Below are 60,581 nucleotides of genomic sequence, written 5' to 3'. Positions count from 1 at the left end.
CTAAACTAAGTGCACTAAAATACCAGCTGTGTAATAGGAAACCGGTGAGCACAAATGTGTACAGATTTTTGTTAACAACATCATAACAATTAGGAATTCAAATCCAGTTGTACTTATCATACTTTATTTAAGCCAAGGCAATAAACTACTATAATCACTCAGAGTTAGTGCACAAATATGTGATAAGTGTCATCCAAGTACAACAAGATGTACTGTTATCGGTGAAGTTTTAGGTTAGTGTGTTGCCGTGAATGTTAATCAAATTAAAAATAAATGGGCCATTTAAGTCTCTGGCAGGAGGACAGACGAATACTCTTCTTTTCTCCCACTCAGTCATGTCCTCAGAGTTTAAAAGTAGCAATACACAACATAATACATAACCTTTAGATAAATATAGTAGTTGAATATACACTCACTTGCCTGTTCATTAGGTACAATAGTGGAAACGAATGCATTATATTGTAACAGTCCTGCCCTTAATCTGAGCTTCATGAAGGTTATGATATTCAGCATTTGTTTAAAATATCTGAGCAAACTGTTCATTAAGGATGTGGTTTGTAGTACTGTTGAGTTATTTTTGGTTGTACCGAGACATGTTTCTATTATTTTGACAATCAAAATCTTACAAACTACATCCTCCAAAATGATCTGTTGAATCACCTTTCTTACACAGTTTCAACATAAACTAAACATTATAGCATTTATGAAGCTAGGATTAAATACAGCACTGTTATACTAATATGTATTTGTTTACCTAATGAACTGGGAAGTCGAGTGTACGTCCCATTGTCAGTGGAAATATGTATTCTTGAAACTGGCATATGTGCAGCTAATTTTACTTTAGCACATTATATTACCCTAGATTTGAAGTGCTTTTGAAGTGTGTCAGGAGTGTGAGGACAGTCAGATCCACCGTGAGGCAGCCAGCAGGGAAACTTACTAACTGGGTCAGATGTCGTGGGTTCAGACAGAGTAATATTCAGCACACCTGACTCTTTATTTACTGAAACAAATGTTCCAGTTGTGGTTGTACAGTGTGTATCCATGACTGAGCTTCAAACAAGAGTCAATGCTGTAGCTCAATAAAACACCGCCCCTGTCCAAAGATGCGCTCTTTGCGCCAGAATGTGTGTGACCTGCATGTTTCTATTTGTGTTCACGTGCAGGTCATGGGTCAACAGTTGCTATTAGTGTGTGAGGTAGAAGGGTGTGATGGGTGAGTCATGAGACAATATTTAGGTTATGTTACGTTGCTAGGAATACCTTAATCTAGGAACCAGTCTAGTCAAGCTTCTAGTCCCCATTTTCTTGTCTTCACTAACCCTGTCCAGACATGCACGCCATCCTCTGAACAGGCAAGGTCACACTGAAAAGCAAGGTACCAAAAAATAAGAAAATACAGATACACAGTGAAATAATGAATAGACTGTATTTATGATACTCTGAAAAGACTGAACAGCATATAACCCAGGATAACTGTCCATTGCTAATAGCAGATTTTACTACTTATTGGTTGAAAACATAAAGCTAGTCATTTAGTTTTATTGTAATCTTATTTCTCTTTTGCTCTAAAAAGGAACAGCAAAGTCTTCTTAACAGCAGATGTATAGACATGTAACAGAAGTATAAGTGTAATATAAGAGCATCACTCCCTTTTCAGTGGATTTCACTGGAATATTTTCAGTGACCTGAACATTTACAACAACCTTATTTTAAAATAAAATTTCTAGTGCAACCATTTGGGGGAACATGACTGGTCCCCGATCCTATATGAGATGACAATTAATTAATATCCCTTATATTGTAAGTTATTGTTATTATAAGTTATTGTTGACCCAATACAAGTCCAGTTGCCTTTTTATAAACCTTTTTTGGATATACCATGACCTGGATGACTGAGAACCTTCACAGACAGACCCAGTGACACCAATATTGCAAATATGTCTTCCTCTTTCCATGTATGACATCTCAACAATGAACATTTTGAAATTTACATAAAAACCCATTTAGGAAGTGGCATTGTATCGTATTGTAGAATTCCTGTTGTTGAGTAGCTTCAAATAATGCGGCATGTGTTATTCTGTGAAAAAGTCCTCAGCCCCATCACAGAACCAGGAAGTGTTTGTTTCTATAATATACCGTGGTTTACAGTAGACACAAGAGTAACTTCATGAGTTCAGTTTAAGACTGTCCACTGTACAAAGCCAGAAAGGAAAAGAAGCTGACCAGACTTTGGAGGGGAACAATTTATTCAGTCAGATTTACAAGCAGAAACAATCATGAAAACTCAGGGACCCATGAATAATTTGAATGATCATTTTACAGCAGATGAATGGAAGGCAAATCATTTGTAATAATATAGATATTGTGCTTTTATATTCAAAATGAAGAGTTTGATTTGAAAAGATCCCACCTGCAATTTCTATGCAAGCATTCCTAAAGATATTGGTGTTACTCACATATAATCCAAGATAACTAAAAAAACAAACAAACAAAAAGTTGTTTAAAGTCTACATTTTACATTCCTTCACTTTTCTGGATGTCTTGAAAACATTTGGATCAACAATAGGCAGCGAAGTCAGCCAGCAAACCATAAACATGGAGGGATCTTCTGCTTGTGGTATGACAAGCTGCTGTGCTGGCTGCTCCAAGGACAATCTACGCTCACTTGCCAAAACATTAGGTACACCAATGAAAACTAATGCACTACATAACGGTCCTGCACTAAATCTTTTGCTTCATGATTGTTATAATGTTCAGTTTATGCTGAAACTGTGTAAGAAAGGTGCAGATTCAACAGTATGATCATTCTGGAGGATGTAGTTTGTGGTGCTGTTAAACTGGACTGCATTCAACACTAAAGTGTCTCTGTGATTTAGCCTAGCCCACTGACTAAAATGGGCGTGTCAAAATAACAGAAACATGTGTCAGTACAACAAAATTCAACAGTACTACAAACCACAGCTCTCTCAGTTATTCGTTTTCACCAGGGTACCTAATGAAATGCCAAGTGAGTGTGTATTTTATGTAAGCACTCAGGTTCATTTTATCCTGCTCAAGAAAGGCAACAGAACAAGAGGGAAGTCAGAACTGAGATGGCACTTTAGAAACAGACTTTCCATGTGTAATATTATCCGTACCAAAGGACACAAACATGTCCTACCAACAGTAACACAAATGCATGACATGACTCATGCTAACAACAACACAAAATATATTTTAGGAGAACACATTTCCTCCTAAATGTAAAACTACCGAATTAATTCTGAAACTATTCAAGGATTATGTTAGGATCCAATCGTGCAAAACAATATCAGCAGTACACAGGCAATACAATTACGTAGTTCTTTAGAAAAATAAAAACTCTTCTGCCCTCGTGCTACAATAAATTCAACAGATGGAAGACATGAGAGAAAATCAAAACGGCCAATCCATAACTTCTGGTAAATATGAGAATGTGCACATAAAAAGAAAACAGAGCAAATAATAATCTAATTCTCCACCTGGGCAGTAAATGAACTTTAGTGATTTGATATGAAATTTCAACTTCAAGATTCATGTAGTCTCTACCTTAGTTGACAACAAATGTTCCCATATGAAAAAGATCTATAAGAATTACAGAAATGTGCATTTTATACCTTTATATGCATTATATGCATACATACAATGGTTGTGTACTTTGTCTTGATAATTAACACTTTTATACAGAATTTATACATAATTATTGGTCAATTTTTCATATGATAGTAATGTATTATTTAATATGTTGTGCGATCATTGTCAAATCATCACACACAAAATAAACAAAATACACAAGTATTGCATGAACTCATCCTGGATTCTTATAGATTTTCTCTCACAATGCAACAAAAAACAGTCACTCAAGACGGCTGAGGCACATCATAACACAAGCTGCAGTACAGGTGGAAGGGCACAAACTTCACAGAGTTAATAGGACCAAAAAAGAACAAACCATCCCTACATCAGTGAATGTTAGTACTTTTGGACATTTTAAAAATATTAAGACAGCAACAGCTTGAAAGGCCATATAATACAGCAGTTATGAGCAAATAAAAAAAAGTAAAGGCATTTGACTCATTGGAAAACCTTTGATATTTGATTCACATGACGTCATCATATTGACCAAAGCATCAGTGACCTTGCTGTTATGCATCATCTCCAGTCCTGCCAAGATGAAATCTTTCAGGTTAATGCTCTGCAAATTGTAATATATTCAAAGACTGGCCCTCAATTCTATGTGCATTTCCAAAGACAAGCCTGTAATCTTTGTATTTCATCATGATAAAACATCAGTACGAGCTACATAATAGGCATCAGGTTAATGGATGAAGGAACTCTGCAACAGCTTCCAGTAAAAAACAGTTCCTGTAACAGAGCAGCTACTTCCTTTGTACATTTTCAAGTTGGGATATAAATTAAGGAGAGATTTCCCGTCGGGGGAAACTGTTGTGGGACGGTGAATTCTTTCGAATCGTCAGCTGGATGTTGCTAAAACAAGGAAGCATGTGTTGACTGGCTGGATCCCTGCTTCTCAAAGGCGTCATGCTCCGCACTTCTGTCACTCTCTGCATGAACAAAAAGAAATGTTGCATCTGTCTGGATGAGTATACAAGACATTTCACTGCTCTTGTATCCTGATCACATTTAAGCTCATGTACTGAAGATGTGTGTACAACGTTGTCTATGTTTGGCGGTTTTAAGGAATGAAACTAGCTTTCACCATGTCTTATCACCGTGTCTACGCTATTTTGGGGGAAGTAATTGTTATGTAAATGAAGGGACATGGTCTGAGAACAGGTTGGAGAAATAACCTCAGCTGCTCTTTGCATTCACACACTTAACTCCAAGAAACACATGTCCATGACCTGAATATAAAAATGACCGCTTGTAATAGAGATAAAGCCACAGACCTTTATGTTAGTAGTTATATATTAGCATGACTGGATGCTTCAGTGGTTTAACCTTTCTCAGCGTGGCAAAACTAACAGCTCGACAGCTTTCCTGTAAATATCCTTTAGCCAGGTGGTTCCAACCAATTTATACATTCTATTTGACACTAATAAATCTCTGGAGGGTGCTGGTGTTGTTAGGACTATAAGGATATGAGGAATTAAAAATAACAACTTTACCTCAGCTTTTGAAGGACATCTACTCAGACACATGTGCTCTGAGTTACTGTATTAACCATTTTAGTAGAGAGCTAGGAACTACAAACTAACACTGTGCAGCCAAATAGGTTTCTAACCGATGGAATCTTATTCTTAATTGTAGAGTAAATCTGAAACATATGAAAGCCAGCAATTTAGAGATAGATGTGTGTGGGTTTTTGCAGTCATAAGGCTTATATGACCTAGATGTCTATAAGTATACAGTTAAAGTTTCCACTTATAGAGTCCACTTGTATATCCTCTGTTTATATATTCTTCTGTGTGTTTTGTGTATTAATATATTGTAGTAGTAGTTGCAGTTGAAGTATAAGTAATTAATGTCTGTCATGTTGAATCTTGAAGTCAGATGTCAGCTTAGAAACGAAGAAAAAAAAGACATCTAATGACAGAACGTATCTAAAGGCCTGTAAAACCTTAAGCAGACCAGCCTTAACACGCAAAAAAATATTAATGGAAACAATTAAGAATGCAGCAGTCACATCCCCTATAAACCCCTGCAACATATTTATCCAATTTGTATGCAACATTTAAAGTATATGGCCATAAAACTGCAATATTTGATTTCTCGATTTCTGTTCATTTAAGACTAACCAATGTTGTAATTCATTAAGTGCACTAGTGAAAACAAATGCATATGAATATAACAGTCCTGCACTAAATCTTAGCTTCATGAAGGTTACGGTATTCAGCATATGTTTGAGAGCGCTGTTGGTTCAACTGTGTTTCATATTGTAAACTGCAGTTTATAGTATTATTGAATTATATCGTCTTGTACTGACATATGTTTCTATTATCTTGACCATCTCATTTAAGTCAGCAGTCTAGGCTAAATAGCAGCAGAAACTCACTACATCTTATAAATGATACCACATTGTTTCAACATAAACTGAACATTATTCCTGTCCTAAAAAGGGGACTGAGTGCAGAACAGTTATATTAGAATGCATTTGTTTTAACTAGTGTACTTAATGAACTGGAAAGTAAGTGAATGTATTGTATATTGAAAAAAATGAATGCCTGGCTTGAATCTGTGTAGAGAGTCATCTTGTGGCTAAAACAAGAAATACAACAGTTGTTACCTTCACCGCCAAAGCTCAGTCCTCATAATCCTTGATTCAGAATCATTGATTTTGGCCTGGAAATGACAAAGTAAGATGCTCTGAGCACTTTTAAAAAGTTAGAGGGTTCACAATGCACCAAAAACTTGATGAAGGTCTGAACTAGTTAAATATCCACTGTAAAAATATGACAAAATCCAGTGAAGACCAGTACCGCTCAGACTTTTTAATTGGCTCCTGTGGGACTGAGTGCTGCTCCTGCTGTCTCTGCTCCTGCTCCATTCTACAAACACACACACAGACACACACATACTTATTGTACTGTGTGCTCTTGTGCCGATACCCATTTGGTGCACCCTTCTGCAGCCAATTTATTGAGGCTAAATGTTTAAGCTGCTTCGATTTGAATGCAATCCTACATGAGTAATGTCATCAAAATTAGACTAAAACTGTACTTTACCTTTCCCTCCGGGCTTTAATCCTCTCCTCATCAAATCTGAAAATGAATAACACTGTTAAATCACAAGGTAATTCCTGTCATCTGAGTCCTAATCTCATTTTATATTTATTCAAATAAGATCATGGCAGTCTCATTGTCAGTTAGATTTATATGAATAGTAAATTTCACAGTTCAAAAAAAAAAAAAAAAAGAAAAGAAAAATCAAGCAGGATTAATTGGTGCCTTTAGGTTGAGATTCACTCCTGCAGCTCATTTTCTCCATCTAGTGGTCTGACATACTTACTGCACCACACACTCAGGAACATGGACGTGCTCCATGGGGACAATCTCTGCTAATTCATCCAGACTGTGGACATACTGGATCTTATTCATGAACTTCACACTGCAGAAAACAATGGGAAAACAAACACACTTACAGCAGATACTTTTTTTGCTTATGTACAGTAAAAAATGAAAACTGCACAATAGGTTTTGTGATTACGTCAGGTGAAAACAGTAGTGTGCTTGGCTTGCTTGTGTTACCTGATGAAAGGCCTTGATATGGCCAGGACTGTGCGTATGAACCATGTGGGATGAGCGATGACCAGAGACTTCAGGTTCTTTCTCAATCTGCCCAAAACACAAATAAAAATCCTCTCAGTTGACTATTCGGCTAACCTAACAGCTGGGTCACTGTTTAAAGGTTTTGCATAGAGCAACACATTAGATATTACATAACGCTTTTCAAATCATGTCCTGGAAACTTATTTATTTCCTACTGTAAATAGAACTGAGTGACCTTCAGTCTTCTACTGACTGGCAGCATGTGACAACTTCCATTAATCTGTCTTTCATAACTATCAGTGTCAACGTCATGCATATCTGTCTGCTGATAGAGAACAAAGCTCTGCAGTATAAATAGAAGGGTATGCCCTATTAGATTCATGTCATTGACAATATTTTTATTATACGCATGCCATCAGTCAGTGCACTGCAGTAGTTTTGCAATAGTTTTTCCTTTCCCTACCTTCTGTCGATCATTTGGTAGCATTTCTTGAGCCAGCTGATGCCAGGCATCTTACTCCGAGGAGTGGCTCCGTTCATGTAGATGATCAGGTAATCTTCAGCCACAAGCATCTCCAGACTGCTCACCACATACCTTGAGAACAGAGGAGGAACAATTTCTTATTGGGTTATCTCAACTATGTCGAACAGAAGTGTAGGATAGCAAAGTCTGGATTATAAAAAGTGTCAGCCGAGACCGACAGACTCACAGGAAGAGGTTTTCCATGATGTAGTGGTAGTCTGCACAGCTGCTCTCAGGCAGGTAACACGCAGAGAACACAATGATGGCATTCAGGCCTTCTCCATAGTAACCTGATGAGAGAGGGTTTCAATGTTAATAATGCTTCAGGTTGCTTTGATATCTACGGTATAACCTTTTTTAACCTTTAAAAGATTACATCTGTGGTTTTGCATGTTTAACTGCAAACTGAACTGTGTACATGCAACATCACTGGAACATCACCATTACAGAATTATATGTATAATCGGCCTTGATACTGACCTCCGTGTGTGATGACCCGGAGGTAAGGTCTGATGACCTGCATGTCTATACGATGCTCCTGTTCTCCGATGATCACCGTTCTCCACAGGCGTCCATTGTTTGTGTTCCCATCCTCACCAGCTTCCCCTGAACCGTCACCAGGGCCTGCTTTGGCTGAGGCCACAGGTGTATCATCTGGAGAGACACAGGGAGAGTTCGATTTTTTGATTTGAACATGCTGCACAGTTTTAACTTACAGAAAAGGTTCAATATAATGTGTGTAAGCTCCTTTAAAGGGTGGTTATTTTCATCAATCCTAACTTCTCAAATAGATCTTTTATATTGAGCCTTTGAAATAAGATTAGTCTTAAACTGAGTGAGACTATATTCACTTGTACTCTATTTCTATTATATTACTGTTGTGTAAAGTTTAACAGTAGTTTAAGATCATCTCAGGTTTGTTTTGGGTTAAAGACCCGTCTGTGTTGAGGATTTAAAATGTGGGTTTATGTATGAACATTTCTGATTACCACTCACTGATCAAAATATTACAAGATTAATTTTAATTTACATAGGATGTGACTTAAAAAAAAACAACAACACTCATTTAATCCGGAGGTAATAGTGACAGGACCACAACAGTCAGCAGGTATGAACAAACCTTCCCACTCCAGGTCGTTGCCATTGGTGATGAACTCCAGTGAGTCTGTTTCATCTGGCGTATCAATGTCATCAACATTGATGTCCAGGTCGTCGGGTGTGTCCAGGAAGTCATCGGACAGCAAGGAACCTTCACTTTGATCCAAGGACAGGTTCATATCCGGGGCAATCAATGTACGCCGTTTCCGATGGGATGAGGACACACCGCCGCCGCCTCCTCCAGGTGGGCTCACATTCAGTGAGTTAGGAGGACCTGCAGCAAGACCAGAAGTAGAGAAGGGAAACCAGATCATTGACCATTCAGTGACCATTCAGTGACCATTCAGTGACCATTCAGTTGTCAGTGTTACTTACAGGCTCCGTCATCTGTCAGACCACAAGACGGATCCATGTCACCGTACTCTGGTAGTGGTCTGGAGGGAAACATACAAGTTAAGGCAGTTTTATCCAAGACCATACACTAGTCTGTAACTCAGGGCTCACAATATGTATGTAACATTGTGATTAGAGTTGGTGTTGTCACTGATCTGGCTGAGCACTAAAAAAATTAGCAGAAGAGACTTGGGATGGTTATTAACGTATCTCTGGGGGGAGATGAAGATTACAGGGCTGCCAGGCAGGGTGTGAGTCAGAGCAGAGAGGGAGGGGAGGAGAAATAGAGGAGAAAAGGAGAGGAATAGATGACGGGAAAAAGTGCGTCTCTGCATACAAACAGAGTGGTGCGTCTCAGTTTCACTTTACGCTGCATGTTATTTACTGTTGACAGAATGAGGAGCAGACAGGAGGAGAGAATCTACTTGCTGTGCATATGTCTGTGTCGATCCGTGTCTATGCAAATTAGGTCAAATGTGCTTTTCAGTGCAACCAAGAAACTAAACATGTAGTCGTACAGCTAAATGGTTAAAAACGCTGCAGCGTAGTGTTGTTTAGCAGAGAGGGTCTTAGCTGCGATCTTGTGAAAGCCAAATGCTTCATTCTCCCATCCGTAGGAGGAAAGTGTGTAACAGCGTGTGCTCCTCCTGAGCCAACAACACTGGCTTTAGCCCAGAGAAACAGGCGCTGACGAACAATCTGAATCTATTCCCAGATGACCCCTGCAGTGATTGCTAGTCCGATGCTTCCTTTGTCAAACATGAAGCCTTTTCTGCAAAAACGCTAACAGACCAAGGGGGATTTCTGTTTCAACAAAAGCAAGCGCATCTCTTTTGTTCCTGTTTATAGCTGCATTGTCCTTCAGCCACAAATATCAAGATGACTCAGTGTTGCTTACCTTCCAGAGAGAGAGGGCTGCTTTTGTCGATGCAAATCAGCTTTTTAACCTCACATACGTTTGCTAATTCATTCCCTTTCTTCTCAGATGATAATAGAGAGACTAGAGCAGAGCATCTCGTTGATTCTTCCTTAATATTAAATATGTCGCTGGCTATTCCTCTGTCTGTGCCTGTCTATACCCAAAACCTGCCACCATTTTCCTGGAGTGGTGTTGTTGATCGGTACTGCTGTTGTGTCACATGACGTTGCCTGAGACCATTTACAGACAGCGCTGCACCTGCTCCCTGGCTTCCTGCCTCCCCCATCTGACGATGGAGGAGGGAGGAGGAGGAGGAGGAAGAGAGAGACCAGCGTTGACTGTCATTACACTTCTCTGCACATTAAGTTCTGCATCCAAACCTCTGCACAGCAAATTCCCACAATTTCTAAATCACTATGCCCTCATCTTATGAAGCTTTACGAATCATTCTTTGCTCTTCCTGAATCATCTTTCTTTTGGATTCTAATCCTGCTTTAGACAAACATCAGATCTCACTTTAAACACAAATTTAAAGGTCAAACTGGACTAGAAACCATGGTGTGAAAATCATTTAAAATCAGTCATTTTGAAAGCTACAATCGTACATTAATTGCTCCACCATTGCTTATAGAACAGGACCAAAAAGGCCATTATAAAGATATGCCAGTCAATTCATGGTAGGAATAACTAATCATAAAGAACCCCTTTTTAGAAATGATTCATTATTTAACTGCTTAATAAATTGAAAATAATGTGACATTCAACAGTAACATTAAATGTGCTGCATGTTTTGATATACACAGTCATATACCACATCATTTAAGTCCATTTCCATATTTGATAAGTGCGTCTTCTTGCCTCTGCATCAACCAGTCGCTTAACGTTAACAGAAGCACAGACAAATTACGACGATGATGAAGATGATGATGATGAAGATAATGTTGGTGAAGTAGAAAGTAAAATGAGCCCACCTGGGGAAATCTTCATCCTGCCACTCATCTTTCACTTCCATGTTCTCCATTCGTAGAGTTGCTTCTGTGGTGCCCATCCCTCAGAGAGGAGAGCAGGGGCCTGGAGGTGTGATGAGAAATGTTTATTAATTAACACCATTTACAGTAATGAACTAATAAGTATAAGTATACTAACTGCACTACAGGAACATGTGTTTAGGTAAGCACTGTGGTAGGATTTTATCCAAATAATTTACTCTATTACAATTTTAAGGGAGCTGAAACCACTGCAGGTCACATGGTCTTCATCTCCCTGCCCACAGGAGCACATGTGAGAGGCATGTGACTGATTCAGATAGAGCCCATTTTCTGGGCTTGACTCTCCTCAGAAGTAAAATATTACAAACATAATTTCTTCCTGGGTGGAATTCAAGAGGCCAACGTGGAGGACAACATTCAGGACTAATCCTCCCTCACTGCTCCTTAATCCTGCCACTCTGTCTTTTGATCTCAATTCACACTGAGGATTTATGTCACCAGCAGTATTCATAGGAAAACTTCAGATAACATTCATTGCTTTGTGCTTTTGAGGTTGAAGAGGATGACGAATGTTTTCAAAAATACAGTGACTGCAAATCTACTGAATAATCATTAGTGATGTTAACACCTCCTCTTCTCTTCTGCAATAACGGATTTAACACAACAATGCAGATGCATTATCACAACATAATAGTGAGACATTAATAAAACCAGTACAGGTCTGTTTTGGCTACATGAGTAGAACTGGGGATGTTTAATTAGACCTGAAGTCATGAAATTCATGATGTTTGATTTCCACCTCTGTGTTGAAGGTTATAACTGGAACCAGACCAAGATGAGATATAATTACTAGGAGCGGAGTGGTTTCAGTGGTTTCTGGCAACAGCACTTGTGGCTGAGTATGAATTGGAGGATAGCCAAGTCTCACATAGAGGAAATAATTCATTTTCACAGGTCTTTTTTTAAACAGAGACAACAGATAAGAGAGTGCACCATGAAGTCAGCCAGAGCAGAAAGAATGACAGAGAATAAATTATGGAAATGACAATTTAAGATTTAAACAAAAATAAAAGACTATATAGTATGGTCGGTGTGCATATAAGATGTAACCCTTCACATATGTCACTGGGAAAAAAAAATAGATGAGAATGCATGAGAATATCAGCAGTATAATTCTGCAAAATCAATCACCACCAAATGTGCAGTGATTCACCATCACAGAGTAAATGGCTCTACACTCACCCATCACCCAAAATGGAACATCCAACACAAAACAATAGGCTCCACTTGTTAATGGACAATCGAATGTGCATGCAGTCTGTGGAAGGTGTCAGACCTGTGCAGTGAGCAGAATATAAATATATGTATGTGCACATGCATACATTCATATTGTAGCTGTACTCACACGAGAAGCGTGAGATCCCCTTCAAATCTCTCTGTGGTCCGTGCCTGAGAGTCCGTTCCTGCTCTTCAGTCACAGATGCAAAGATGTGAGCGGAGACAGTCTCTATCCTCCACATCAACAGAAAAGCATGGGTCACCCTGAAATTCCTCCTCTTTCTCCCTGTCTTTCATTCATTCACACACACACTCATGCACTGACACAGTCATACAGTGTCCTCGATGTCAGCAGCTAGCCAGCGGCAGGTGTCTGAAGACAGGGGGCACCTCTGTTGTGGACCCCACCACCCCCCTCCTCCTCTCCTTCGCCTCTGGCCACCTTTGTTGGGGAAAGACTGGCCGTGAAGAGAGAGCCGACAGCCTGCCTCTCAGCTCCTACGTCCACACACCCAAGACACACAATTCTTTTAATGGGAATGCATCTGCTCTGGCATCACGATCTCTCTCTTTCTTTCTCCATCTCCCTCTTTTCTCCTCATGGAGCTCCAAATACCTTTGGAGTATCTTTTCCCCTAAAATCAGTCCAAATCCCTCAATGGAAGCAGCTTATTTATCCTTACAGCAACTTGGAGAAAATGAGCACTGGTCTCTGTGTCCATTTACTTCATTGGTTAATCCTGCTGTTGTTTTCGGTGGTCTTCTATGTGGCTGCTGTTCCCTGGCAACAGCATCTCTCTCCATCTATATCTCCCCACCCTCTCTGTCTCCTTTCCCCAGCCTCTTTCATACTACACCACAACTCTCCACACAACATTAATTATTCAGTCCCTCACTTCACTTGGTCCCGATCATACCACCCCTACAGTTTCCTTTTAATAGGTGCATACTTCAATATTTTTTTCTACTTCGTTTTCATAAATCTCTAAAACAACTTCAGACTTGTTCAAAACTAACAGAATGCCAATAGTTTTCAGGATTTTAACCCTTTAAATGCTAGTCTAATGATTAGAAATAATTCATTTTTTTTTTTTTTTTTTTTTTTACAAAAACAAACAAACAAAACAACAACAACACAGAAATTGAATTAATTTCAGTAAAATACAACAGTAGGGGGACGAGGCTTCCTGCAGAAATGCATGCCATAAAATGATCACTAAATGAAGAAAAAATAAAAATAAAAAAATAAAAAATGAAAGAAATGTACAAAAATGCCCGAGGAGGGCATAAGGGTTGAAAATCGCAAGGTCATTTTCATTTTTATGTTAGCGATTTGGGTGTGTATTTCCTCAAGCTTTTACGACACACTGACATGACCTCAATGTTATTTTAACTGATTCACTGAATGATAGTTTAGTTTGTGTTGTGCTTTATCTTAATCTAGAGTGACTCACAAACACACACACGACCCACACGACAGGCGACTGACAACCAGCCATTCAGCAAAAACCGCAGGAGAATATATAAACTGAGCAAGATAGTTCACTTCAAACTACTTCCGACGGAGCTGATGTCCTTTTTTTAGACAGTATTAAAAATCAGCAGTTTTATTTGTGGTATGTAAATTAATATTATCAATAATAATTTATAATTACTGATTAAATGTAACAATCCCCTCTTTCTTTTTTTTATTATTTTCATTTCAATACGCCTGGATTTTTAGCGTTTCTTGCGAGCAAAGGCCTTTCTAGTTTTGTGCGCATGTGCAAAATTCGTCAAACTGTATTATATTGACTATACAAGTCAAACTATATATCGTAGACTGTACTGGATACTCGACTACTAATGAAAATCGACATATACTAAAAATCTGCAACAAACTTAATAAAATATACGCTTTCGCTTAAACATTATTTTATTATTTTTATTAGTTAAAACTGACTCGTGCTTGTGTGAGACATAGAGAGGTATATATTATTATTTATCTAATTCAGGTGTGGTAGAGAAGCGTTACCATTCGCAGCAGTAGAGGGGGTGAACTATCTTGATGCTCCATGTCAGGGCTTCAGCGCTGACTGTTTGCCAGGATTGTACTGTACCGGAGATGCCAAGATGGCTGCAAGCAACTATTTCGGCTTCACACATGGTGCCGGTCCCCAATACAGGTAATTCAAACGATCTAGGTTGATGTCAGCGGGTGTGTCTAGTCGCAGGTGTCGACTGCGGGCGTATATCGGTAGAGACACGGTCTCTGGTGGGATTTCTCTGCGTGGCGGTGCGGAGACCTGCTACACGGCTAGCTTGACCCGCTGGTTCGGTTAGCTAACGTTTGCTAGCCGAGCTCGCAGGCCACCTCTTCCCAACATAATGCTAGGTTTTGGTTGAGCCTCAGTGTTGTCATCGTTGGGTGACATCTTATAGATGGTGCAGCACTTTACAAGTTGTTGTACATCATCGTCAAAGAAAGGTCAGCTATAGCAAGCGTCATGCAACTGGTTAAGTTAACCGAGCTGGCTGCAGCTGGTGGTATTTTGGCCGGCGTTTGGGATTAAGAAGGCTAACCCTGGACTGGCATTACTAGTCCAGGGCTATGTCTCACAACACTGTATTTTACACTTTATATGTATAATAACGACATGCAGCCACACAGGGTATAAGAAATTCTTTTGTGTAAGGATAAACTGGTCACTAGTAAAACCGCATCACTGACTGTGGTTTGGCAGGGTTATCTGAGCCAAACCTTTAAAATTGACTGGTAATCAATTAATGCGTTGTAGTGATCATTCTGCAGTCAGTGAATGCTGAGGTTTTCCTGTTTTGCCCATTGTTCTGACCAGCACTCAAGCCAACAAACCTGACAAACAGGAGTGCTTTGCTTTCCCTGCACCACATTGCTCATGTTTTCTTTTTCACACATAACGCGAGGAGGTATATCTGGGCTTCCTGTGATTTGATATTATAAAAGACCATTCATAATAGTCCTTGTTTCTGTTTCTGAATGGACATATAATCCACAGCTTAATGTCACTGTCTTTCTGTTGTATCTGTAAAGTGTTAATGGCCGCTAGGTGCAGGTTTACAAATGTGTCAGAACAGATAAGATATATGTAATCATATATTAGTGTATACTTGTACAAATTCATTGAATAACAGATAGGCGGGGATGGCTAATTCAGCAAATATGTTACCTGGGGGATCAGTGTCTGTCATTACAATAATGATAGAGCGTATCTCTTAAAGCAGCCTTACATGCAGTGGGTACGGAAAGTATTCAGACCCCCTTGAAATTTTCACTCTTTGTTATATTGCAGCCATTTGCTAAAATCATTTAAGTTCATTTTTTCCTCCTCAATGTACCCGTTTTGACAGAAAAACACAGAAATGTAGACATTTTTGCAAATTCATTAAAAAAGAAATACTATATATTTACCATCCTTGACATGGTTGTATACCTTCATTAGAGTCCAGCTGTGTTTAATTAAATTGATTGGACTTGATTAGGAAAGGCACTCACCTGTCTGTCTAAGACCTTGCTGCTCACAGTGGATGTCAGAGCAAATGAGAATTTTGAGATCGAAGGAACTGCATCAAAATAAAACCACTCCAGTCTCATATCTGTGACATACTCCTTAAAGACAATCTACTCAATTTTGATAATTTAATAATGTACACAAACTTACATCTGTTATACAAAATCATTCATAACGCCGCACCTCCACCTCTGAGAAGATTTGTCCAGCCCTGTGCTGAAAGAATGGGTTGAACTACTAGGTCCACCATAAGGGAGAACTGTAGCGTGCCCTTTCGAGGCACAGCATTTGCACAATCAGCCTCCTTTAAAGCAATAAAAACTTGGAACGCACTCCCAATTGATCTGAAAACCTGTTTAGATTACCGTACCTTCTCATACGAGGTGAAAAGATTGTATCTAGGCACCCAATCTTGCCAACATTAATACATCATAGTAATAGTTTGCTATCTTTCCTAGCAAGGGGCTGGTGGTAATACTTCTGTGTCTGTGACTGCAGATGGAAATGAGCTATTTGCTAAATCTGGTACAGTGTATCTTCTCCCCTTTTAAGTAATTAATGCATTTTGTACATGGTCCATGTAAGAAATAAACAAACTAAACAAAACTAAACTAAAAGCTCAGAGACAGAATTGTCAATTGACAGATCTGGCCAAGGTTACAAAAGAATTTCTGCCCTAACCCAGTGCGGAGATGGGAGAAAGTTCCTAACTGAAGCCTCTCCTCAGTGCAAGACACATGAAAGGCCGCATAGAGTTTGCCAGAAAACACATGAAAGACTCCCAGACTATGAGAAATAAGATTTTCTGGTCTGATGAGACCAAGATGGAACTTTTTGGTTTCAATTCACCTGACCAATACAATCCCAACAGTGAAGCATGGTTGTGGCAGGTGAATGCAGCCAAGTACAGAGATATCCTGGACGAAAACCTTTTCCACTGTGCTCAGGACCACAGACAGGGCCAAAGGTTCACCCTCCAACAAGACAATGACCCTAAGCACACAGCTAACATAACGAAGGAGTGGCTTCAGAACAACTCTGTAACTGTTCTTGAACGGCCCAGCCACAGCCCTGACTTATCTCCAATCAAGCATCTCTGGAGAGACCTGAAAATGGCTGTCCACCAGCATTCACCATCCAACCTGACAGAACTGGAGAGGATCTGCAAGGAGGAATGGCTGAGGATCCCCAAATCCAGATGTGAAAAACTTGTTGCATTATTCCCATGAAGACTAATGGCTGTATTAGCTCAAAAGGGCGCTTCTACTTAGTACTGAGCAAAGGGTCTGAAAACTTTTGACCATGTGATATTTCAGTTTGTCCTTTAATAAATTTGCAGTGTGTACCTTGATGAGGAAGAAAAATGAACTTAAATGATTTTAACAAATGGCTGCAATATAACAGACTGAAAAATTTAAGGGTGTCTGAATACTAAGGCCACCTTTGAGTACGGTTAGTCCCAGGAATGGGTCTGAGCAGACTCATTTTGCAACAGTTTTGCATTTGCATTTTAATTACATGATATATTTTAAAAATATTATAGCGTTATGGTTCCTTCCCCACTTGTGTGCTCCTATAATCTTAAAGCATCATTTCATTTTAGCCCTGTCATGTTTCTCGCCCATCCTGATATCCTGAAGGTTTAATAAATATGCTCAAAGCCTCACTTACTGATGTTTTTGTCAGAAACTAGAAATAGGGAAACATGTCGTTTCGGGGCTGCCTCCCATAAAATAATTAAAGGTGATCTGGTGTGTTGATATGTGTACATGTACAGTTATTATAATAGTATATAGTAGTATATATAATCTGCAGATGAATGCTTCTGAATATAGTCTTTATTTGCTGCCTTGCAACTAAAAAATTATGTTTAAAAACCAACTGCAGTAGAACTACTTTTTCACAAAAGATGGATGAAAAATCCCAAAAATAAAATCACAGTTTGACCGTCTTTGCCTTGTAAGCCAACCATGCAGCAGGGTTGGTTGTGATTTAAGTAACCAACAGATGACATAGCATTTTGATTTAGTGCTTGGTGTTAACATGGTCACACATTGCCTGGTCTATACCCAAGTGAGCGAAAAGGTTTGGGGCAGAACAGGTGTTACACCGACATAGAGGTGTGATGCCATGAATGTGTTGTGGTCGTGGCTTTGTGCTTGATGGTGCAGTTAAGCTCTATATAACTATTTAAAAGGGCCTTTATTCCTTTACAGCAAGCAAGCAAAAATAAAGAATTGTGTAAAACGTAATGTTCAAATGATTTGAAGTTTAACATCTTGCCTCAAAGCATTCCCCTCTCTCTCCTGTCTTTCAGTACCCAGCCTCCCCCGGCCTACTCCCACCCCTCTACAGCCAGTTACAGCGTTCAGCAGGCTCCAGCTGTGGCTCATGCAGTGACTGCATCCTACTCTCCAGCTCCAGTCCAGGCAGCCCGGCCGGTGGCTTCTGCCCCTTACCCTGCCTATCAGACCCACCAGGCACCTCCAGAATATACTTACAGGCAGCCAGATCCTCCGCAACCCACCACCACCCCGCAGACGTACCAGGTATACTCGGAAACGGTCAGTCTCATTTTGCTACTCTAATCATTTCTGCTGTTCATTTTCATTTAGCACGGCATTGGATTTTATGTGATTGGTTTTGTTTTGGAGGGTATAATGTGACATTTTATGGCCTCTAAGCCAATTCTGCTCCAGTTTTCATCAGGATTGTCTCATATTTCTCAGAATTTGCAAGATTTGTCTCTATGTATTTCATTAAATTCTGCTGTAGCGGGCTAATAAAGTCTTGTAAACACCAGCAGGACAATTACACCTACGGACGCCCTGCGGCTGTGACCACCTATGACAATAAACAGTACTACCAGACTAGTATAGCCACGGCTCAGAGGACACCTGCAGAGAACTACTACCAGACTGGTAAGCACATTTATTTTAATTGTCTTGTGTGTAATATTGCAGTCCAGACTGAGTGCTCAGTCAGTGTTTGTTTTATCTAAACACAAGTCAAATTGAAATAGATTGAAATTAGCATGGATCATCAGTTGAATTCATTTTAATGCAGCCCACAGAAATTTGTGAATTGCTTTGGTTTTAGTTGGGGATGCACCGAATATTCGCCACCAAAAATTTATTTCAATATATAAAGTATTATATAAAGACCCACTGATAGCGATTTGCAAATCGTGTGATGCTGAAATTTCAGGAGGCGTGCATCTGCAAAGAATTTTTCCATGTTGGATTTAATTTATCACCTGAAATCCAAATATTCAAGCAAGTTTCCCAGTGATGGTGCTGGTGCCCATTACGTTGATTGCGATCGACCGGTAGTTCGCGAAGGCAGTGCGGGTAAATCGCATGCCATTGGAGAAAAAAAAAAAGTCTAATCATTTATCTGCTGCACTTCCAAAACAAACAGCAAGACAAATGTTTATCTTTTTGTTTTGTTTTTTCACTTTTTATTGCAACATGCCCATTCAGCGGCACACATCCACAGTCGTGTACAGCTTCAATTAAGACTACCGTCTTTCTTAAAGGGACAGCGCTATTTTTCTAAAGGTGCAGTGCACCAATTTTTCTTAATAAAAATAAAAACAAATACCACACAGTGGATCGATGCTGATTTCCATCTGCAAAAGCTTCTGCTCCATTATTTAATATACACATGAGTGGAGTCAAGTTAAACATTTTTTTTTGAATCTTACTTTATTTTATATTGTGCGTTGTTGGAATGTGCTAAATAAATACTTTCATAATTTTGTATCCATAGTTTTAGTTTTGTTGCTGCAGTAAAAACGTGAGGTGGTCTTTCGTCTTGTTTTTACTAATCAGTAGATCATTGTCCCCATAGCAGTTAACACTTTACACAAGCTGTCTTTTGGCCAATTACTTTGGTTTGTACCATCAAATTCACCACACTCATAGTGGGCTTGGAGCGTTGGGTGAACCCAGATGGAGCAGTGGAGTGTTTTCTTTTCAAACAGAGAGCGGTGATGACAAGTAGAGTTGAATCCATCTAATAGTTTTATGTTCTGCTTGTTGCACTAGGTAACATTTGTTGTGGAAAATATACAGAGCCCAAGCAACCAGAACCCAGAACATCCACTAGCTGGTCGATCCAGTCGCTTTATATGTCGATGGGGTTCAGTGCTATTAACAACAAATAATGACCCTCTCCACATTCTATTCTCTCTTTTTCTTTTCGTTAAAATATATTTCAGCTGAATTGACGGTGTCACTTCCCAGAAAAAAACTCTTTAATTTAATGGTGTGCTGATGATATTGTGTTACAGATGTAACATGCTTTAAACACTGTGTAAACATTTCTGTGTGTGTAATGTGTCTGGTCCTCACTTGTTTGTGAAATCAGCATCCCCCCTGTCCTGCCAAAAACTCTCTTGACAGACTGTCCCAGAGGATGCAGTCTATGTTTCAGTGTTTCACTGTCCTCGCTCGGATGACCTTCCTTTCCACCTCTACTCCCCTCCCTCTTCACACGTTCTTCCGTCTCCTGTTTCTATTTCAGTTGGAGTAAAGAGCGCTTACAGTCCAGCCCCCTCCACTGTGTACAGCCAGCCTCCTCCTCCTCAGAGGCAGGTGACTGCTCTGAAACCTCTGGTTCCCTCCAGCTCTGTGTCTACAAGTTACAACATCTACCCAGTGTCCACCAGTGTCCAACAGCCTCCAACGCCCATTTCATCCTACACCCTCGGCAACTCTTTCAGCTCCACTGCTTCAGCCACCTCCTACTCGGGTGAGATGGGACAGAATCTCTTTTATCCCAAAGGAAATGTTTCTGCCCAAGATGTGCAGTATCCATCTAAAACAAATATAATATAATAATATAAATACATGGTATGAATGTACTGTACAAAAATACACATAAATGGTAAAATATAAAATGAAGGGATGTGCAAAGTACAAATAATGATGCAGTCAAGGAATAAAAGTGCAGAGTTACCATGATACAAATTAAAGGAATACATCTTTGATACTTTTGTAATTAAAAGTTCATGCATTTTTTTTTGTAATACGTATTTGTCAAAGCAGACTAAATGCTGCCCCTGAAGAAATTGAAGTGCACTTCATTGCTTATATGACTTCTTACTGTTCATGTTTTGATGATAATCTGCAAATTTTTAAGTGTCTGTCCTGTTTATCTTTTTCCTGCTCTCACCCTCAGGCATTGGCTACTCCAGTTATGATTCAATTGGTTACACCTCAGCACCCACTGCGTCATATTACCAGCCGGCCCAGCAGACTCTCTCCCAGCCCCAGCCTCCACCACAGCAGTCACAGCAGCCCCAACAACCCCAGCCCCCCATCCAGCCACCGCCCAAACAGCTGACAAGCTCATCCTGGAGTAACTCAGGCAGCAACATGGTGACAGCTCCAACAGGAAACGCATACAAAAAGCCAACTTTTCATCAGAACAAGCTGCAGAAGCCCAAAGGGCCTCCCAAGCAGCCGCAGCTTCATTACTGCGACATTTGCAAAATCAGCTGTGCTGGCCCTCAGGTTGGTAATTATGAATGATGACAAGTTGAAGCAACAAGATTTAGGTTGTTTAGATTTGAACATCACAATTTTAATGTGTTAAAAAATTAGATGAAGTACTTAGAGTATTAATAATTGATAAAAGTATTTGTGTCCTTCAGAATTTCTACATTTCTGCTTAAATTTCTGCATGACTTAAAAGTGACACTGTAGTTGCCAAGGTGTTATTTCTGACTGGTTTGATTTGCTGCATTAGACGTACCGGGAGCACCTTGAGGGCCAGAAGCATAAGAAAAAGGAAGCAGCCCTGAAGTCTGGGGGGCAGACAGGGACCACCAATGGACCCAGAGGTGTCCAGACTCAGTTACGCTGTGAGTTATGTGATGTCTCTTGCACTGGAGTGGATGCCTATGCTGCCCATATCCGTGGGGCCAAACACCAGAAGGTGAGCGTAACTGTGATGCCTTTTGTCAACAGTCTTTATACACTGCTTGGCCAAAAAAAAGTCGCCACCAAAAAAAAAAAAAGGTCACACACTCTAATATTTTGTCGGTCCGCTTTGATTACAGCACGCATCCACTGTGGCAGTTTTTCGATAAGCTTCCGCAATTTCACCTGATTTATTTCCACCCAGTGTTGCATTCTTTTTTCACCGAGATCTTGTATTGATGATGGGAGAGTCTGACCACTGCACAAAGCCTTCTCCAGCACATCCCAAAGATTCTCAGTGGGGTTAAGGTCTGGACTCTGTGGTGGCCAGTCCATGTGTGTAAGGCTGTCACAATAATCAATAAATCAATTAATCGCACGATAAATGAAAATGAACTCGATAATTTTGCTGGCCACGATATATTGCCTTGTGCATGCGTGTTTATTTTCCTCGTCTCTCTCTACCAAACAGGCTGGATGAGAAGAGGGTTCACTCTGTGCATCGGTCCCAGCACCTGGGCACGTTGATTCCATAGGGGAATGAATGGAGTGAACCCTCCTGTCAGTCATCCAGTCTCTTTGTCTCAGTGGGGGGAGGCGGGGCCGCTAGCATACACACAGAGAGTGCAGCAAGTAAGCCTCGTGAGGAGTAGAGAGTAAGGTAACGCGAGTAGAAATTTGTAGGAATAAAAGGGATGATTTCAAAGAAGAATGCCACAGCCCCAGTGTGGGAACATTTTGGATTTAAACCGAATGAACAAGGTGAGCCCATTAACACGGACGAGCCAGTATGTCGTATTTGTTTGAAAGTAGTACGCGCACCTGAAACACAACCATACAGTCCAGTTTCCCCAGCTGGGAAAAAGAACTGCAGCTTGAGATGCAGAGGAGCTTTCGCCCCGACAGTCAACACTCAGTGAGGCGTTATATAAACGAAACAGTGCAAAATGGTGTGCACTCACAGAGAGTGTAGTTTGCTAAACTGCAATAGAAATGCAGCCTTTTAATACAGTTGAAAAGCCAGCCTTTCAAGAAATGCTAAATACATTTGACAAACAGTTGTTTTTTGTCTTTGTTTTATTTATTTAGGATATTTAAAAGTTCTTGACATTCCAATTACAATGTTAAATACTCTTGAGAAATAAAAGTTTATTGCTTTTGAAAGGGTGTACTTGCATTATTATGCCATATTATCATTACATTAGTGAATAAATGGTCTCAAAATAATGTTGACAATAATATCGTTTATTGTTTAATAAATTGTGGGACAATATATCGTCCAGCCAAATTTGTTATTGTGATAGGCTTACTTGTGTGAAGATGATGTCTCACACTCCCTGAACCACTCTTTACCTATTTAAGCCCCATGAATCCTGGCATTGTCATCTTGGAATATGCCTGTGCCATCAGGGAAGAAAAAATCCATTGATGGAATAACCTGGTCATTCAGTATATTCAGGTAGTCAGCTGACCTCATTCTTTGGACACATAATGTTGCTGAACCTAGACCTGAGCAACTGCAGCAACCCCAGATCATAGCACTGCCCCCACAGGCTTGTACAGTAGGCACTAGGCATGATGGGTGCATCACTTCATCTGCCTCTCTTCTTACCCTGATGCCCCCATCACTCTGGGACAGGGTAAATCTGGACTCTTCAGACCACATGACCTTCTTCCATTGCTCCAGAGTCCAATCTTTATGCTCCCTAGCAAATTGAAGCCCCTTTTTCCAGTTAGCCTCACTGATTAGTGGTTTTCTTAAGGCTACACAGCTGTTCAGTCCCAATCCCTTGAGTTCTCTTCACATTGTACGTGTGGAAATGCTCTTCCTTTCACTATTAAACATAGCCCTGAGTACTACTGTTGTTTTTCTTTGTTTTGATTTCACCAAACATTTAAGTGATTGCTGATCACGATCAATCAGGATTTTTTTTTTCTGAGTACATTTCTTCCTCAAAGACGATGGTTCCTCACTATCCTTCCAGTTTTTAATGGAGTTGGAGTTCTTAACCCAATTTTAGTACTTTCTACAATCACCTTAGATGTTTTCTCTGCTTGATGCATGCCAATGACTTGACCCTTCTCAAACAGACTAACATCTTTTCCACGACCACAGGATGTGTCTTTCGACATGGTTGTTTAAGAAATGAGAAGCTACTCATTACATCAGTTGGGGTTAAATAACTTGTTGCCGAAAGATAATCACTCATGCAGTAATTATCCAATAGGAGGCTTGTACCTATTTCCTTAGTTAAATCTAGGTGGCGACTTTTTTTTGACCAGACAGTGTATATTTGTTGTTGATCAGGCAGTAGTGGTTTATTTCTGATTGGGGTGCTCGTATGATATTCAACCCGACCTGCCAAGTCTTCGAACAAAGCCTCTCTAAGGGACGTGGGATGGGATTCAGTATCAGCCGCCTTAAATGACTGTATGTCCCTCTGTCTCACTTTGTCAACCTCGGAAAGGTGGTGAAACTTCACACCAAGCTTGGCAAACCTATACCTTCGACTGAGCCAGTGTTGGTGAATTCTGCTCCAGTTATCACAACCTCGACAGCTGGGAAAGCTCCAGTGTCATCCTCTGCACCTGCCTCGGTCTCTGCCACTTCAACTTCTACTGTGACACCCAAACAAGTGGTCATAAACAGCACAGCTAAAACCACCCCACCAGTCAAGAAACCGGCTCCTTCCAAAATAACTGTCATATGTAAGTTTTTCTTTTTTCATTTTACAGATAATTCCCTGATCTGCCCCCTTTTTGAATTGTATTGATCTTGACCACCACTATAATGTTAACATTTACCCTGTAATAAAGCTGTACACCTATCATCATGTACAGCTGTATTAAGTTTAAAGGACATCAATTTGACAGCCTTCCTTTAATTGTTTCTTGTAGTGTTTTTTGATATTGTCATGTTAGTCTTACGACCACCAAAAGTACCGACAGGTCTTAATTGAAATTTCATAAATTTGGCCGTAAAGGTTTCATTGAATTTATATTTTGTATATGATGACTCTGTATTGAAACTTTAAACAAACAAATGAGCATACAGCTTTTGTTTAAAGACCTTTTTATAACTGTAACTTCTGGCCTGCTTCACAGCAAATAAGCCAGCCAATACTGCAGCACCTGCAGCAGCAGTGATGGTGGTGGCACCCAGGGTGGAGGAGCCGGTGCAGCTTTCAGCCCAGAAGATGGAGTCTCAGAGTGAGGACGAGGACTTTGACAGAGCTGGAGCCCAGGGGGACATCCAGCCAGTGGGACACGACTATGTTGAAGAGGTAGGCAGGAATGACAAAGTCAGACCCCCACCACTGCAGTAAATATTGATCCCCACTGCTGGTGTATCATAGATTTATACCAGTATCAGTTTGCAGTCAAACAAACGCACTAATGTGAATTTGAAATGCTTTGAGATTCTTCTGTCAACTATTCAAGCTGTGTTCAAATATGTACATGCTAGTGTGCACATGCTAATCATTATTTTACTCTTTTTACAGTATCCTATAGACCATAGTTGTACTTAAACATTTAAGAACAATAAGTACAGTTTTGGTCTTCGTTGGGTGGTAATTATGTTGATGTTGTATCAAAACATTGGTGTCTTTTTGAACGATCAGCGTTCTTTTTGTTTCTGTTGTTCCTGGATTAGCGTGTAGTTACCTCAACTCTCCCGCCTCTTTCAGGTCCGTAATGATGATGGAAAAGTGATTCGATTCCACTGTAAACTGTGTGAGTGCAGTTTCAACGACCCCAACGCTAAAGATATGCACCTCAAGGGAAGAAGGCACAGACTTCAATACAAGGTTAAAAAAAGTTTGAGTATTGCTGAACTGACTCCACCCTGGCTGGCTATCCAAAAGAATTACATAATACAGTAACAATCACAGTTTAGAAAGATGCTCTCAGTGTTTCTGGTATTTTAGATGACAGCAACATTTATGCTTAGTTCTATCCATAGCTGTTAATGGTTCCCGAAAATGTGCCATCATCGCTATATATAATATCCTTATTACGATGTTACAAAAGACTCGTCTCTTCCTCTTTTGTAGGCTGGAAAGCAACAAAATTAGATATTTCATGCTTTATCTGATGGAGGATCACAGTAGAATGGTTGGACTAGTCTAACAGATATGTCCTTGATTTTTTTGTGATTGCTTTATAATGCAGTTGTCTAGTTACGTATATTATTTACATTTTTGTTGTAAGACGATAGCATATGCATCAAATGGTAATTCATAACAGCACTGACAGTAATTTCCAGACTGCTGCATTCACAATATGTTACACTCATATTGCTTAATTGGCAGTTTTTAAGCACCAAGTCAGTTATGACAGATTTCTGTCTGTAAAGAAATTGGGTTCTTTACATAATTTAAATTTGCCCTCTGTCTTTCTGCAGTAGTTGATAAAAATTGCCTGAGGATCACATTCCACTTACGTTCGCTCTGTCCTCCTGTCTGTCTCTCTGTAGAAGAAGGTGAACCCAGAACTTCCTGTGGAGATCAAGCCCAGTAACCGGGCCAGGAAGCTGCAGGAGAGCAAGCTGAAGAAGCAGAAGCAGAAGGCGGTGCTGAAGAGACAGAGAGACGACGAGCAGCGCTGGCACATGGAAATGAGGTCACACATAGTCATAGACCTTAAGTAAAGTTGTTCCCACTTTGACGTCAAGTTTGCAGGCTTCCTTTTTGGGCACAGAATAGACAAAAAAAGGACCTCAATCACCACATAAAAGCCCTTATCCACTTCAATACTGATTCATATTTCTAACCCAAGATTCCCTTATTAACACAGTTAACACAATTAACACAGTGGTTTTATTACAGAGCCTGTCTATGATTATCCTTTTACATCTTTTTGGTAAAGTGCTTCTTTTTGGACTGTGGTGTACTATTGTTGGAATGAAATTATTTTTAATGATTATTTTTAATATAATCCTCTCTTCCTCTCCTGCAGACGGTATGAGGAGGACATGTACTGGAGGAGGATGGAGGAGGAGCAGATGTACTGGGGGGAGCAGAGACGCCGGATGGCTCCTCCACCTCTGATGAGTCGCACTGGTATGCCAGTGCCCCCTCTACTGGTGAGCATTGTGACTGCATTTTTTTGAGGGGGAAAATAATAAAACTAAACTTTCACTTAGATTAAATCTAATCTCTGGTCAATCTCTTTGCCTACTCCCTTAAGACTTGTGTGCGCCGGCCCGACTCTCCTGACGATCGTCACATCATGGCCAAGCACTCCACCATTTACCCAGTGGAAGAAGAGCTCCAGGCTGTCCAGAAGATCGTCTCCCACTCTGAGAGAGCTCTAAAACTGGTGTCAGACTCCCTGCTGGAAAAGGAGACACCTGCTGTCACTATTGCTGCTGGTACCGATGACGAAGATGAAAAAGGGTAAAATATTACTTTTGGTTGATCATTTCCATTTGAATCTGTACATGTTTGTATAAATGAGGATTCCTCTGACGATATTATTATTATTATTATTATTTATATATTACAGATTCAAAATATTTGCTAAATATGTTTTCATAAATGGAGTCTTTTGAAGATTCAAACAAGGGGCATTATGTCAAAGATAGACTTGCAAGTCTTTGACTCAATCTGTTTTTATATCTGAAAGTACTGAGAACTCAGCCCGGCTGCTGAAAGGTGTGATGAGAGTGGGCATCCTAGCCAAAGGCCTGCTGCTACGTGGGGACAGAAATGTGGAGCTCATCCTGCTGACCGCTAAGAAACCCACTGTCACTTTATTGAAGAACATCACCAAGCAGCTGCCTAAAGAACTAGCGGTAAGCAGTCTTCACAGATAAACAACAAGGCTCTTAATCTAATTATTTCAACTTTCCTTGGGGTGTGTAGTAAGGACAGTGTTAAATTGGGAATTGGCAAAAATAGCATTCTGACAATTTAAGATAAGACTACATGTAACATTTTCAGACATTTACTTTTCAGTGGATTTAGCTAAATATCATGTTGTCATGATGTTGACAACATTGGACAACAACATCATGTTGTGCAGGAGAAGAAATTATTCTTCGTTATCCTCCACCTTATGACCTGTGTCGTGATACTCAGTCTCTGAGGGACTGGACAGTTTGATAGTTGTGTAACAAACAGAGGTTACTGAAAGTTTTTGTTATGAAGGAGGAAATTCTGTGTAAGCACCCACAAAAAATTTCCCAAGACTAAATGCTAAAAAAAAAACACTACAGAAATATTACATCCTAACTGGGTTTATCTCATACACTAGAGCAGTTCAAAGATCATGAATGAACATGTACTTTATGTACTACTGTACCTCCACAGCCAGAAATCAACAGTTGTCCTTCAGAATTATGGACGTCTTGACTGTGAGAGATTGTTGTTAAAAGACTTCTCACCCTTGCGCCAGGAACAAAACATCTTGGGAATACTGTGTGGATTCTAGCTTTGGGAGACATTTTTCCATGTCCACTAATGACTAAACTGCATCTAGACTGAAGAGAAAAACCCATGTGATGTTTTAAATTGACTGTGCTTTCGTTGTGCCCACAAGACAGAGGATGCCAAGTTGCGATGTGCTGTAATAACTCACTCTTTTTCCCTCCTGCTTTAGCTGTAATGAGTATTTCATTAAAGGTGACTGATCTTTAGATTTACTGCCTGGTTATGACACCTGAATCCTACAGAGTGAGATGGCGATTTCTGCTTAAACTACCTCGTTCCTTTTTTTTTTTACAAAACATTATTATACAATAAGGAAACTAAATCCCTATTTCCTTAAAGGTTAAAAAAAAAAAAGAGTTAAAAGCATAGCTATATTGCACAGAAAGAATATCCAAACAAGGCTATTCTTTGCCCCTACGCCCCTCCTCCTCTGTAGTGAGTAATCCCAAGTGTCCTTTTAACCGGCAGACTTTTTCTGAAGATCAGTATGAGGTGCAGGCTCACCCAGAGGAGGCGAACATCGTGATATTTTCAAGCAAGGAGCCCAAAATGCAGGTGACCATTTCTCTCACCTCGCCGCTGATGAGGGAGGACCCTGCTGCTGAGATGGACAAGCAGGCAGGAGGAAAAGCGGCTGAGAAAGGTTAGAGAAGCCAAAGCTTTCAGTACCAGACAACCAAATGTTGGCAATGTGTGAATACACCTATAGATATACATACATATATATATTTATTTATATACCCCGTGCTCCACCCTTCCACTTGTTAGCAGCCTAAATTTTAGGCTGAAAATTTAGATAAACTGTCAGGTGGGACTTTAACAAAGCCCACATTTCTTTTCTTCAATCCTTAGAATAAGAATTAAATCACATATTCATTTGTCCCACTCTTTTCATTTCCCCATTTTTGCGGCTACGCTAGACCCCGATTTCTTTATTTCTTTTCCACAACTTGGGAATCAAAAGCCGGGCTCTCCGACCTTTCTGTGCCACTAGGGTGTGTGTTTATTTTATGAACACACGCTCCGATATAAGCTTTGGGAACTTATAATAACAGATGATCCCTGTACAGATAATGCCCAGGGATGAAAATGCTTCAAATGGTGACACTATGTTTTTTTTGTTTTTTTTTTAAATAATTATCCTCATTTATTAATTCAGGAAAAGTTTTGCATTTTGGTGATGAAACCTGAGGGGATTTTGAGGTCCAACGACTTCCCATTCCCTCGTCTCTCATCCCTGCATCATCATGAGGCATTATCAGAGATAAGGTGTTGGAGTGACATTTTATAGCCTCACAATGATCAGTATTGACATAATATTAAAATGACATTACTGAATGCATTGTCATTACCTTACTTTCAACAACGATGATAATTTTGAACGACCATTGTGCTCCAATCACTCCTCCACCTGCTCCAGTTGTCAGCATTTTAATGTGTTTTTTTCCCATTTGGAAAACATGATAGAAATGTTTTCTGTGGCCGTTGTCTTTTATTTTTTTTTTTCCAATTTTGTTTGGGTTTGTTGATCAGTTCCCCTGATTCTGTATCAGCAGACCTAGGCAAGTTAAAGGCTCATCTGAAGACCACACTGGTACACATACCACTAAGAAGAAAACAATTAAAGCAACCAATTTGCTCATGTTTATTAAGCTTTTCAGAGTAGGGACACCCTCTTATCATTGGAGGGGTGGAACTGCAGCTGATTTTAAACTCCCAGCTCTGAGAGGTGTGATAAATATGGGTCATTCAGGCTGTTCAGGCCTGGTATTAAAATGCTTCTTGAGAAATCTGATTGCAAGTGCCAGCTCTAAATACAGGTGTACTCTCAGGATGCGTTGGAGATCCCATCGCCACATTTGGAGGTGGTTTGAGCCACTTGTGACCACATTCGGTTACTAGTGTGAACACACAATGTGTCTTAGGTTACATTAAGGACCACATACTAAACTGACTTCTCTGTATAGAAGCTTATAGATGTCGAGTTATAATCTGAGTTTTATGCGGGTCTGTAAAATAACTGATGTCAGGCGGATATCAGTCAATAAATAAATAACACGTGTGCTTGTTACAACTTGTTCAAAAATCATGACGCACACACAGCAAATAGCGCTCTTAGCAACAGTAGCTATTTGTACAATGTTCTGCACCCCAAAGATTGTTGGTGTTTGTTTCCATCCAGGTAAAGCTGAGCGGGCCATACATGCCAACAACATTTGGTTAGCTTATATTTCACAAGGTTTGAATTGTCCACTGTCTACTGCTGAACGGGCCATACAAGCCAGCAGCATTTACTTAGTTCATGTAGATTGTAGGTTTAATCGTCATATCTCATAACTGTAGGTTTGTTAGGGTTTCTCAGTTGGACAGAACCTCTAAATGTGTTTTGCGTGGGATCTTGGTTCAAGTGAGTGTAACATCTAATCCTGTGTATTAACAAATGCAGGGCACAAAACTCAGATCCAATTTCAAATAGTGACTAAAACTAATTTTAATGTCAGGTGTGTAAAAAAATACATAAAAGAAACTAATTTTAATGCAAGGTGTGAACAAATGTACTTAAAGCTGGATACTTGTGATCAGATCACTCAGGACACTTGTTAAAACCAGGTCTGAACAGAGCCTTTGATTCTGAGTGGTATGGTAGTGTAGACTTCAAAGTTGCTCTTGTTATGTATTTCCCTTGTAAGAAAGCTAATCTCTTCTGTTGTTGCTTCAGTTTTAGTGAACATGGAAGTATGGAAAGCCCCAAGGCTGATCTTGTGAAATATTACCTCATTACAGTCATCAGTAACCACATTCAATGTTATAGAGAAAGCTGTCATACGTCACTTGTAGGTGGCCAAAAATGTGACCTCAACCTCCATCCAGTTTTCTATTTTTATTTTTTGTAAATATCCCAAACTTTACAATACAACACAAGTTTATTTTGTAAAAAAACTAATCTTTGGCCTTTTTTTTAATTTTTCCTCTTCTTGAGAGGTTTTGTTGTAAACATGAATGCAGTGTGGTAATGTAAGCCATTAGAACATCTGGTAAAGACTGAAAACTTTTCCAACATCTGAAGTTGATCAGTTGATTTTCTAACAGGATAAAGTTCATGCTTCAGTTAAATGTTCAAAAAAAGTTACAGTCAGCTTTTGTGCAAAGTCAAATGTTAAAAAGAGGAAATCCACAACACTCAACAAAGAAAAAGTTTTAATGAGAAAAGCTGAAAAATATTTTGATTGTTAAATAAGTTTTACATCAAAAGCATGACATCACTCAGTTAACAGATATTGAACTTAAACATTTGGTTTTAGTACAGTAAGCGTGGTGAGAAGAGAAATGGCTTCAGTATATTTCATGGCATGTAAGAATATTTTTTAATGCACTTTTCTCACAGCAGACATTTTAACTTGTCATAATTCGAAAAGCACAGGTGTAAGTATGACCATTAACAGTAGCTCAATTTCATTTGACGTGTTCACGTACATCACTGCACGCTCTGTTTCACTGAAACACCTAAATGTAATATGGCTGTCATTCATTTTATCATTTACATCTGTGTTTGACAAGTGAAAATGTCTTTTCTAAAGAAAGGGACGAGAAGTCGTCAGTAAGCTAAATGTGAACTAAGATATATTTAACACAAACTAAACGCCTTCACTCTTCTCTCTGAGTGCCTTGGATTTCCTTCTTTTTTACATGCACCAACTGCCCTTCTATGGAAAGGGCTGATTGGGGATTTTTAATACATTTTTGGTATTTGCTCACCCAGGAAATAAATGTGAAACAGAAACATTATGTTCTTCCTTATTTGACATTTGCCTTGTTCCTTCATATTTCCCCTCTCATTCTTTTTTCACCAAACTGATTGAGACCAACCAGACTATTTTAAGCATTGAAGGAAATGTCTGGTCATATGATGCACACAGTCCAGTGAGAGTCCCTGATAACCCTCAGCACGTACTGAGTGTAGCAGTCATCATGTCGGTTTTATATGAGTCAGTTCATGTTATCTCCAGCAGGTGTGGCTGAGAAAGACCCTCCTGATCTTCTGGATAAGAAGAAATGTCAGGAATACTTGGCTGCTCTCCGTCATGCCAAATGGTTTCAGGTAAATGCACCTAGCTCACTTTATTATTTTTTTTTTTTAGGGGCGTGGGGCCAAATATTAAAGGTACTATGTGTAGGATTTGTTTGGCATCTAGCATTGAAGTGGACCCTTGCTAACCTCTCCCTTTCACAGTAAGTTGAGTGTCAAAGTGCCAAGGAATGCAGTTACACAAATGACCACTTGAATCTGCATTCAAAAGTGAGTCAATCTCTATAGGCCTCTGTTGGCCTTTAAGCCAGCCAGAAACTTTGAGCGATAGGCTGGCACCGTCACTGGCTGTCTTCCTGTGCGTCACTTACCAGCCACATCCCCATTCACACTCCACCCATTTTTTAGTCCGTTAGTTATGTGACGTCAGGAACTTCCTCGTGGATCTTTAAAACCTATGAGGCGTCTAGTGTGTGACGTCACAGAAAGTTTGTCCATCTTTATACACAGACCATAAGAAGAACTAAGAAATAGTGGATGTCCAGTGCCAGAATCTGCTTCCAAAATTATGTCATTTTCTCCAAATTTAAGCTGCCATTTCCCAAAACCCAAAGGACCTCTCTAGCGTTTGGTTTTTGTTCTTTGGAAATGATAGAAGCATGGCTGTCAATGTGGAACACACTTTGCTCATTTTGTAGATGAGCTCATCTTAAGGGGAATTAACATTACATGATTTGACCTGCGACCCAAATTCTCTAAGTGTCTCCATCAGCAGGGCGCTTTTACACACACATCTTTAACTTTCCATTGAGACAGCTTTTCACCCAAAATATTACCAAAGTCTTTATCTCTTAAAGGGGAATTGCCGTTTTTTACAACCTGGACCTTATTTCTGGCATAAAATACGATCGTTTACTCACCCATATAACTTTGGTATCATTTGGAGTCATTTGGAAGATATTTAGATCCAGCGGAGTGCCGCGTATATCCATATAGTGGGAGTGACTGGGGCACCGAAACGCTGCCTCTAAATAACGCATCTCTATCTGCTGCGAAACTCAATATTTTGTTATGATATGCTAGTGCTATTCCCGGTTGAGTCTGGAGTTACCTGTTATCATCATCCGGGGTCTGTAGATTGACCTACTAACCTCTGACCTGGATGATGTCATCTCTGAGTGCCACACATACCCCGCGCGGCTTGTTTACCTGTAATTTTCTACTGCTAGTTTTTTGCAACATGGCTGAATATTTTTCTAATTCTGAGGTTGTGGACTATGACTTTGCTGGAACATTAGGACACATTAGGCCACTCTGCTTCATTCAGTGTTTTATCATTTGAATGAGTTGCGTTCCCCTCTGGGATAAATGAGGGATAGTTTTATGTAAATAATAATGTATTTTTGCCACATGGAAGTTCCTCTTATTCTGTCATGTTTTGTTCTTCTGACAAATCATCCGTCTCCTTGTCATTATTCAAAAACAAAATCATGTTATGTATTTGATGAAATATATCTTGAAGAAAATTCTTTGTTGCTAGTACAACAGCTCTGACTGTTCAGAGAAAATAACCCGAAACCGGTTCACCTAGATCTAAACTCACGGAACAGATCTGTAGTTCTGAGCCAAGTTATATACTTTGTGTGTGCTTGTCACAGTGACTTTTATCTGAAATAAACTTTCTTTTATTTTTTGACTTGTCTTTTCTGAAGGCTCGTGCGAATGGGCTGCAGTCCTGTGTGATCATCATTCGGGTGCTGAGAGATTTATGTCAGCGGGTTCCCACCTGGGGGAAGATGCCCTGCTGGGTAAGTATCTTCATGTATTTGCTGGATTTTGACTTTTCACATTTTAGATAAAATTATAAAATCTTGTTGGGCTTGTAAGAAAACATTATGAAACAGTATCACAATAAATTCTGTGATTTATTAGATTGTTGCTGATGATCAACAAATGTCCTAAGCAGATGTTTAATGAGTAGTCAAGGCACTGAAAAGCTAGAGGATATACAAAGGGACATAATAAGACATAATATGCCTATCAGCCATTATGGCCACTGACAGGCAAAGAGAATAACACCTGTTATCTTGTTATCATGGAGCCTATCGGGGTTGGATATATTAAACAATGAGCAAGTAAACATCTAGTCCTCAAAGTTGATGTGTTAGAAACAGGAAAATAAAGGAAGGATTTGAGTAACTAACGAGGACCTCATTCCGACAGCTAGACAACTGGGTCAGAGCGTCTCCAAAACTGCACCTCTCATGTTTGCAGGGGTCAGTACCTCTCTAAAGTGGTCCACAGAATGATAGGTAGTGAGGTCATGGGAGCCAAGTCTCACTGATGCAAGTGGGCAGCGAAGGCTGGCTTGTCCAATCTCAGATTGCTGAAAAGGTTCATGCTGGTTCTGATAGAAAGCAGTCAGAACACAGTGCATCACAGTTTGTTTTATATGGGGCTCCGTAGCTACAGACCAATCAGGGTGTCCATGCTGACCCCTCTCCACTGGTGAAAGCGCCTACAATGGACATGTGAGCATCAGAACTGGACCACGGAGCACCTGGCACATGTGATCTGATGAATCGCGTTTTCTTTTACATCATATGGGTAGCTGGGTGCCTAGGCATCACTCATCTGGGGAACGTAAGACACCAGGACACAAGGAACACTCCTTTGTTGTTGCCATCACGTTGTGTCTGATCTGCAACAATGTTCAGGTTGTAGTACGCATCAGAGAAAAGTCCACATAAATGCCAGGACCCAGGTTTCCCAGAAGATATTTACATCCTGATGAGTTCATCAATGTTATTTACTGCACTGCATGGTGGTTGTAATGTTGTGGCTGATCGATGGCTTAAATCTACAATCTGGAGTGTGTCCCTCTATTTCACCAAGGGTCTCTGTGTATTTCTTCCTCCAGGCGATGGAACTGCTGGTGGAGAAGGTGATCAGCAGTGCTACAGGCCCACTCAGCCCAGGGGAGGCCATGCGCAGGTTCCTGGAGTGCATCTCTACAGGCATCCTGTTGCCAGGTCACACACACAGACGTGTTATGTTAATAAAGTTTAAATGCTTTTTTTAATACTAACAACTTTTTACCTAATGGTTTTTATCTATTTATTCTGTCACATTTTTTCTTTTAATTTGTTTTCTTCTCTCTTAATACAGATGGTCCAGGTTTGATGGATCCCTGTGAGAAGGAGCCAACAGATGCTTTGGAAAGCATGATGATTCAAGCAAGAGAGGAGATAACTGCCAGCGCACAAGTAAACATATATAACATTTATGGTGCATTTGAATCCAAAAAAGTGTTTATAGTTTTGCAAACTCTACTTTATTTACTCTGGTTACAGCACGCTCTGCGGCTGCTTGCTTTCCGTCAGATCCACAAGCTCTTGGGCATGGAGTCACTACCGGCGTCCAAGGCGAACGCTCGCAACCGCAAACGCCGACGGGACGTCAACGACGCGGGTGAAGGCGAGGGGGAGGGCAAAAAAGACAAGAAAGAAGAAGTGGAGAGCGCTTGACCTCTGCCTCCAGCAATGAGGCGTTTGCTAGTTTATAGACTGGTAGAATGTCATAACTTTTCTTATCTTGAAAACAATCTTAACACGCAGCTATACACATAGAAATATAACTTTGACTTGTTACATGTCTGCCCTTGAATTAAGAGGTTTGAAGCACTTGAGGGAGGTCAGGGGCTGAAGTTTGAGGATCTGTACTGCAATTCCTTCTCCTTTATAGTGATTTCATGCAGATGTAGAGTAAATTTAAGGTGTGCAGAGTAAATCGGCTCAGTAAACAATCATGAAAATTACTGATTACATCATTCCATTTCAACAGCACACTAACTACTGACCATCCCTCCCTTGTTGACCATCACCTGCAGTCGTTTTGCTTTATGAGATATTTAATCCTCAAGTACAGTTTTAACATCAGCACCTTACACTTTATTTTCAGCTCATCTTTTTAGAGTAAGGCTGAACTTTGCTGCTCTTCAGGCCCGTTCAGTTTCACCATCTGACTCTGGAGACAGGACTAACTGACCGTACATTGATGCATGACCTTTGCTTCTTAAAAGCCTGAAGGGAGAAGTGTTGACATTGTTGAGGAGCTACATGTGTACAGTACTGTGAGCCTTGTGCCTAAAGACGACACATCAGAAATAATAAGATAGTGTGACACTGCTGAGCAAACCATAATGGGCCCCTGTTCTAGAAACTGGAGCGAGATCAAACTCAAGAGATCTGAATACCAACCAAAGCCAGCCATAGCACCTTCAAAACATGACTGAACTAAAATAATTTGCCCTTGAAAAATATGGCATAAATCTCAGACACACAGAAACTCTGGTTTGTAACACATCCCCCTGAGACTTGCTGCAGAGGTCACACTGGAGAGTAAATCTGTTTCTGAAGAGAGAAGTGTTATATTGCACAGTAGCATGCTGAATGAAGTGAAGCACTTAAGAAATGATGATGTATGCAGCCATAACTTTATCTTTTAAATAATATACCTAGTAACCTTTTTTTCTTCTTCCAGGGATTGGTAGGCAGAAGAGAGAACCTTTAGTCAGAAAAATAAGACTGAATATCTACTGTAATGATCAAATGGTTATAGTCTTTCTTCTTTGTGCCTGCATCCTGTTGTGTTTTACAGAAGACCGAGGAAGGGGAACATTTAGTTTTCATCTAGGAAGGGAGGATCCCCCAGCTCTGGTTTAAAAGATAATGTGAGAGGGATCATTGTGTATTTTTAGTTTTGTGTTCATTTGCAGAGAGCGCATCATATATGATGTGTTGTTTTATTTCTGAGAGGTGTTGCAGTGTATTTTGTATTGTTTAAAGAGGAAGTGTGAACGTTGTTGCCCTATAATTTGAATGTTGTTTGTAGTGTTGAGATTTAAGGGGAGATATTAAAACACGTTTAAGCCACTGTGTCTCCAAGGCTTTATGTTAGTCTCTGTGAAGTGTTCTTATTAAGTATGTGTATGTACACACTGTAAGTCATAAAGATCATCCACAAAGAGACTGCAAGACTTTCTGCTTTGTGAGGCAACACAACATTGGTGTGGTTGGTGTCTTCTCCTGTACTGGAATGTTGTAAGAAATAACGAAAAGACGAGTCATCTGACAGCGTCACTACATTTGACCAGATATTGAGGAAGTGGTGACAGGCACGGCAGATGTCTAGCTCGTCTGGTGGCTGGAGGTTGTGTTTTTACACTGAAGACTGAACATGTCCACGATTGAGACAAAGATCGACAACAGCTTTTGAGAATCTGAAGTCGTCCGTCCACCGCGGAGCTGTGGTTGATCTGTAATCTGTCCTGAAGTGAAAGTGTCCGCATCTGTCCAGCAGGTACCGAAACATTCATGTCGACGAGAAAACAAAAAGGCTGTCACTGCGTCCATCTCCTGGTTTTAACTTTTAATCTGTGCCAGACTGTACAATCCTGCATCTTTATTTTGCTTTATAGTACATTTGCATCCCGACTGTCATTACAGAAATTCATATGCATGTGGAGCGTATGTCAACCTCTGGTTCATCTTTCTCTCTTTGCCAGGTGTTCAACACGGAGTAATCCAGCCCGGCTCATGGCAAGGTACGGTACAGATGTGCAGCTGTTAAAAGTAGTTCGCCCCGAGCAGAGATCAATACACATCGTAACAATCGCAACAATTTGCGTTCAGTTAGATTTATAGAACAGAAATCCTTTCTGACCGATCTATGTAGGCTATAAAACAGCAGCAACAAACTGAAGTTAAACGATAATATATTTAGCTTCACAAATCCTCTTGGTCTGAACAGACACAGTGTTGCCATGAAGATTAAACTCTCCATTTGAATTTTATTTTGAAACCATGATGGAGTTTTAAGTAGACTAAATCGAAAAAAGAAATAAATGGCATGCGTTTGACAGGGCTGATACAAGTCCACCTTAATCTCCTCGTTAAAATAGATATTCCTAAACATAATATTATGTTGATATAACATAATGTAGATATAACATAATAATATTATGTTTAGGAACTGTAGATATAACAGCAGCCACAAAAACTGAATCATTACGTTGTGTTTTATGTCAGTGTTCTGTTTTATATATTGTTTTTCTTAACCTACCCACCAAATATTACGTGGCCCAGAGTTCTAATTTGACATGTGGGCCGAATACCACATCTTGTCTGCAGAGTCAGTACAGTGCTGCCTTTGCCACATCTGGGCCATGTCCGGTTCACATGCCGTATGTCAGTGCCGACTGAACCCCACCTGTGCCGGCTTCAAGCCAGATCTGGGCCAAATGTCACTGCTATGTGGGCGGTGTCAGGGTTCTCTATATTATGTTCTATAATGATTAAAATGCCCTTTATAACTTCCCAGCTCAACATGATGTCTCCAGATGTCAGTTTACTATATGTGATAAAGAAGAACACGAGGTCCATTCAAATGAGGAATGAAGAATTCAATTTTTACTTTTCTATCTGTATCTGGGCGGAAGGCAAAACTTTTCCAGTGACTTTATGCAAATAAGGAGTGATTATCTTCATATGTTGCTGACTCCATGAATTCAGACACGGGTGGTACGTGGTTTATATTTTTTTCCTCTGCCTCCTCAGATGGATTGGGCTGCTGGTACACAGTGTGTAGCCAAAGGCAGCCACAGGAAAGCCAAACCTGGAGAGCTGGTGTACAAAAAAGGAGACATCCTCACTATCGTTGACACGAGCACGGTATGCCATCTCTAATCATCACACTTTCCAGCTGTAGTGGTGTTTGTTTACAGTCAGTTCCTCTTTTCCAGAGGAAGGGTTATTACTTGGCCAGACACAATACCACGGGAGAGGAAGGACTCATCAACTCCATCAATGTCCGTGAAAGAGAAGCCCTCCGAGTTGACCCCAGCCTCAGCCTCATGCCGTAAGTCCCCTCGTGGATGGTCCCCGTGTTTTTGCATGGGACACATCCCGTGTGACTGTGACATGGAGGCACACTTGTGTCTAACTTTAGCCATTGTTGTTGTCATATGTTGTGACCACGCAGTGTGGGCTGATGCTTAATGTACAACGCAACACTGCCTCTGGAATAATCGCCTCAGCTTCCTTTTTTGGAGCCAAATATTAGCTATGTGCATTCACTTCCCCCCTCTGAAACTATTAGAATATCTAAGATTCAAATGAATAGTGTGTTAGTATGATTTGCGGTATTTACAAAAGATTCTATTTATATCTCGCCCTTGTTGTCCATCAGCTGGTTTCATGGGAAGATCTCCGGTCCAGAGGCTGTGTGTAAGCTACAGCCGGCTGAAGACGGCCTGTTCCTTGTGAGGGAGAGCATCCGGCATCCTGGCGACTACGTCTTGTGCGTCAGTGTCGCCGGAGAGGTCGTGCACTACCGGGTGATTTATCAGGACCACAAACTGACCATCGACAACAACCAGTATTTCTACAACCTTATTGACATGATAGAGGTAAGAGCTGTAAACGGAGTTGATTGTTACAGGACAAAATCCTGCTGCCATGTACACAACTATTTCTTCCTCCTGAATTTACATCTGGGATTTCTGGCACAGCTTTGCCTACAGTCTAAGTGAATGGAGAAATAATTGTCTCAGTAGGAGTTTGGATGTCTTCATTCAGAATTCAGCCAGAAATGGACACAAACAAATCATAATTCAGTTTAACTCATTCCATCTTGCAAACCCTGTGTTTTACAGACTGGGGACAAGAAAGAATTGTTCTGAGGGGCAACAAGAAAATGATTTTTGTCCAACAAATTAAAAAGTTTTAAGTTTCCCTGGTGAAATATTGGATCATGTCACCACCTCAGGCCTGTTGATGAGTAAAATGGGTCAGAGGACAACATCATACCGTAACCTGTACTGTGACTGAGGCTACCAGAGCGAAGCATCTGCAAATTTTTAACCAAACATCTTTATCTTAAGTGGCCATGCCGCATTTGTGTAAGTTGCTGCATTTGTTGCCATGGCGCAGCGGTTTCTAAGTAAAAATTTGACCTAAGGAGAGCATGGGTGGAAAATTAATCACTTCTAAAATTCATCTTGGGTGGAGCAAGAATGTGTGAACCACATTTCACAACAATTCACCTACATTTCAGCATGTTTGACACCCTCACACCCTCAGCATTCATGACACTCTGGCTAAGAATACCATGGGGTGGCTAAGAATACTGTGGGGGGACGAGTCAGGAAATCACTCTTATGACCAAACTGACCACTGGCTTGAGTATTGTTGTCTCTTTTTTTGGCACCACTGTCCTCCATGCACCAATGCCTGCTGTAGTTATTGCCAAAGTGTGAAAATCCACCACTGGAACTGACAGCAGAGAATATACAGTATAAAGATATATGTACAGTCTGTGTATCCAGAGTTTATGGGTTGAAATGATGGCGACATAGAGGAGCTCATGACTTGCAGCCCTTTTACGGTTTATCTGTATTTGCCCTGTGTTCATGTGAGGCCACACTGAAAGCTTTGCTGTAGTGAGGTTTGGAGATAGAGACTCCAAAGAGACAGTAGTGACTCTCAGCAGGCTCTTATCAGCGAGCTCCAGAAGGCTTCAGGCCTGAGTCAGACCGGCTGACTTACTCCTCCGAGGAATCAGATGGAGGAGACGGAGGAGCTGAATCATCTCAGAGCCACTTTGTCACATTTTGACCCAAAGTGTCACAATAAATGAGTTCATAATTCAGAGGCATAGTTTCATTCAGCTGAATGCTTTTTATTTATTTATTTATTTTGCATAGCTCAAGCGTTTTAGTCTGTTTTTCAAGAGCTACAGAAAAAAAATATTTACACTTAAATGCTTCAAGAATTCAACAACCAAAACACCTCCTATAAATAACTGAATGTTTTTCCTGCATCTGTACGTTTCCATTTTTGCAGTTCTACTCAAAGAACAAAGGATCCATTGCTACAATTCTTCTGAAACCCAAACAGAAACAAGGGACCAAATCAGCTGAGTTGGAGCTGTCTAAAAGTAAGCTTGTGTGCATCTTAAGATAACTGCTCCTGCACGGCAGTGTTTTTCTGTGGTAAGACTGAAATGGGGCTTCTTTGTAAAGATGAGTCACTCGTAGTTTTTTTTTTTTTTTAGCAAATATTAATAGCAAAGAGGGATGTGGTGGTCAGCACAGCCTCACAGCACGAAGGTTCCAGGTTCAAATCGGTCCACTGAGTTCTTTCTGTGTGGAGTTTGCATGTTCTCCCTGTGTCTGTGTGGGTTCTCTCCGGGTACTCCGGCTTTCTCCCACCATCCAAAGACATGCTGGTTAGGTTCATTGGTGATTCTAAATTTGCCGTGGGTGTGCATGTGAGTGTGAATGGTTGTGTGTCTCTCTGTGTTAGCCCTGTGATAGACTGGAGACCTGTCCAGGGTGTACCTGGACACCCAATGACAGCTGGGATAGGCTCCAGCACCCCCCGCGACCCTTCACAGGACAAGCGGTTACCTAAGATGAATGAATGAATGAATGAATGAACAGCAAAGATAATGAACACCCTTGAAAGGTGCTAGCTGCTCATGTATCTGTCCTGTTCAGGTGGATGGCTGCTGGACATTGAAAAGCTCAAACTGGGAGAGAATATCGGAGAGGGAGAGTTTGGTGGTGAGCTTTTTCTTTTCTTTCTTTTTTTTTTTAAATAATTTCCTCTTTTTATCAACATTTTTATGTACATTCAACAAAAAAAGAGTTAATAATGATTTATTGTGAGAGAAAAAAAACACTATTTGTGATTCTCAACCCTTAGCTGTTTTTGAAGGAGAGTACATGGGCCAGAGGGTGGCAGTGAAGATCATTAAATGTGATGTAACAGCTCAGGCCTTCCTGCAGGAGACCACAGTGATGACGTGAGTCCAAAGAGTTTGAATGTTTTGTCCCATTGTGGAAACTTTTATATCAAAGCTCTAAGACAGTTGTGTGTTATCTGCAAATAACTTTGCTCATGAAAAGTGCAATGCCTCCGTTTCCTTTTCTGCCGCTAGTCCGGGTTTAATGTGTTCCACTTGTTCCAGGAAGCTGCAGCATAAAAACCTGGTGCGGTTGTTGGGGGTCATCCTTCACCAAGGGCTTCATATTGTCACTGAGCTCATGACGAAGGTGCAGTTAACGCAAAATAACATGTCAAAAATAACTGTCACATAACATAGTAAACTAACATTGACGCTAGATAGAACCTACACTGAGCAGCAGTGTTTAAAAATATACACATTGTAAAACCACAGTGAAGTAGAAACCACAACCAGGAAGTAACCAGAATACCTTGAGATGTCAAGATGAGTCACCGGGGGGCTGTATTGTTAATGTGCTTTCTGCAGAACAGCATCAGTGAAGCCTTTGATATTTTTGCATTTAGTTCAGAGGTATAAGCTGGAGTGAGCACTTCTATTTAAATCTGCTGCTGAAAAGTTTTTTTGCAGCCAAAGATAGCCAAGACCAAAACCAGCTTTGTTATGAGGGCTTTATCAATTTAAGTGGTTACTTTAATAATTGGCAATAAACAAATCTAACATCAAAAGGTTTTGCTGCCTTGTGCATCATGTTTTGCATCATTTGTCTGTGTGTTGCAGGGAAACCTTGTTAACTTTCTCAGAACGAGAGGGCGTTCAGTCGTAAAATCCTTTCAGCTGCTCCGCTTTGCTCTGTAAGTCTGCACATCTACATTTACCCGCAGATTGGTGCATCATGTTGGCGGGTACATAGATTTAGATTACTCTGTGTGTGTGTGTGCTCAATAGTGTGTCGTGAGTGTGTTTTTGTGTGTTATATTTGTGCGCAGCGATGTGTGCGAAGGGATGGAATACCTCGAGTCGAAGAAGCTGGTTCACAGAGATTTGGCAGCTCGTAACGTCTTGGTCTCTGACGACTGCGTGGCCAAGGTCAGCGACTTCGGCCTGACCAAGGTGGACCCTAAGGTGCCGGATAAAGCCAAACTGCCAATCAAATGGACTGCACCCGAGGCTCTGAAGAAAGAGGTCAGTACAAGAACCTGAACAGCGACACAGATTTACATAGATCTTACTATTTCTTTAGTTATTTTATTTATCAGTATATCGGGCTGCTAATAATATCTTTTAAACCCTGTACAAATGTATGTCCTGTTAGAATTTACGTTTACGCACAGTGTATTTGTTCCCATCATGCAGAAATTCTCCACCAAGTCAGATGTTTGGAGTTACGGTGTTCTTCTGTGGGAGATCTTCTCTTACGGTCGCCAGCCTTACCCCAAGATGGTACGTAGCACCAGTACACGTCTGTATTAGTGTGTGGTTATACATGTGTGTCGGCAGCCGCAGAGGTCCAGTATGACACTCGTTATGGTTCTTGCTAGGAGTTAAATGAGAAGACTGATTTCACTCGCTCACTGATGCTACGTCTTGCAGCCAGTTGGCTTAGCTTGGCATAAAAATGGAAACACCAGGAAACAGTTTTTCTCTGTCCTGAAATAGCAATATCCTCCACCCACCCAGCCAGCCAATTAACACTTTGTATATATGTATATATTCCAATGCTAAAAACCAAAGAATGAAAAGGAGAAAGTGTGGTTTTACAAGGGCCTGTGTGTAGGACTATTTCTATCCCGGGATAACAACTGTCATTGGACGTCATCTTCTCGTTTGATTCTCAGAAAATGCGGAAATTGCAACATTTGACTCAAAATCAAAAATGAGCAGTTCGAGTCTGGAAAGAGTTTCTAAAATTGTTATGTAACTCTGTTAGCATGTCATGTCAGGATTCACTTCTCTGTTATGTAGTAGGAGGTAAGCTGCCAGGACTAAGGGTCAGTTTTGTTGTTAGAGCGTCATCACTGGATTGACTTACAGTGTCTGAGCAGGAAGCCACTTCAGGTCACTTAGCTCTTGTGCGTCACTGAAGATGGAGCTTTAACTCAGACCAGAAGCTCACCATAATCTCTCCACTGTTGCTATACATTGTGAAAGGATAGCATGTAGACATAATCTCATTGCTCTCTCATTTACGTGACTGAATGTTCTGTGTCAGGAAAAGAAATTACATGTGCAACAGACCTCAAATAGGCAAAAGTCAAGTCTGGAGCATGTTGACTGCAATAGAGCGACCCTGAAAGGGAGCAAACTGCTTAAACACAGCTGTGTTTGTCACACTAGCCTCTCTCAGGTAATCCTTGCTCCCTGACTATTGAGGTGATTTGTATTTTGGCCAGCAGTTTAGCGAAGGATCAGCAGGATCAGGCAGCATTAAACGAAGGGACAGTTAGCACCACGAGGCCTCAAGGACTCGTACTTCAGGTGGTGTCCTTTTAAATGCAGATGATTACTAAATTACAGCCTGTTTAACATATACGGTGCTTGATTAATTTGGGTCAAGTTTATTTTCCCATCAATTAAACTCGGCACCTGTTAATTGTATCTGCTGGCAGAGAGAGCAAAGTGACACCAAGAGATAAAGTACAAAGAGTGTGTGTGTGTGTCTGTGTGCGTTTACTATTCTGTGAGGACACAAAATTGCTAACGCAATCACATTTTAGACAAAGAGCTAATCATTAAATGTCAGTGTTGAGACTTGGATAGCGGTAAGGGTAAGGTGGGCTGTAGGTTTAGGTCAAGGTACTGGTTCTGGGTAGAGGGTCTCCCGAAGATCAATGGAAGTCATTTAATGTGATGAAAATGTGTGTGTGTGTGTGTGTGGGTGTGTGTGTGTGTGATCAGCATCTGTGTGGTTTATGCAACAGAAAAAGACAACATGAATGCTTAGTTTACCTGCACAGGAAGAGGAACTCAGGCTGTAAAGTATCGTTTCATCAAATTAAAAATACCCTTTTACAAGTACAAATCCTACCGAAGTAAAAAATAGATGCTTGTGACTGATGTAATACTCAATACATTATTAGAGTTTTAAGCTATTATTTCTTCTTTCTGGGCAGTAATGATGTTTAGTAATTGGTCTTAGGATAAATCAGATCAGTTGTGATAAACAGTGACTCCATGGTATAGTTCCACTTGTTATTTTCAGTTTGCACATAGAACCAATCCCGACTCTTTCTACCCTGTTCCTCCTGTTGCTGTAGACTCTGAGTGAGGTGAAGGAGAAAGTGGAGGGAGGCTATCGCATGGAGGCTCCAGAGGACTGTCCCCCTGGTGTTTACTCTCTGATGATGCTTTGCTGGGAGCAGGAACCCCGCAAAAGACCCGGCTTCCCCAAGCTGAGAGAGAAACTTGAACGAGAGATGGGTAAAGTCAAGCCTGCGTCGGAGTGCCAGGATGGGATCGGGTCTGGATCTGGATCCTGAACTCGATTTTTAACTTCCAAATACTGGAAACAAAGCACAAGCTGTGTCCCTATGGTACTCTCATACAGTACACTTCCAACTGGACCTATGAGTGAACTAAAGTTTGCCAGACGGATTTCCACAGAGCATTGTTCAGATATCTGTGGATAAGTCACACCACTGGAACAATCCAACGGGTTTGTTTTGACTGACATGCAGCAACAACGGTTGGACGGATTGGACTGAATTTTGTGCAAACATTTGTCTTTCTCTTAGGATGAATTTTTATAACTTTGGGAAATTCTCACTTCTTTTCTTGTTCGGTTAAAATTGAATTCTGAGCAATACTTTGGCTCACAAATATCAAATATCTGTAAAACTAATTATATGTTCATACTACCCACTGTCCCATATGCTAGTATGTTGGCGACCATCACTACGATACAGATCATACCTGCTTAACACCAGCATGTCACTGCGCACATCTTACTACACTGCCATTAGCCTTCAGATCACTTGGAGTCTCTTTGTGTGAGGAATAGCACATCTACTGGCTCTCACACAGGACAATCTACAGCCACTAACTCTGACGTCTGCTGACACTATGCTTGTAGTGCTGGACCAGAAGCAGCAATCTAAAAAGAAGAGTAAACACCTTGTACCTTAAGAGGAAAGTCTGGAGATATTACATATTCTTCCTTTTCTTAACAGAAGTGGATTCTAATCTGTAGATATTTACAAAGTTATCAAGAACTCTAATTGTCACATGTGGAACAGTAGTGGAACGGCATCGCAATAAATTCAACTGGACAGAAAAAAATGCACAAAAAACACACACACATGCAGATGAGCCATGATGTTTGTGGAAATACTGTACACACTGAGTCTGAATCTCCTGAATTGTTGCACCGTATGTTTGAAGTGAGTTCAGTCAGTCAGGGAAAAGCAACTGGGATTTGGCATTGATCAAAAATGAATGTCACGGCCTACGTGTAGAGGGTCGGATGGTTTATTTGCTGCCGTTTGGCTTTTCATTTGACCTTTTGATCTTTAAGTGAGTCTGGATTTCCTTTTTTTTTTTTTTTTTTTTTTTTTTTTTCCAGATAACAAGCTTAGTGACATTTTTTTGTCACTTTGTCTATTACACTCCACTGGTCAGAACACTTGGCGCTGACTTTGATTCAGTTCATTCAAATTTCATTTGTTTTGTAAGACAAAATCTATGGGAAATGCAGAATTCATTATGACTTCCTCCTCCATTTTTGTTGGGATTTTGAGATTATTGCAGTGACTTTGTATTATCCCCAGTCCTCTTGGGATCTCTGTGGTATTTTGCAGGTACAGCATATTTTGTCCTAATCACGAGGGGGAAAATGTTTCAGAGTGCCAAGTTTGTTTCACATATTCTATTTATTACAACACACATATCACTCATTTCAAAGTATGTGAGCCTCTTTTGAATGGAAATATAAACGTTTTGTTCTCTTGATAATACCAAAACACATCTTCACTTCAAATGTCCTCTTCCGCCTCTTTTTTTTTTTGGGTTGTTGTCATGTCACAAGACCAAATTAAAGATGTTGTTTGATTTAAGTCTACTTAAGCCTGGTATTTGTCAGTGTCCCAAGAGGCCGACCACAAATTGAGGCTTGATCCTCTGTCTCTTGTTATCATACAGTGAGAGCGAGGGTCCTCCTCGATTTGTTCAATCTGCTCTGTGTTTTTCTGAAGCTCTCTAATGGGATGAGCAGCAATTTTCTGCACAAGGATTTATAAAGGAAGCAAAAAAAATTGAGGATGAGTTTTTACATCATTCCGTGAGCAGACAATTCCTCACTCCCATATGTTTGTGTGCGTGCACTAATGTAGGGATATCAGGACAAAGCCACCATGCCCATCTGATGAGATGTTTTTCTCAGAGGTTCTAATACCTTTGAGGTGCGCTTATACTAAGCATACAGCTAATCTGCTGAAGTAGTGGCATGTAACGACAGATAATGAGCCATCAGCTGTTGCTTTCAGTTGTTTCTCACGGACAGACAATAGAAGTGCGCACTTAGTACAAAGTTTTGTTCTCTTGACTCCTGCATGTCAAGGTTGAAGTGTTGATTTCAGCTCCACTTACAGGACACATGCAGGAACTGTAACACTTCATACATACTATAATCATCTTGATATTAGGCAAGCAGCTGTGATTGGATACATTGACATCATGTTAGTTATTTTTGTTTGTAAACCCTTTGTAGAAGAATAGTGGCTGACGTCTTCAATCTGTAACGTCTTCTCCCCTTGTGATGCTTGACCTCTACTGCAGTTTTTTGCCCTTGGTCTATGCCGTCACCTTTAAAAGATAGGTCCTTGGTGGTTGAAACTAGGGATGGCTTGATCCGATACTTAGGATCGGTATCGGTCCGAATGTCTCACGGGGTGGCAGCAGCACTGGACGTTGCAACACCACGAAATTGATAAAGCACACGCAGAAGCATCACGGAAAGGAGTGTGAAAACTTTTTGCAGTCAACAAGTGCTAAGAAAAAAAGCGTGCCGCGACAGCAGTCATTGCAGGAAACAATACTGAAGCATGAGAAACTCCCCCCAGAGAGCAACAAAGCAAAGGTGATAACAGTCATCGAAAGTCATCGAATTCATTTTGTTACATGACCAACCACTTTCCGTGGTCGAAAATGTGGGTTTTTCGACGTTTGGTTGAACATTTAGAGCCTCGTTATCAGTTGCCAAATCGGCATTTCATTGCTGTTTAAAAAAAGAGCTTATTGCTTGAGGCACATAGTGGGCTATTTTATTTCTTCCTTTAGGGGACCAGAATATTTGTTGCACAGTTCGAACATGGTGTTTTAGATGTCCATATTAAGCAAAGTACATCTATACAAACTATATGTATTATTAACAACTTAACAGAGGAAAAAAGAAGGTATCGGATTGTTATCGGTATCGGCAGATACTCCAAGTTGCAGTATCGTTATTGGTATTGGACATGAAAAAGTTGTATCGAGCCATCCCTAGTTTAAACATAGATATACATGCACTTGCCAGTTCAATAACAGTCCTGCACTAAGTCTTCGGTTCATGAAGATTCTGGTATATTTGTTTATAATAACTGACAGCACTGTTGATTCAACTGTGTTTCTATTTTGGACACTGGTTTGTACAGACGTGTATTTCTAATATTTTGACAACCTCATTTTAGTCCGGGTTAGGCCAAGTAACAGAAACACTTAATTCAGCCCAGTTTAACAGCACCACAAACTACACCTACAAAATGACTATTCAGTTGAATTACCACCTTTATTATGCTGTTTTAACTTAAACTGAACTTTAGACCACTCATGAAGGAGGATTTAGTGCAGAACTGTTACATTCAAACAAATTGGTTTTCACTGGTGTACTTTATGTTTTGGCAAGTGAGTGTAAATACTCTCCAATTTAAGTTGAGAGTCAGGATTACTTTCTTTTACAAACACTATACAATACAATCTTTATTTAGCTGAGTATACACAACATAATGCCTGATAACAACTTTATTGAACAGTAGTATTGACATGATCAGTAGCTCCTCACCACTGTGGTTATAGTCTTCTGAGCTGGCACAACACCTGAACTTTCTGTGAGGCTTAAATGCGGTGATAGCTATCTAACAGCCTGCGCTCCTGTCAAACTGTTATACCTGGCAGTCTGCGGACGTGCGGCAGACTGAAAAGGAATGGTGTCACCTGACCTTAAGGGGTTTATCCTAGTATGGTTTAAGTAGACTGCGGTCAGTTTAAGTATCAGCCCAGCTGTCTGAGCCAGTATAGGTATTACACATAAGATGTTCTTAGAAACCTGTATCATCTGAGCCCAGCGTCGGATTTCTGGGAGCTTGGGCAAGACAGACTTTAAGTGAAGCAAAGAGGACAGATTTCATTCTTTGAAAAGTAACAATGCAGCATCATTACCATGAAATTAGTAATGAAATTCTTGGTACTTGGTGTGAACTCAACTTCACAGAAGCAATTAAGTTATATAAAGTAAAATATATAGAATAAATAGTTCCAGACATGCAGTTCCCCAACCTGACATAGCAAGGTCTCTGACTGAGGTAGTCCACTATCCAGGAAGTGAGTTGTGAGTCCACTCCCACCTCTGTTAGCTTGTCCCTCAGCAGCAGGGGCTGGATTATGTTGAAAGAGCTGGAGAAGTCAAAAAACATGATCCTCACAGCAGCATTCCCTTTGTCCAAGTGTGATAGAGTCCAATGGAGCAGGTAAAGGATTGCATCTTCCACCCCCACCTTTTCCTGGTATGTAAACTGCAATGCGTCTAGAGCGTTGCGGACCTGGGGCCTGATGTGATGGAGCAGCAGCCGCTCCACGGTCTTCATGATGCTGGATGTCAGGGCGACCGGTCTGTAGTTGTTCATCTCCCTCAGGTGTAGGGGGGCCCTCCTAAGGTGTAGGCTCAGGTTAAATACATGCTCAAGGGGCTCCCCCAGCTCAGAAGCCCAGGCCTTGAGTAATCCTGGGGACACTCCGTCTGGGCTGGCTGCTTTGCTGGGATGGAGCTTCCTTAGCTGTCTGCTCACTTGAGCCGAAGTGATGGTGATGGTGGTGGTGTGAGGGGTGGCTACAAGCCATTTGTCTGCATCAGTAACTGTGGAAGGTGATGGTGAGGGTGAGGCGCTATTAAGTCTGGTGTTGCTAGGGGTAGGCATGGGGGGAGCAGCTATCTGAGCCAAAGCAGAAAGAGCAGTAGAGGGGGCAGGACAGTCAGACCTGTTAAAAAAGTCGTTGAACTGGTTGGCCCTCTCCTCATCCCAATCCACAGTGTTCCTCTTCTAGTAGCTACAGCTGGTGATGGTCTTCATGCTGTCCCACGCCTCTTAGTGCAGCCATCCTTCAGCTTCTGCTCCATCTTATCTCTGTATTTCTCCTTCGCTTCTTTCAGCTGGATCTTGAGTTCCTGCTGCACGCACTTAAGCTCCTCCTGGTCACCGTCCTTAAAAGCCCTCTTGTTCTGGTTAAGAAGGGCCTTGATGTCGCTGGTGATCCATGGCTTATTGTTGGAACAACAACATCCACACAGAAGTTTATGTAGTTGGTGGTGCATCCAGTGATCCCCTCTAAGTCCTCACTGCAGGCCTCCTGCAGCACTCTCCAGTCAGTGCACTGGAAGCAGTCCTTCAGAGCTGCCTCTGCCTCAGATGACCATTTCCCGAAGGTGGTGCTTTGCCCTGCAACCAGTGACTTGTAGTGAGGTTGGAGCATGATCAGATTGTGGTCTGATTTTCCCAGCAGTGCTAATGGTGTAACTTTGTCTGAATACAGAAGGTCAATTGTCCTATTTGATTGAGACAATCCACATACTGGACGAAAGCAGAAAGTGTAGAGTCCAGTGTCGCATGGTTGAAGTCTCCAGAGATCAGCATGAAGGTATCAGGGTACTGCGTCTGAAATCTGGCGACAGTTGTGTGGATGACGTCACAGGCAACATCGACATCTGCTTGTACAGAATACAAATAGAATAGAAACAGAATAAAAGCAGAATAGTGCGTGTGACTGTGTGTGTGAGGCAGTTCAGCAGTTCTGTAGTAGCAGTAGTAGAAACTGTCTCTGAACCCGCTGATTTGACTCTCGGTGCTACAGGAACTGCCTGCCAGATGGCAGGAGTGTGAACAGTCTGCAGCTGAGGTGGCTGGGGTCAGGGAGGATCTGCTGTGCCTTCTTCCTGTAGCGCTGGCTATAAATGTCCTGGAACGCTGGCAGCTCTGATCTGGTGATGCACTGGGCTAACTTTACCACCCTCTGCTGTACCGGCCAGGATACTCTCCATGGTGCATCTGTAGAAGTTTGGGAGTATCCTATGTATCCGTGCCAAATCTCCTCAGACGCTGCACGAAGAAGAGGCCCTGTTTCGTGGTTGGAGAGGGACAGTTCATACTTATACCTTTGATGGTTTAATTCAGTTCATTGATTTATTATTTACCTAATGCCTAAAGAAAAATGAATAAAACCTCTTACTTATAACAGAATATTTTTTCCGCTTTTACTGCTTCTTTAAAATGAAGAGCACTCATAGCTGTGGATGTATTATACAAACTGAAGATCCCTTCATTTTTTTCCAATTTATGCATATCACCTATCTCAATGTGATGTCCTTTCTGTTCTAAAGTTATTTACTGCCCACACTAGGACATAGGCACTTATCTGGGATCTGTCAAATAGCGGACCTCTACAGTAGACTACTATGTATTTAAAATGTAACCACAAAACGCTGTCAGATAAACCACAAATGAATTTGTTACATTCTACTGTTAATATAAACCCATCATTTCACAGATAGAATTTTGCGGTTTGTGTTAAATAAGTTAATACAAAAGCAGTGGGAACACCATCAAGGTAAGCTGATTTAGTCGAAGCATGAGGTGATGAGTGTAGAAAAAAGAGAAATGAAGAGGAGGAAAAACGACCAAGAGATAAAGGTATGGTGCAGTCATCTATTTATGAGTATAATGGTGATGATTTATGCATGTCATAAAAAACTAGAAAGGATAGTTGAACTTTGTTAACATGCTCAGCGACAGTTTCCATTGTCAATCTAACAAGGCGTGGTGGCAAGGGCAGCATTATAAGTTCATCCAGGGCATTAAGCAGGCCAGAACCGTCACTGGTCTGGTCTCTATACTATAAATGGTCGGAGAACTGTGTGAAATAGGTTTAACTCAGAACTCAATGTACATCACGTAAATAGGTCAAGCTTAGTGGTGTCTGTATGAGTGGTCAACTGGTAATAACACTTACCAGCTCTAAACACGGAAAGTGGATGAGTTTTCCACGGAAATGTCTTTGTCACAATGTGACGTTTGTCTTTCCAGTGATCCAAATCATCAAGTCCAGCGTGGAATATTTTCACCCTTTTTCATGGCACAGTTTTGTTTTTATTTTCGCAAAGCTTGTTTTTAATGTAACTTTGCATACTTCATACTTCATGCAGTTGCAGGAAAGGTTTCCTCTGATAATTGCGTGACGTTGGTTTGTAATCACATTGTAAGGGTGCACCACCAATTATTCATGCAGCTACTTTGCTGTTGTGGTTTTTATTCTGCAGAGCGGATGTGAAGTTTTATTTGAAACCTTGCAGATCTTATCTTGACCACTGCTCCCCCTACTGCTACAAAGTGCAAGTTAGGACACACACATCAGTTAACACAATAAATCGGGATGAGTATAAACATGCTGCCACTATGTGGACAGTGTGAAAGCTTACCTTGCTGGGGGGCAACTGTAATTCTATTTTGAAAATGAGGTTAAGAGCAGCCGTCTGTCTCTTGGCCTAATTCTGACAGTAGAGGTCCTGTCAGTACAGGTCCCAAACAAAGAAGCTAGGCACTGGAGATGCACTGTTTAGTACTTTTGTAGGGGGTTTAAAGAGGTTTATTTGTAACTCAAAATAATTTGCCTAAGCTCTCCACTCGCAGTGTGCCTCAGCAGTGTAAACAGCGGCTCCAACAGTGTGTTTCAGTTGTTAGCACGTTCAGCTAACTACCTTACTACCTGCAGCACTGATTTAGTTGAAAACATTCCAGATGTGGGTCTGTCAGTGAATCACTTAAAATACATAATGATGCAAAAGCAGTTCATTTTAGTGTTTCCTCTACCTCCCATGGATAAACACTTATCTTGGTTTTGAGAAGCCCCAAATATGCTAACTATATGTACTTCTAATGTGGTATTTAATTAAATAAACTTAGTGGCCCTAACTTAGTCTTTGTCAGCTTGGTCTCTACACTTACTAAAGACACATTTGCACAGATTTGTTATCGAAAAATTGGACCAACTCATTGTTTTTAAATGTTTTTTTTTTTTTTTTTTCAACATTTGGACATGCGCAGATAAATGCATTTCTACTTGCCATAATATTAATTTAAGATTAAAATATTTGTTTTGAAGTTAATGTATTTTAAAAGGGTTTAATTTAAAAACTTGTTTACATTTGTAGTTTCTAGGTTTGGTTGTTTTCATTTCTACCTTTGTTCCTTTAAAGATGGTTTAGTCTACACTTAAGAGGAGGTGTTAAGTTATCCGGGCTCTCTTTTCTTGTGGGGCTGGGCTTGGAACCAGATGGCTTCTGCTGCCAGGTTATATTTTTTTTGTTTGTTAATAAAGCGATCAGAGCTCTGAGTTCGGTGGCTTGGTCATCATTTTTGGAACACTTTAGGCTTCTTCTGAAGGCTGCTCTCATTCTGGGTGGGGGGTGAAAACATCAATCCCTAACATACACAAAAATCACACTATTTACTGTCTCCTCACTAAAATTGGCAGTATGTATGAATATCATGCTGAAACGTTTAATATTAAAACAGCTAGCTGCGAAGAGCTGCGACAGACTCTCTACAGGTTTGGTCAAAGTCTTTACAGTCTTCAGGCTGCGGACACTGGTTGTCTTCTTTCCTGTTGAATGGGAAAACACTTCTTACTCTCCTCCCGCCTCTTTCAAACATTCAACACAATTTTGCTGCTAATACTGTTTAACAAGAAGTCCAAGGAGCAGATGAATAAATGTTTGACTCTACAGCTTGTTTACAATTATTCAGGAGGGCCAGAAAGAACTTACCTGCTCCACTGACAATATTTGCAGGATGCAGTAAAGTCCGGGGTTGTCTTTTGTTCGATGGAAAAACAGTTGGAGGTGTCTGGGCCAAGGGCTTCATCACAGTGGAATTCTTGGCAGTCTGAGTTGAACCTTTTGAGATAAGATAAGATAACTGATTTTCCTACAGCATGTTCACTTAAGTTAAAATTGAAATGTAGCTGATCTATGGTGAAGTGACCTTTCTAAAGACATGCTTTGATAGTTCAGAGTAGCTTTACAAGGGAAACAATTCCGTGATGTGTGACTCCATCAACAGGCACAAAATAGCATAAAGGAAACTTCAAGTGTTTCCAATAACATGACAGTCATCATCATTCAACAGTATGTTTTCAGAGGAACCAACCTTTTCTTTTCAGTCTTGCCAACAGCACTAGCATTCGAGACGCTCTGTTCCTTGATGCAGGAACTGCTTGAGGAGCAGGGCGGCTGAAAACTCAACAGTGCTTCCCATGAGACAATTGCCCCTCAGCTCAGTGGGGTTGTGGGACACCACAGAGGCTGCACTCATAGCTAAATGAGGACCTTGAGGTCTCGTCTCTGTCACCTTCCATTAGAGCCTTCCTGCAAGCAAGGGCAGCCACCTGCCTTCCAAGAAAGACTTGTACCAAAAAGTCCTCTGCTGCCACAGACAGATTTGTAGATGATGGGCTGGAGAAGAATTCTTTATGTTCTCCATCCTCGTGAGAACAGTTTCTATCTTTTGTGAAGGGCTGGTGGTTGAGGTGAAAACAGAATGATAGAACAGAGAGTCTCTCCAGAACGCCATCTTTTCAGGCTTTCTGCAAAGTGCACAACCCCTCTGCATATCCCATTAATGCATCCCTCTAAGCTTTGTCAGCCTTTTGTACATCCAGTATCCTGGACTCTCCAGTGACACCACAAGGGTTTTCCTATCTACAATGGCTTCCAGTACGTGGTGGAACATAGTATTATATAAGTATTATTACTGACTTATTACTTTGCAAAAGTTTTCCTGTGATTCAAGTTTTTTTGGAGCATTTAAGTGCTTTGAATCAAAACCTTCAGTAGATCATTAGTGTTGTTACATACGTCACTAGTTGCACTTCCTGTGGGTCCACTTCCCTGGACAGGTCTCCAGTTTATCTCAGGGCTAACACAGAGAGACAGACAACCATTCACACTCACATGCACACCTACGGCCAATTTAGAATCACCAATTAACCTAATGAGCATGTCTTTGGACAGTGAGAGGAAGCCAGAGTACCTGGAGAGAACCCACGCAGACACAGGGAGAACATGCAAACTCCACACAGAAAGGCCCAGTCAGCCCATGGATTCGAACCCGGGACCTTCTCGCTGTGAGGCATCAGTGCTACACTTTCAAAACTAAATACTTTTTTTAACATAAAGGCTTGAATATTTCTACTACTGATTGTAATGACTGTATGAAATTACATTAACCACAGTTTAATAGTTTGAATCAATTCATTCATTCATCTTCTGTAACCACTTGTCCTGTGAAGGGTCGCTGTCATTGGGATGTCATGGCTTTGGAAGCTTCTGATAGGTTAACAGACAACATTTGAGTTAATTGGAGGCACACCTGTGGATGTATTTTAAGGCTACACCTCAAACACACTGCTTCCTTGTTGGACATCATGGGAAAATCAAAAGAAATCAGCCAAGATATCAGGAAGAGAATTGTGGAGCTCCACGAGGCAAATCCACCCCAAAACAAAAGCTAAAGACCTTGTTAAGATGATGGGTGAAGCTGATGAGAGAGTGTCATTCTCCACAGTGAAACAAGTCCTGTACCGACATGGACTGAAAGGCCACTCAGCGAGGAAGAAGCCATTACTCCAAAAGCAACATAAAAAAGCCAGATTACAGTTTGCAAATACACACAGGGAGAAAGACCTTCATTTTTGGAGACATGTCCTGTGATCTGATGAAACTAAAGTGGAACTGCCATAATGACCATCGTTACATTTGGAGGAAAAAGGGGGAAGCTTGTAAGCCTGAGAACACCATCCCAACTGTGAAGTATGGGGGTGGTAGCATCATGTTGTGGGGCTGTTTTGCTGCAGGAAGAACTGGTGCACTTCATAAAATAGACGTCATCATGAGGAAAGAACATTATGTGGAAATATTGAAGCAACATCTCAAGACATCAGCCAGAAAGTTGAAGCTTGGGCGCAAATGGGTCTTCCAAATGGACAATGACCTTAAGCATACTGCCAAAGTAGTTACAAAGTGGCTTAAGGACAACAAAATCAGTGTTTTGGAGTGGCCATCACATGTTCAAAAACAATGAGTTATATGTTCTACAACAGTTACTAAGTGATTGTTTAGAAATTGGGAAATTTACATGTACAAATGCATTAACGGGATACTTTTCAGTTCTTACTTCTGGTCCACTTCAGCCAAATGATGTAACTCAAACATAAATATTGGCTACAGAGAAGGTATCTCAACAAAGAAAGTTGAATATGTTCCAATTATCAATGAAGGCCACGTCGTTTGCTGGACACCACCTAGATAACCAGGGATGGAATGACGACAGTGCGACTAAACATATCATCATTGGTCAGATTGGGCAGGGGTCCAGAGAGAACTATGGAGTATGGCAAATTTACACACCAATTCCACAATCGGTGTACAACAGTTACTAAGTTACTAAGTGAAAGATGCTACAAGCTCCAAAGTGTTTGTAGCTGTCAAGTTAATAGTGGTGACAGATTCCCACCCTGAGTCTGATGGCTGGAGCTTTCATTGGCGTCCAGAACATGTTGATGATGTTGCGTTGTGAAAGAAAGAAAGAAAGAGAAAAATCTTTTAATTAAACCTCCTGATCTGGGTCCCGTGGCATTAGTGGCACTATAAAACTAAATGGATTTCTCTACTGTTCTGACTGTACTCATGAAAAATGATCCTCACTGGGGTACATACTCATTTACTACACTTCCAGCCCATCACCACTGCTATAATACTGGAATTATGTATAAAAATAAAACCTATTAGATTTAACTGAGTGAACCAGAATGAGTGAGTGACTATAACTAAATCTAAATTTGTGGTTAATGGTTTATTTAAATAGGGTCAGTTATTACTTCTGGTCCATTCTAGCCAAAGTTGAATATTCATGGTAATTTAGATGGTAGAACCTACTTCACTGTCAACACATGGAGCATAAGACAGCCACAACTCAATTAATCTGAGGTTAACAGTAACCAGACATCATATTTATCACTAAAGAACTGTGTCACTCCCCAGGCTCCCTAACAAATAGCACTTTGTTCAGTGTAAAGATTAAATATCCTGAGTATGATCCAGATATATTCAGGTCCATGTAAACACATTCATGTTTATAGAGAAGGAAATGACATTCAACAGCATCAACATTTTAAGAGATTGTGGACGGCTCAGTCTAATGAGATCCAATCACATTAGAGAGTCCAGTGTGCGTGTGGGTGTGTGGGTGTGCGTGTGTGTCACCACCAGACATCTTTACAGTCACATGAATCCCTTCCCCTATCACACAATCACCTCACTCTTCCCTCCGCCTCACCCTTTCTCTTGACCTTTCATCCACTCCCCCCCAGCCCTTGCATTTACACGTTAGCTGCTTTTAGCTCTAATAGGCTCTAATAGGATCAGGGGGACTTACATTGTCATCTGATAAAACTAAGCAGCTTGCTAACTACACTGCTCCTACTTAACCAATTTATGCTCAATTAGGATAACAGAGAAACTGTGGTAGGACAAAAATGTATTACAAACATGAGGGGAAAAATTATCAGCACAATTTCAAATGGTGCTAGTGATAATTAATATCTAATTTGAAATTAAACAATGGTTTAAAGGTGATAATTATTATAATTCATTTATCATTTTATACTGAAATGGTTGTATCTGGATTTATTCTCATAGCATAGGTCCATGTTTATTATTTAGTCTTTTTAATTCCACTCATTCTTCTTCCTTTTCAAAATCTGCTGCCTACATTTCCCACAATGCAACTCCATTACTGTGACTGTTAAGTCAGAGATTCAGGTGTGGTGTGCTAGTAATCATTTCCTACTCCAGGTGACATGACAAGAAGGAGTTTACACATTTATTCTACATTTTTTTGCATGTATCATTTGAGTTACATTTTTTATAAGAAGATAATTGTACATGACTTTGAATGGAATTTTTGTCATTCGATTCCCAGCTTCAATCATAATCAGGCTGAAGAGCCATTTTGATTCAAAATGAGTCAGAGAAAAAAAAAAATCTACAAGTGTTTGAAACCGACATGTCAACCGGAAACCTTCAGCAGAGAGCTTCTTTTTGTTCTGATAAATACTGCTTGAACAACTCTTTCCTAACATAGTGACAATAATACTGTTAACCATCTTTTGCTGAAGTTTGCTTGCAAAATGATGGTACTGTGTAAGTGAAAGGGCTCCACATTTACCCAGTGTGATTTATGAAGTGTCTAAGTGCAAGAACTGGTTGGATACAACATTCACATGATCATTTCATCATTATATTGTGTGCAGCTGTAATGTAATTTATATTATCACAACAGGGAAACAACATTACTGTGCTGTTCAGAAGTGTTTCCATCAAAGCAAAGCGACTCAGGTGTCATTCAGTGCCCGTTTTGTTTTAAATCAGGGGTTTGCCACAGTCTAATCTTCACAACACATATTTATGGAAGTGTATGATGGCATGGACAAAGGAGCTTTCTGAAGACCTCAGAGAAAGAGTTGTTGTTGTTGATCATCGGGCTGGAAAATGTTACAAAGCTCCACAGCAAAGCAAAGTTACAAAGTTTGGAATCCACAAAGCCACAGTCAAACAGATTGTGAACAAATGGAGGAGATTTAAGACGACTGATCAGCCAACAAAGATCACTCCAGAAGCAAGACACGTAATAGTCAGAGAGGTCACCTTCAGGAGAACACTTAACAACCACGATGTACATGGCAGAGTGGCAAGGACAAAGCCACTGCTCTCCAAAGAGAACATTTCTGCCTTTCTGCAATTTTCTGAACATCATGCAGACAAGCCAGAAGACTATTTGTAAAATGTTTCTGTGGACATGATGAGACCTGTCTGGAGAATAAACAACCCTGCATTCCAGCATCAGTTTCTTACCATCATTGATGAATCAATGAATTCTCAATTATGCCAACGAATTCTAAAAGAAAATGTCAGGACGTGAAGCAAGCAGTTCATGTGAGGAAACCCACCACCATCTAAGAGCTGAAGTGGTCCTGTACCGAATAGGCTAAAATTCCTCCAAGCTGGTCTAGATGACTGATCAGCAGTTACTGGAAATTTTTATTTGCTGTGATAGCTGCACAAGGGGGTCACACCACATAATGACCAAAAAAAGGGTTCACTTAATTTTTCAAGTCAGATATGTCCAAATTATAAACGTATTTCTGTTTCTTTAATTAAAGTGGATTCTCTTTGTCTACTTTCAGGACTTGTGTCAAAATCCACTGATTCACCATTTTCATGCAGAAATGTAGAAAATTCTGAGGGGCACAAAAACTTTTAAGTGGTACTGTATGTTTGAGGTCAGAGCAAATCTCTTTAGCGTCTTTAGAGTCACAGCTGATTCCTGTGACGCTAAGCCGGTGTCAGCTTCGAAGACGGTGGCCTCCACTGATTTAAAGCAGCCAGCAGACATTTTTGTGCTACGGAACTTAAAGAAATAACTTTCAGTGAAACAAACCACCTCTACAGTGACACCAAACACTTTTTCTGGGAGTCACAGTAGGAAAAGCACAAGTGAACTTTAGTGTCCCAGTAAGACATGACAGTGAATCAGCATGCACAAAAGACCTCCTCTAAGAGAAAAGCAGCCGGCATTAATGCATTTGTGCAAGGAAAATGTCTATAATGAAAAAGGTCTATGTTCCAATTGTGTCAATTATGACTTTGTTTTAGTCAACATCAAGTATCAAAACCCTCAGGAGATCTTAATGGCATTTTATTTGTCAGACCAGACATACTGTTATGTCCTAAGTCCAGTGTGACGTGTCTCCTGTTAGATGATGTGAAAAAGTCTTCTTGTGTACATTTTTTTTTAGTCAGTGAGTGTTTTTAACCCGCCCTTCATGGAGCAGTTAGTACTGACCATCTCAAAGCAATCACACTCTCGAATCTGGAATTCATTAATTAATTACTTATTCATCTGGTTTTCATTTATTGTTTCCTGTGTATTTTTTTAATTATTATTTTCATTATTTACCCCAGAGCCTTCACTAATATAAATGCAGTGTGCATTACAGACTTATGTATCATGTATTGTATAATATTGGGAGATACTGAAGAATGAAA

The 60,581-nt window shown here is 40.5% G+C and overlaps 3 protein-coding genes across 6 annotated transcripts; 2 read left to right on the top strand and 1 right to left on the bottom strand.

Moving 5' to 3' along the window:
• Positions 1-5,961: 5,961 nt before the first annotated feature.
• On the bottom strand, positions 5,962-11,365 carry atcaya (ATCAY kinesin light chain interacting caytaxin a). Its single transcript, XM_084548547.1, has 11 exons — positions 11,155-11,365; positions 9,247-9,305; positions 8,894-9,145; positions 8,254-8,427; positions 7,961-8,063; positions 7,714-7,845; positions 7,230-7,316; positions 6,991-7,089; positions 6,708-6,743; positions 6,462-6,530; positions 5,962-6,324 (listed from the first exon to the last, which is right to left on the bottom strand). Exons 1-11 carry the CDS (start codon positions 11,229-11,231, stop codon positions 6,291-6,293), a joined length of 1,122 nt encoding a protein of 373 aa, XP_084404673.1. The 5' UTR covers positions 11,232-11,365; the 3' UTR covers positions 5,962-6,290.
• A 3,057-nt stretch (positions 11,366-14,422) lies between these two features.
• Positions 14,423-37,302, top strand: zfr2 (zinc finger RNA binding protein 2). 4 transcript variants are annotated; one of them, XM_084548304.1, is made up of 19 exons: positions 14,423-14,615; positions 18,298-18,544; positions 18,787-18,901; positions 20,508-20,735; positions 21,165-21,499; positions 21,735-21,923; positions 24,376-24,616; positions 25,013-25,191; positions 25,597-25,716; positions 26,385-26,530; positions 26,867-26,993; positions 27,098-27,306; positions 27,536-27,704; positions 28,810-28,984; positions 32,352-32,440; positions 34,081-34,176; positions 35,289-35,400; positions 35,537-35,634; positions 35,722-37,302. In XM_084548304.1, exons 1-19 carry the CDS (start codon positions 14,563-14,565, stop codon positions 35,893-35,895), a joined length of 3,102 nt encoding a protein of 1,033 aa, XP_084404430.1. In that variant the 5' UTR covers positions 14,423-14,562; the 3' UTR covers positions 35,896-37,302. The 4 variants fall into 4 exon arrangements, with proteins under 4 accessions (XP_084404430.1, XP_084404429.1, XP_084404428.1 ...); XM_084548303.1 differs by having other exon boundaries at positions 32,349-32,440; XM_084548302.1 differs by having other exon boundaries at positions 18,784-18,901.
• Positions 37,303-37,375: 73 nt separating this feature from the next.
• Positions 37,376-47,754, top strand: matk (megakaryocyte-associated tyrosine kinase). Its single transcript, XM_084548305.1, has 13 exons — positions 37,376-37,729; positions 37,935-37,973; positions 38,986-39,099; positions 39,171-39,286; positions 39,617-39,836; positions 41,272-41,365; positions 41,928-41,993; positions 42,136-42,235; positions 42,401-42,485; positions 42,956-43,029; positions 43,165-43,360; positions 43,532-43,618; positions 45,433-47,754. The coding sequence occupies exons 3-13, from the start codon at positions 38,986-38,988 to the stop codon at positions 45,652-45,654; spliced, it is 1,374 nt and encodes a 457-aa protein (XP_084404431.1). The 5' UTR covers positions 37,376-37,729; positions 37,935-37,973; the 3' UTR covers positions 45,655-47,754.
• Positions 47,755-60,581: the final 12,827 nt, after the last annotated feature.

This window comes from Chelon labrosus, assembly GCF_963514085.1.
Source record: "Chelon labrosus genome assembly, chromosome: 7".
Taxonomy (NCBI): domain Eukaryota; kingdom Metazoa; phylum Chordata; class Actinopteri; order Mugiliformes; family Mugilidae; genus Chelon; species Chelon labrosus.
Note: the sequence above shows the minus strand (reverse complement) of the source record. Positions and strands in the feature narration are given on the sequence as shown.

Excerpts from the sequence above, each read along its gene's own strand:
- atcaya (XM_084548547.1), bottom strand. The coding sequence starts at position 11,231 with ATGGGCACCACAGAAGCAACTCTACGAATGGAGAACATGGAAGTGAAA. Across the intron at positions 9,146-9,246 it reads TCTGACAGATGACGGAGCCT|GTCCTCCTAACTCACTGAAT; the intron begins GTAAGTAACACT and ends GTCTTGCTGCAG. Across the intron at positions 8,428-8,893 it reads CAACGACCTGGAGTGGGAAG|ATGATACACCTGTGGCCTCA; the intron begins GTTTGTTCATAC and ends GTGTCTCTCCAG.
- zfr2 (XM_084548301.1), top strand. The coding sequence starts at position 14,563 with ATGGCTGCAAGCAACTATTTCGGCTTCACACATGGTGCCGGTCCCCAA. Across the intron at positions 24,617-25,012 it reads TTCCAAAATAACTGTCATAT|CAAATAAGCCAGCCAATACT; the intron begins GTAAGTTTTTCT and ends CCTGCTTCACAG. Across the intron at positions 26,994-27,097 it reads TGCCAGTGCCCCCTCTACTG|ACTTGTGTGCGCCGGCCCGA; the intron begins GTGAGCATTGTG and ends TACTCCCTTAAG.
- matk (XM_084548305.1), top strand. The coding sequence starts at position 38,986 with ATGGATTGGGCTGCTGGTACACAGTGTGTAGCCAAAGGCAGCCACAGG. Across the intron at positions 39,100-39,170 it reads CTATCGTTGACACGAGCACG|AGGAAGGGTTATTACTTGGC; the intron begins GTATGCCATCTC and ends CCTCTTTTCCAG. Across the intron at positions 39,287-39,616 it reads CCCAGCCTCAGCCTCATGCC|CTGGTTTCATGGGAAGATCT; the intron begins GTAAGTCCCCTC and ends GTTGTCCATCAG.